This window comes from Diadema antillarum, unplaced genomic scaffold (genome assembly GCF_040938485.1).
Source record: "Diadema antillarum isolate AM-2024a unplaced genomic scaffold, OU_Dant_1.0 seq00001293_RagTag, whole genome shotgun sequence".
In the NCBI taxonomy this organism is placed as follows: Eukaryota; Metazoa; Echinodermata; class Echinoidea; order Diadematoida; family Diadematidae; genus Diadema; species Diadema antillarum.
Window position 1 is genome coordinate 76977 of NW_027272072.1, and position 72089 is coordinate 149065.

General features: G+C 38.6%; 1 protein-coding gene across 1 annotated transcript; it reads left to right on the forward strand.

Annotated features, from left to right (window-relative positions):
* Positions 1-2885: 2885 nt before the first annotated feature.
* LOC139708006 (sodium- and chloride-dependent neutral and basic amino acid transporter B(0+)-like) lies at positions 2886-31861 on the forward strand. The gene is made up of 12 exons (XM_071619997.1): positions 2886-3024; positions 12078-12209; positions 13456-13801; positions 22780-22912; positions 25482-25616; positions 26277-26380; positions 27698-27822; positions 28760-28872; positions 29647-29775; positions 30624-30839; positions 31178-31342; positions 31670-31861. Exons 1-12 carry the CDS (start codon positions 2886-2888, stop codon positions 31859-31861), a joined length of 1929 nt encoding a protein of 642 aa, XP_071476098.1.
* Positions 31862-72089: the final 40228 nt, after the last annotated feature.

Genomic DNA, 72089 nt, shown 5'->3' on the forward strand with positions numbered 1-72089 from the left:
ATCTGTGGCGCAGCTCCAGTTTGGCACATACCTGACATATTTTGGAGTGGCGGCATCGAGGATCAAAGGGAGGGATCTTGACTGTTGTGACTGCAACGTCGCTGCTCAAACCCATTAAACAAGTCCCATATAGAATTTTCTGTAATGAACCAAGATATGTTTGTTGGGTTTATGAACTCAAATCCTTAAAGTTTGTTTTGCTCGGGAGAGTTATCTTTCCTTCACCTACTGTCAAAATTTGTATTATAAAAAAACTAACAAAACGAAAAAACTCCTTTCCTCAGACCATATTTTGTATTGATACTTTAATTTACACACCATGCCTGAGTATTTAAACCCTAATCCTTTAATCCTCTTTTCTTTCCTTTGTATACGAAACTAAATCTCCGAACTCGCTCTCTTTCTCTCTGATATTCTAATCACATTTTGAAGAAGAAATCCGCCTCAAAAATGAATAACCTCCGAAAGAAAGAGAAATTATTCCCCACTAAATAGCATTCAAATTGCAAAAATTGGATAAGAAATAAGAAAGATATAACATCTTGAAATTTCACATTTTTTAAGGAAAAAGTGTAAATCTGAGCTGTACGTTGTCAAAGTATAAATAGTTTTTTGTTGTTGCTGCTGCTGCTGCTGTTGGCCAGTCTTGTGAATATTCAAATGATCGAGTTGTTGATGTCATACCCTCATGTTTTCATGTATGTTATACGTGAAATTCGGGGAAATGTTATTTTTCGCTAATACAAGTAAAATCATGTTCCCATACTAAGATGTTATATCAAAGTTAATATTTATTCTTTTTTATATTGGGTAGTCACAAGAAAAGTTTCGAAATATACGATTTTGTCATTTCTTTACATAAACTCAATAAGAAATTGTGAGAGCATGACATCTCCAACTTGTTCATTAGAATATTCATAACTGGTCAAGAAGCGTTCAAAATTGTCCTTACTTCCTTATTTTTCATGCAATTTTTGTCATTTTTGTATTGTTCTGTAGGGAATATTTCTCTCTCTCTCTCTCTCTCTCTCTCTCTCTTTCTCTCTCTCTTTTGTGGATTTCCGGGTTAGGATGATCCAGGTTTAACAAGTTCTGTATCATCTAAACCTTAAAGCTTGCTCTCTTAAGATCTTTAGAGAAATTGGAAATGAAGTTTGACGTAATTTCTGTACGTTTTGAGCTGTACGTCACGTATTTCAATTGCCGATTCTTTTATCTTAATGAATGAAAGAAGGCGTATATCATGACATTTTATGTGGTAGGAAGCATAGACTTAGAAAGGAATGTTCAGTACACAATTAAGCAATAATCAAGATTGAGTAAAAAATGGACAAGAAATTAAGCGGCCGACTGTAAAAATGCCCTGATATTTACAAAAGTATTCTTGAAAAGTTTGCATTAAAATGGAATGTGATCATGACGTCATGAACTCTCATAGAGAGATTTAAAAGATACATAAAACAATTGAAATTAATTTTGATCAAAATGTTATATAACTATTAAAAATATTCCTTGATGAACAAAAATCATTGAGGTGCAGCAAGTTGTAAGGCGGTATATATCGTCAATTCGTTTATTTGCATAATTATTTTTGAGTTTGCAAAAGCTGTTTTGTGAAAATAAACGATTCTTCGCAAGTATATAACTTACCGTATCAAAGCAATAAAAGGTAAAATATTCGTTGTTTGTATTAAAAGTTACTTTCTTCCAGAATAATTCTAAATCTGTCCCAGTGTGCCCCTTTAATCAGGGTATGTTTTGTATGGGATAATCATGTGAGCGGGATGGAGGTTGAACGGTTTGTAGGAGTTCATTATTGTTTAAAAATTTGAAGCGCTTGGGGATTCAAGAGTCAAATTCAGGAGGGTATGTATTCACTTTACTCTGACTTTATGTCAAAAATCATACTCAGTAAATATGTATATGGTTGTCGAGCATAACCTGAATGTGTTTCATATCACTCATGGGCCAACAAGAGGGGAGGGTTTATCTGTTGTTTGTTTGTTCGGGTTTTTTTTTTTTTTTGACTTGTTTTAAATAATTAATACATTCTCACGAATGTTCGCCATAAGGCATACACCTTCTTTACATTTTTGTAGTTACGAACCGGCTTCGATGTAACGTACTTTCTTTCATTTTCGGATTTGAATACAGAACCTTCGGAAAAGCAAATGCACCTGTTCTTCTCATACATCAATCTCAAAATTGCACAAGAAAATAGTTCGAAATTAAGGCGAGAAGGCATTTTCTCGGAACTTACCAAGGAGCGAATTCAACGACTTTAAAACTTGCCCATCATCTCCGACATAATCAATCAGTATTCATTGTATCCCAATATACTAGTATATGGCAAATTCTTTGGACCCCGAGGAATGGATCACTACGTGTGTCCACGTGATATGAATTTCATGAGAAAGTTATTTTCAACCAAAGAGTTGCGCTCACTGGTATGAATATAACGCAGTCGTACAGACAAAAGCAGACACACTTTGTGTATACATCAGCATGACTCAAGAATTAATTCAGTTTATTGATTTGTTTGTCTTACTACAGCCCTTTTGCAGCTGACAATACGGGACATCTTTCGCGGGGTCATTGCTCATCGTCCAATGCTTAAAGCACTAATGTGTATTCACTGTACATATATGACTTTGATAGAAAAATAGATCTTGCTTTCCATGGAGAGACACAAAAATTTGCCAAAGGTTTGCGTGACTCCCTGAAAAGTTTACACTTTCCATCTTTGTAAAGGAGTTAACGGGAGCAGCTTAGAAGAATGATAAATCCCTGTTGAACAGCAGGTTGTCATAAAGGGCAATTCACTTGTTTGAAAAGTTTAGTTTGAAAAGGTAAAGCATTGAATAATCAACGTTTTCCTCCGTTAGATGTCAAGTGACCCGAAGAATCAAAAAGGGCGGGACACATGGAGTGGCCGGTTTGACTTCGTGGTTACCTGTCTTGGCTACGCGGTTGGTCTGGCCAACATCTGGCGGTTTCCTTATCTGTGCTTCCAGAATGGCGGAGGTAAGCAAGCATGGCAAGATTCGACGATCATTTCCTCTTCCTCAACGATACATGTTTTATCATTTATTCAGCATCACCTGATTACCTAATGCAAAGCCAGCAAATATGTAATGCAATGGGAAACCGACAAAATCAAAAATTTATGTTTTTGTGCGCAATATTATAGATGGGCAGCCAGAAAGAGATCATAAACATATATACACATGTGTATGTATATATATATATATATATATATATATATATATATATATTAATTATATATATATATATATATTATATATATATATATACATATATATATATATATATATATATTATATATATATATGTATATATATATACATATATATACATACTGTATATATGCATATGTCTATATATTTTTCCAAGTTACGAAAAATATGAAAATTATTCTAGACATTGTATAAAGAGTTCTTTTCCAGATGTTGATAAATCCACTTTTTGCTGTAAGGAGAACAACCTGGATTTTTATTCCACATGTTTGGAGGTATTTTAATGCAATGGCTTTCTGTCTTAATAGTACCCACAATGTGATAAGGAATATGTGATTGGAAAAATCTATGTCTTTAATTACTATTATGAAAGAAAAATAATGTGTCTTTGAATTGTGTGGATGTAGCGCCTTTTTGGGACAAACCTTTTAACGCGATGATGTTTAAGACTTGATTTTTTTTTTGAGTGACCAGTTTCTGTCACTGTATGTATTTTTTCCAGGGACGAACTATTATCTCTCTTAATTCTTATACATTCTCTATCGTGAATATACACACAACACTACTCCTTTACACAAACTCTTCACAACTTGTACTACGCACCACCCACCATTGACCACCCGGCATTGCTCGGCGAAAACTGCTCAGGGAGTGGTGATCGGAATATCTATGATGGAATTGTGCATGACATGTGTATTTCTGATACTATTATCATCGTCTAGCACGTGTTTATGATCATAATTGTCTCCCGCATTTCTACTCCTCTTACATTTCCTTAATTTGTCTCTCGAACAGCTGTGCCCTGTTGCATAAAACCCTTACCGCTGGACTTACCGCTCCTTTCTAGCGGTAAGTCTTCAAATTAGCGGTAAAGTTTAAAATCCTTGATGCTGATTGGCTGTGACGCCTAATTTTGACGGTAGTTACCATTGAAATTCAACGGTAAGTTTTATGCAACGGGAAACTGGTGTGTTAATTTAACCATTTCCTTTATCTATCACGTTTTACAACCCAACAGTCGCCGTAAATTACAACTCTCTTTGACCTGTGTACCCTGAATAGAAACATGGAATCGAGCACGATTCCGGTGATGTTGTCTATCTTCAACATGCAGCCTTGAACTTTGTACCAACGTTAAAGCACCAAACGTATTCATAATTCATATGAAGAATAAAATAGCACTTGATAGCAAATGTTGGTCCTATATTCCTTTTATTACTAGACAAATAGAACTCCTGTACAAGAAGGAATGTGTGGCAGTTCATTCTCGTGAATAATATCTTGATAAACTGCGCGAAGTGAACCTCTATAGTCTATATACATAGAAACTGTGCCTGTTATCAGAAATTTATGATGAGTAAGATCAGATTTTATGCGGGAATCAAAATAAGGGTCTAAATGATGCAGCATTTTTATATTTGACTAAAAGTTTGCATTTCCTTTTCAAAGATGGGAAGTGATACACAGACATCTATCTTATCACAGGACTGTTATGAATAATCTATGCCAAACTTTACATCCTTACACGTGTGTATTGAGCAGCGTTCTGTTGTAACAAAAATAGTGTTCCTATATATATCTTGATAATCGATGCAAAATTTGATGCAGATATTCAGAGGTCTCGAGTAAGTTATCTTCACATTAAACATGCAGTGGATGATGTATTATACGATATTTAGCAGAATCGAAATGTTATGGTTATACTGAGCTAAACTATTGATTATTAGAGATTGCACATTGTTTACAAGGTAAAAGAACTTGTATTATTATTTCTGTTGTAACGTTCATAAATGAGAAGTATGAAACTAAAAAATAAATGAATGAAATGAAATGAATTTTGTGCAATGCAGACTATCAAGACGTACTTTTCAGGGCTAAAATTGATTTTTATGAGGCTGCCGACCTTCTCGAAAAGCGGAATAGCTGCGTTTACACCATGTTCCCGGCGGCCACCGTACGGCAGCCCCATTTGCCCAAACGTAGGTCGCCGTGGGTAGACGACACTTTCTCTTGTTTTTCCAACTTAAGGCCGTGTCACACCTTTCCGGGCAAGCCTTGCGTGCGACTTGCAAAGAGCATTTTTGACTACCCGGAGGTCCCCGTAGACGATCAGCGCATGACAGTACCTAGCATTTTATCTCAACCGTAGTCGCCCGGAGGTGCGCACGCATTTATTTTTACCCGCAACCGTGTTTAGGCCCTGTCACACCTTTCCGGGCAAGCTACTCGGGCTTGTTACCTGTAGGTATTTTCTAGCATAACGGACATTCCTGAGGGCGGAAAAGGATTTGAGCGAGTCAGCGCATGTGTCTTATAGTCCATGGGCCAGGCCAGATATTGGTACCACCTGAGGTGGCAGAACCTTTTTGGTGTAATTTTCTTTGTCGGGCATAGATATGCTTATCAAGCTATGATAGCATTTCCAAATGAGTAGTTTAGTAATAATAAATGAATTTTTAACCAATTTGGTCTCGTTGTTATATCCCTGTACTTCTGAATAGAAACTAACTGCTATACAGAGAAGAGCACTGTCTTCTGCATGTTCACAGGTGTTCTGTTGTAAATGCGGTGCGCTTAGTCTTTATTCAAGGCAGCGAAGGGAATATCCAAAGATTATGATGTCCACAGCGCTTAATCTTTATTTAAGACGGCGAAGGGAATATCCAAAGCTTACGATACAGTGTATATCCCTTTATCTAAAAACAACGACAACAAGAAAAAAGCAATTCCTCGTGAATTGTACCGTATTTTTCAATTATTTATCATTTTCCGGTGAAAACGCAACGATGAAAACGCTAATACCACGCCAATGTCGCTTTATTTCCATCCAACAATGAAAGATAATGCAAAGACAATGTAGCGGTACACTACAGTACATTATACTGAATAATTGTTGTAATGAACAGAGTGATTTTTGTTTAAAACTGATGTATTTGTTGAGAGGGTAGTATAAAAACAGTATAGATAATCCCTTTTATTAGGAACTTTAGATATGATAACGGTACATTGTTCTAGATAGAGACTAGGCGCACCGCGTGACAGCTGTGGACAGCATAAACATTTGGATATTCCCTTCGCTGCCTTGAATAAAGACTAAGCGCACTGCGTTTACAACAGAACACCTGTGGAAATACAGAAGACAGTGCTCTTCTTTGTATAGCGGTTAGTTTCGATTCAGAAGTACAGGGATATAAAAATGAGACCAAATTGGTTAAAACTTCATTTATTATGACTAAGCTACTCATTTGGAAATGCTATCATAGCTTAATAAGCATATCTATGCCCAACAAACAAAATGACACCAAAAAGGTTTTGCCACCTCAGGTGGTACCAGTAACCCATTTTTCGAGTCTTGGCCCATGGACTATTACTTGCTGGACGCGTTCTACTTAAATTATATTTGCGAGTATACTGTGTGACCTTTGTACCAGTCGCGTGGGGGCTGACAACTCAGTGAAGGAATCCCTCTAATGGAATGGCTGAAATCCCAGAGAATTTCATTATCTTGGCTGCATACGGGACTGCGAAGTACCTGCGTGGGAGTTGCCTGGGAAGTGCTGCCGCTAAGGGTCTCCTACTGGCGTTCTGCGTGGACCTCTACGGGCATTCCCGCGACTCACCCGGAAAAAGTCTTGGTCATGCTCGAAACTTGGCAGCGGTTAAATCGGACTTGCGTGAGCACCTCCGGGCAACTATGAGCAAGATACTGTCAGGTGCGGACCAACTGCGAAGAGCTCCGGGGAGTAAATTTGTTTCCCCGCAAGTCAAGCCGCAAAACTTCCCCCGTACGGTGTGACAAGGCATGAATGAAAATTGCAAACATTCTTGTTCGCCGCTGAAAATCTTCTAAACGTGCTGGAAACTACCTCCTCGCCACAAGCCCGCGTAGCTTGCCCGGAATGGTGTGACACGGCCTTTAGCATTCTAGTCTCGTTCGTTTCAGTCCCCACCCTGATTGATGAGCATATATTCATCAGCCGCTGTTCTCACGGCGTCTGGTCAGGCTAGACTATCAGTATTTTGATTTGATTTGATTTGATTTGATTTGATTTGATTTGATTTATTCTCTATATGTCTTTTTTTCCCAAATCCATCAATTTTCTGCAAATTCATTAACATAGTACTAAAATAACAGTAGTATGAATACTTTCAACAATTATCATCATTTTCATCAATTATGCAATACATCTGGAACATAATCACATGAGTTACATCTTAATTTGCATACAGAACAATTGCCAAGAATAAGCACAGAGCTTGACCTTTTGGCAACCGATAACAATAACGATTAAAATGAAGAAAAACAAGAGGGTCCAACATGATGCTCGTGGAATAAGGGTTTAGAGAGAGAGAAAGAAGAAGAAGAAAAAGAAGAAGAAGAAGGTCCGTGGTCCAACGACGGACAGTTGGGTTATTATGTGCCGTCGTGTTTGGTTGCATACAATATTCCTCATTAGCCATTGTTAGCATCGGGACTGCCGTGGCATTTTTTTTTTTTTTTGGACAGTTTGCCTATCCCGTCTCCCCGCGTTGTTTCACGTCTAAGGTGGCCTGAAACATGCCTACCGTGGTTGCCGGGAACATGGCGTGAACGCAGTATTTAACGGTATAGTTTACCATTATTTTGCAGATGAAACAAAAACCCAACTTTAGTGCTTTGAAATAGATCTTAAAAATGAGTTAGGGATAAAAACGAAATACTGTAAAAATTTAAATCAGCAAAATCGATTTTATTTTATACAAAATGTGAACAATAGTTGAAATAAAAACCGTACACAGTTACGTTTTATTGAGCAAAATGCTGATATCTCCTTATATTTCAGGCTTTATTGAGAAAATGTTATTTGGTAGGATGTTTTGTGGCACAACAGACCTACGCATATCAAATGTGATATCTTGAACATTTTATAAATCACTGCTCCCAAAGGTTTAACAGGACCTTTAACACAAAGTAAAAAGACTTTTTTGGGATCCAGCGTTCCACGAGTTTTTTTTTTTTTTTTTCACATTAGACTTAATTCACTCTGACAAGTTTGATTTTCTTTCCTTAGGTCTTTAGAAGTTAATAATTGCTTATATAGCAGATTTCGTTGAGAAAAAGAAACCAGTGGAAAAAAATCTTTAACTGAGGAAGGGACCTACTATTCGATGAGAAAAGGAAAATATAGGCCTACATTGGTGTACATGAAATAAAACGGCCTGTAATATGAGCTCTTGAATACGCTGTTAACACCATAGGTCCTGCATGTTTTGTTCGAATAATCGACCTGAATTTAATTGAGATCTGCGATGAAGAATGTTTAATATTTGAAGTGCAAATAACGTGTAGTTTCTTTCACTGGAATTTATGTCGTGTTACAAGTCGTTCTCTCGAGAAGATGTTTTACGTCAAATATACCTGATGTTTAATACCGTCATACATTATATTACATGTGTGTGAATGCAATAAATGATGAAAAACTAAAACTCATCGTGGTTTATGTAAATCCTAAAGACAATTTTACAAAATTTTTGATGCTTTGTAGAAAGTTCAAATTTCCGACTGCTTGCATTAGGTTGCCTATATAGTTTCATTTGTCAACTTAGTAGGTAAGTCAAGTGTTCTTTCCATATGCTGGAAAAATATATGTATGAGATGAACTTTTATTTTCTTTATATCATTATAATTCTTAGCGTGACATTACGAACTTTGGTGACATTCTTGTCCGGTTATTTGCGGGACAGATCTTACCAAGTCTTTTAAAGATTTACACCTTTTTAGCAAATCATGAGGTTTTCTTCAAACTTGATTGCTTGAAGACTAATATTTCTGCGTCCAGAGAATCCACGGATATATTTGGGGTAAATTACCTTGTAATTGTGGTTTGTGGATACGTCGGAGTTACTTGAGTGGGACCTTCGAAGATATGCATTGACCTGGTGTTGTCTTCTCGCTCTGAATATATTAACAAAGTGGATGTCGTTCCTCTTGGTCTGAGTGATCATTTTATGGTAGTTGTAAGCAGGAAGACAAAATGTCGTAAAAGTAATACAGTGAAATATGCTCGTATCCGTAATTTTAAGAATTTTTATGAAGAAAAATTTATCCTAGATCTGCTGCGGAAACCATGGCACAGAGTTGAGGAATGTGAAGACGTAGATGAGGCACTAGAATTGTGGACAACTTTATTTGATGAAGGTTATGATATTCATGCTCCTTTCCAGACTATCCGTGTACGCACGAATTATACAGCCCCATGGGAATCAAGGGAGATGATTGAATTTGGAAGAAAGCGAGATTTATTGTTTTCTAAGGCTCGAACTGAATCTGACTGGAGAGAAGCAAAGAATTTGAGAAATAAAGATAATAACATGGGCAAATATTTGAAGAAAATGTTTTATTCTAAAGAGATCACTGAAAATAAAAAAGATTGAACTAAATTGTGGAATGTAATAAGGGAAGCCACAAATTTACAAAGAGGAAACACAATGCCCATGTCAGATGATAGAGAAAAATTACTTTATGAGTTCAATGAATATTTCGTGTCTGTTGCAGATAAATTAGCAGAAAAGTTTGATACTGATTTTAATGATATGTCTTTTTACACAAAAGCAATTTCACATGAATCTCGCTTCCATTTTCAACCTGTTCACGTGTCATTTGTTGATAAGCAGATTCGCACAATGCCAAGTAAAAAGGCTGTTGGCGTTGATGGTATTACGTGTAAACTTTTAAAAGCAGGTCGTCCAGCCATTACACTCTCTTTAACTCACGTGATAAATGTATCATTGACGACGGGTAAGTTTCCTGAAAATTGGAAAACTGCAGTAGTCACTCCCATACATAAAAGTGGTGATCGTGACGAAATTGAGAATTATAGACCAATATCGGTTATGCCTCTAATGTCGAAGGTAATAGAAAGAGCGGTCCATGAACAGCTGTATGCTTATTTACAGACTATTAATTTTTTGTGTGATCAGCAATCAGGTTTTCGGCCAAAACATAGCACACAGTCAACGGTATTAGATGTTACCGATTATATTCTAACAAATATGAACAGAGGGAATGTGACTGGTGCACTTTTCATCGATCTCAAAAAGGCGTTTGACACAGTGAACCATAATATTTTATTAAATGTTTTACAGATTGTCGGTATATTAGTGAAAGAGTTTGAATGGTTCTCTTCTTATCTGACTGAAAGGAAGCAGAAAACCAAAGTTGGTAAAGACTTGTCTGACTGTATGGTCATTAAGCACGGTGTACCACAAGGTTCGATTTTGGGACCGCTGCTCTTGACAGAAGTCAATTGTAAAATGCACATGTGTGCTGATGACGCAGTTTTATTATTTGAAGGTTCACCAACAACGGAACTACAAAATGATATGCAGAAAAGTTTGAGTGCTGTCAGTGATTGGTTGAAGACACTTAAATTAACAATGAATGCCGGTAAAACAAAGTATATGCTTTTTGGATCAAGGCAACGCACGCAAAACTTTCCTATATAAAACTTTCAGTTGACGATACAGAGATCGAAAGAGTAACAGAGTTTTTGTATTTGGGTGTACTGCCAGATGAACATTTAACATATTATGAAAGACATGTAAGTTATACCGCAAAAAAAAAGATATCTAAGACGATAGTTTTTTTGAGAAGGACAGCCAAAGAATGTGTTCCAAATGTGGTGTTCAGGGTATTGTGTAATGCGCTCATAATGCCCCAATTCGATTATTGTGATCTTGTATGGTCAAATTGCTCGTTGGCTCTATTGAGAAGGTTGGATTTGTTGCATAATAGAATGGCGAGGATGATACTGGGTGCTCACCCTAGAACACATATTGTTGATATGTTCAGGAATCGAAAGTGGCAGAACCTTGAAGAAAGGAGACATGTTCATAGAATGTGTGAGGTATTTAAGTGCGTTAACAACATCGCGCCTCCATATTTGTCACAAGGCTTTGCAAAGCCCTCACACACAGTGGGTACTAGGTCAAAGACAAAAAAAAAAAAATCTCTATCTGAAGGTGGTTGTCAAATTTTGAATAATAGTGGCAAACGCACTTTCCAGTACGTGGGTACCAAGAATGGAACAGCCTCACACCTGAGCAAAGGCAACTAAATACAATCAGTGCACTACGAGTATCAATGAGAGGACACACGCGGCCCATCCCTTAATTGCAAAAAACAGTGTAATCCGATTTATGTACTTTGTTTCTCGATTGTAGCAGATTTTGTTGGTATTGACGTTTGTTTGTAAGCCGTTCACATTTACTTTATCATGCTTTTGGAGTGCCTTCCCTTCTTAGCCCCTCCTTCAGTTATCTCTTTCTTTCCTTCTACTGCCTCCTTCCTTTATCTTTCTTCTTCCTCTGCTTCTTCTTTTCTTCTTCGTACTCCGCCCGTTTTACTGTTAAGATATCTGTGTAATGACTGGAGTGATTCTGGGAATAGGAAATGAGATTACACACTTTATCCGTTTATGCATTGTGCAATTGCTTTTTAAGGAACATTTCATTTTATCATACTTATGGAAATTAATATATGATAATTTTAGACATGTGTGTGTAATATAACGTATATTTTTTATGATGTATTAATGATTATGTTTAAAGACATTCTAAGTTTGCTGTTATCAAATGTGTAACTATTTTTTAATCTATGTTTTGTCAGTAGCAGTTTTATCTGTAAACCTTTGTTTTTAAATGTCATGTATTGTATTTGTATGTTTTACCCATTTGCAGGGCCCTCATTGAAAGCAGTGTTATAACTGACGAGACTACCCTGGTTAAATAAAACTGGAAATAAATAAAATAAAATCATTTGTTTTTGATTTGCCCTGACAGGTGCCTTCATGGTCCCTTACCTTATTCTCCTAATGTTGGGCGCCGTACCGCTGGTTGTCCTGGAGTTTGCCGTTGGTCAATACAGTACCAGCAATATGATGAACATCTGGAATGCGCTCCCGATTATGAGAGGTAATGGCTCCGATTGATGAAATACCTTGTCAGTCTTTGCCATCACACATACACAAACCATATATATATATATATATATATATATATATATTGCGAGCCTCTCGCACACGATCTGGTGTTGATTATTTTCCCAATTTTATGTAAAGTTATGATTGATTACACTGTATATAGTTAATTTCCATAGTAAACCTGTGGCAGCCTGTCTAGTAAGGACATTCATAATCGATTATATTTTTTGATAAAACGGGGTCATAGCATCATAATATGCTATAGTATATTCAATTTATTATAATTGTAATATCATAAGCGCTGCGAATGAGACTGCCGTTGAAAACTGCCATATTGTTTGAAACTATAATATGACATTTCTTACATCAGCGTTAGCTGTGTGCTGTGTACTCACACACATACAACCTGTACAAGTCGATGACTCAAGTGGGTTATAACTTTTTGTGAGAACCCTCTCCTAGAGCAGTTGCTCTTCATTTTATACCGGTGTACCATCAAGGCGCTCCTCAGGAAAACATTCACCAAGGGTGAATTGCTTTACGCTCGGGTGAGCTACAAAGCCTATCGCATACTTAAACGAAAGAAGAGAACAAGGACCTATATTCTGTATATCAAAAGGAGCTGCTGTTGTTGAATGCATCACTGGTCGCATAAGTGGGCTCTTCTTAACGATGCAGGACCCTGGACCAAGAAACTTAACGATGCGGGACTTGGGTTAAAAGCAAAGCCATGACATCATACTTGATAATAATATTAGAATGCCACATATTACTTTACTCACAATTGTAAGTGAAAGAAAGTGTACAATTTTCCTCACGTCTATCGAATTCAAGTATAGTCAATACATTGTAAAACAGCCACAATATTGCAACGTTCCTAGTTCACTGGGGTTGAATATAGTAGGCCCTTCAATAAATTACTATCCCACAATCAAAATAGAAATAATAAGTTGGGTTTGAAATATGAGGTGGTAATGGTGATAACACCGAGCCTGATGCTTCTTTCGTATCAGGAAAAACTTCGATATCACCGTAAGGAACACCGTCATACAATTTAGAACCAACCAATTTTAGAAGGAAGGAAAATGCAAAATGGAGAGAAGAATGGTTTGGTTTAGCCTACTCTTATATCCAGCTTAAGCTTATTAAAGACCCAGATCACTTAGTGTTTGAAACAAAAAGTTGGTCGAGATTTCCCAGCACGAAAACATCCTCTCTGAAACTCATCATCCAAACAGGTCTGTCTTACGGCCAGTTCTTCGCGATGGTAGTCGTCCGTTGCTATTACTGCGTGATCATCACCTACTCCGTCTATTTCTGCTTCGCGTCGTTCACCTTCAACCTGCCCTGGGTGGGATGCCACCATCCCTGGAACACACCGTACTGCAGCGAGCTTTTGGGGGCTTGTCTGGGAGATGGAGGCATCATCACTACCAATGGCAGTTGTGCCAATCTGACTACGCTGAGTGAGGAGGAGCTAGGAGAGTACAACGTGACGGTTTATAATGAGAGTTACGTGGATCTCAGTCAGTACACGGATCCTCTCCACGGTCAGCGCAAACTTCCGAGCGAGGAGTATTGGAGGCGAGTATACTTGTTTTGTAACAAGGGAACATTTCAGGAGATCTGAGGGATAAATTGCTTCGATGTGCAGATCAAACACTTGCATCTTGTGTGAGGAAAGCAGATATCTTGCACAGCAAATTACAAGCTCAAGATACATGCTTATCACGATATTAAACAAGGGATAATTCACTGCCTGTTCCATGTATATATATATATATATATATATATATATTTATATATATGATATATCTTAAATATAATGAAGAAATAAACTGGCAATGCATCTTTGACCAATGCCATGAGCTTGTTATTTTCAGATTTTCGACGTCCTGCGCCTTCTTCAGAAGTCTTGACAATGACGGTATCAAATCAAAGCAAAACAAAAATTTAACAGGTAGAGAGCGCACTCACAGACACACTTAGCTGCTATGAGACATGACTAGGAGTGCGCGCCCTTTACATTGCGATTAAAAGTTGAATAACGTGAGAAAACTAAAGCGCATATCAATTCGAGATGCATTCGGCGTAGTTTTTTAATACTTTTTTTTCTGTTTTCATGTTTTTCCTGCCTTTTTCGGAATAGCCTGATCTAGCTTTTTGCTTAGTCTCTGTGTGTGTGTGTGTGGGGGGGGGGGGGGGGGGGGGGGGGAGGGAGGGGGGTGACCAAATGACTTTAGGTATTGAAGTCAGTTTCAGAGCAACACTTTCAAGTGTTATATGTTTGTGTGTATTTGACTTTGTGTTTCTATAGTACATCAATATTGCCTCTGTCAGTAATGTCTCAATTTCTTGCGATGAACATACTTGAAACCATCCGCCGCGGGAGTTTGACGACCTCCCCTCTAGAATTGTCTGCCGTTACCGCCGCGGAAGTTTGACGGTCTCCTCGCCAAAAGATTGCCTTTGATAAAAAGAAAAAAAAGAGCAACTCCTTTGGAACGGTCTTATTTTGTTTGATCAGACGTCATTCGCACACTTGTAACCTCGCTTTTTTTTAACTATGTGGTGTCAATACAAATGATAAGATTCATAACGTATGCATGTTTTAAGTCTTATATCTATATCTGCGAATTCGAAAGTTACAATCCTTTCTTGGCTGAAATGAATCATGTTTAAAGTTTGAAAAACAAAATAGTAAATGTTCTGTAGCTTTAAACAAAAATCAGAAAAATTGTTTGCCAATTGCAAGAAAATGGGGATTGGATATTTAAGTGTTGCACTGTCTATGTCAAGGAGAAGTACAGACGAGAGTCTCTTCGTAGCATGCTGCTGCGTCTTTCTTCACTGTCTTCTTTGGGGCAAAAAGTGGGTAGGGGTTACTTTTATTTCTTAAACTAAGACAAATCTTTAGTTATCCTGCCACAATAGTAGCAGTACAACGTAGTAGTAGTAGTAGCAGCAGCAGTGTATGTGTATGAGTACTGTATGTGTTAGAGACGAAGTTATTTGTGATAATTTTGACAAACTTTTAACTATTCATGTTTTGGCACTGTGGATTTTTCATATTGATTTTTTTTCCTGTTAGAATCAGTAAAACATGACTTTAGGTATTGGAGTCAGTTTCATAGCAACACTTTCAAGTGTTATATGTTTGTGTGTATTTGACTTTGTGTTTCTATAGTACATCAATATTGCCTCTGTCAGTTGTGTCAATTTCTTGCGATGAACATACTCGAAACCATCCGCCGCGGGAGTTTGACGACCTCCCCTCTGGAATTGTCTGCCGTTACCTCCGCGGAAGTTTGACGGTCTCCCCGCCAAAAGATTGCCTTTGATAAAAAGAAAAAAAAAACAGCTCCTTTGGAACGGTCTTATTTTGTTTGATCAGACGTCATTCGCACGCTTTTAACCTAGCTTTTTTTTTAACTATGTGGTGTCAATACAAATGATAAGATTCATAACGTATGCATGTTTTAAGTCTTATATCTATATCTGCGAATTCGAAAGTTAACAATCCTTTCTTGGCTGAAATGAATCATGTTTAAAGTTTGAAAAACAAAATAGTAAATGTTCTGTAGCTTTAAAAAAAAAAGATCAGAAAAATTGCTTGCTAATTGCAAGAAAATGGGAATGGGATATTTAAGTGTTGCACTGTCTATGTCAAGGAGAAGTACAGACGAGAGTCTCTTCGTAGCATGCTGCGTCTTTCTTCATTGTCTTCTTTAGGGCTGAAAGTGGGTAGGGGTTGCTTTTATTTCTTAAACTAAGACAAATCTTTAGTTATCCTACCACAATACACACAGAGAAATTAGGGTTCTATTAGGGTTCATATTTTCACCCTACGAGCAAATCTAACTAAAAGGCACCTTATAGGGTTCGGGATGGGTGTAGGGGTGCAAATCCGAACCCTAAAGGGAGCCAAGTCTTAAGGGTTCGAATTTGGAACCATTCCATAGTCTTTCCCGAAAGCTGACATGTGGGTGTTAAATGGTGTTTGCTTGAAATGCCACACTATTTTTGGATATTATCGTATATTTTTATTTGAAAATATAACTGCACGTTGTTAAAGAGTAACAGTGTCATCAGTAATACTGTACTAAAAAAATTACTACTTGAATTAAACATTTGTTTTTTCTTCTCGCACCGGGATCAAGAATATCATTTCAATGACGTTATCATAGAGTACACGTATTATGCGTGCACGCGTGGACCGTTCAGCACTTGGTCAATGGCAAAGCTAAAATCGCATGCGCACGCCACGCCGTTGGTCGCGCGGTATACGTACGTACGTGCATACTACTGACGTTCCTCGTTTGAAATGGACAGACGACCGTGAGGTTGGGATGATGAATTAATCTTTTTGATGAGCCAAACGTTGTGAGTAGATAGTTGTACTATAATTCCGTTGAAAATATTTCACAGTAATCGATGATGATATGTGTGAATTATGCTAATCGAATGCTGAGTGGTGAAAACTGATGCGAAAGAGTTGTATCGAGGTACATGTGTACTAACATGTGTCAGAAGTGCGATCATACATATCAGGTACATACAGTAAAGCATAGCGAATAAGTCAATGAAAGTGCACGGTAATACGGAAAGCCTCAACCAAGGTACTAACTACGACCAACAGCCCCATACGCATACCCATAGCGTAATTACGCTATGCGTATGGGGCTGCTGGACGCAGTTACCAAGGTACGTACATAAATAGGTGACCGGATATAGTCGCATCATATTCGTTAATAGGAATTATTACGTTTGAGCCGAGTTGAGGCTCAGTTGGATATTGGTTTCTGTGAAGTTGACACGAAGAACGATGTAGGCATGTATGATGTGCCTAATGAAGAAAAATAGCGTTCCTGGTTCATTTAGGAGAATTTAAGACATGTATGAAGATTGAAGTCAGAAAATTTAGGTTGGCCTTGACTCCTTGTTGTCTATCAATGAAAATAGAATGTGTGTTATAAATTAGCAATGCCATAGTCACAGAGCATAAGCAATGATACACGATATGTGAATTTAGATAATATCTACTGGAGAAGTTGCATGTGCTAGACATGACATAAAATAAGTCACACAAACAAGGTATGTAAACGGTAAATAACTTCAGAAGTAGAACTACTTGATCCCATACTTTAGCAGGTAGATATTCCAGTATTGATTGTATGTTGAACTTTGTTTTATTCAATTACAGGTTGAGCCTTGCTGATCCATGCTGATGCATGTTGTTAGCTTGGTCTCATACTGGGCCAAAGTGACCTGTGATTATTCATCATCGAGTTCACTATGCATCAAGTTCAATAATGGTCTTCAGGATGAGTGATGCAGGTCAACCTCGAGAGACTGGTGAGCCATATAGGATGCCAGAGCTGGAGATGGAAGATGTTCAGGATGTCAATCCTGGTTCCTCGTTGAGTCAGTGTGGAAGCCATGCCAGTCCTTCTGAGAGTGATGGCCAGAAGGGCATACTATTTGTCAGCTGAAGCAGGTGCTATAGAAACGCATCAAAAACTAGAGCTCGAGGAGTTTCGACTTATGCAGCGTAAGATGAGATTAGCTATGAAGACCAAGCTGCAGGTTGCTGAAGCAGAGGATCAGATATACCTTGACTACGAGAACAAGAAGTTGGGAGTCGGCTTTCCTGTGAAAGCAGAGGATGAAACCTTGCTGTACCCAACTGAATGCGCCAACCAACCAGTACACACGAGTACACCGATTTCCCTGACTAGAGAAGTAGCAAAAACGTTATTTTCAAATTTTCTTTGACTTTTAGCAGATATAGTCCAAAAGCCAATAAGATCATCAGCATCATGTAGTATCCCTGAACCAGGTTTGATGAAAGCCCATCAATTTTTCCGTAGATACATCCGCACAGACCGGGAGACAGACAGGCAACCTGAAAACATATGCCTCCGGCACCATTCAGGGCAGAGGCATAATAATGAGACTCCTATGTCATAGGCTATGTCATGTATGTTTAAACCATATAAAATTTGAGACGGGTCACATTGAATCCCCCCCCCCCCCCCCCCCATTAGAATTGCTAAACACCACGGCTCTAGAAACATCTTTCCATTTTAATCCAGAAAGTAATCACCTCCCTGTTTTTAGCCGAGGGTGAGCATGAAGCCACTCCATGAAATGAAGATTAGCATTTTTTTTTTTTTGCAAAATATATGTGAAAATGTCTAATTTCATAGATAACGATAACTATTTATTCTGTCTTCTAAACTGTTGTCAGGTTATTCCCTTTCTTAGAATGCACTGGGCTTGAATATTTACAAGAATACTCTAAAGAAATATATAATAGAAAAATACAAGAGAACGAACTGGCAAATTACAAATTTAAACACAACCTAAAGAGAACTTGACTTCTATTCACTTTTATCTTTTTTCTTTTTTCTTTTTTTTTTTGGGGGGGGGGGGGGGTGGATTATGGATGAAAATATGAATCTGCTAATGGATATGAAATACTCAAATTATGCTTTCCATTATATTTCATACTAGATGGGGTTAGTTTGTATTGTTCATATATTAGATATTTCTTCACCATCGATAGCCTCAGTGCTTCAATAACACATGCACACTTTGAATTGATTGTTTAAGTAGGGAACAAAAAAAAAATAAGTCGCCTGCTGTTTTTTGTAGTAGACAGCCACACAATGTATGTCAATTTTGGGCAATCTCTGGCAATGCAATGTCATAAGTGGAGTAGCTTTGTGACACTTGACAGAAGCATGATTTTCTCACAAACCCTTTATGTATATAAGGATTGAAAAATAGAGTTTGTTCCAAAACCTGAGAAAACTCAACATATCATATCTACTTTTTTTGCATATAAAAGAACACTGGACTTCACTCTTTAAGAAGGCAGAAACTACATGTATTATCATTGCCCTTACATACGTCAGTGACTTGTTGAGGAAATGTGCATGTTTTACCTAAAAGAAAAAAAAAAGTGAAATTCTCTTTAGGTTTTCCTTGAATTGTTCTACGCATGTGACATCATAAACTCTTCTCACTCTGCTGCGACTGCACAAATGATTTAAAGATTATTAACTTTTGAACTGAATGTCCGCTTTTCACTTTTTTTACTGATGTGTTCTAATAGTATAAGCCAGTTCGGGGTACCAGTTTGAGCATGTGCGGAAAAAGGTTATTTGTACCGAGAGACAGGTTGGTTTTTTAATTTCACTGAGATAAGCATCTGTAATGCTAGGATTATTCATGGAATCCTTATAAATGGTGCCTGCCAGTACATCCACTTGACAGCAAGCCTGGTATTTGGCAATGTTAACACACAAAAAAAGTTTGTTAACACATTCAAAACAGCACTTAATAAAATAGATGATTCCCTAAGTGTTGATTGACGAACCATACTGGTCACTTCATCTACACTGGTTAGGTTCATTCTTTGTTTGAATATGAGTTCCATAAATGGCTATGGTGGGCAAGCTGCTGCATTATGTCACTTTGAATTGAGTGAAGTGCCTAACCAACTGAGAAAAATGAAAGGTCAGTTGTACCTATGTGCACATGAGCTATCTCCGGACTGGCTTATTGCTGCGCATTCACTCAATCCACATGTAGGTCTATATGAAGGTGGACTTGCCCTCTAACTCTGATTATAATTTTAAGCTTTCTTTAAGTAGGTTGTATAAAGTGCTGATATATTTGTGTAAGGTTTGGTGAAAATTAAGTGTTAAAATGATTGGAAGAGTTGTGAGACTGTAACATCAACACTTGAGATATTTCTCATGCATGATCATAAATCTCTGTAAAATATTGATGGTAATACATGTAGTAATGATAATGATAATAATAATAATAATAATAGTAGTAATGATAATGATGATGATAGTAATAATAATATATTTTGCTTCTGATCATTATGCTTGTGATGGTGCCAATACCAATACCTGCTTTATGAATGTGAAAAATCGACTGCTCTTTACAATATTTTGAATGTTGGGGCTAAACTGCATACATTGTGTAATTATATTTATGGTCTACTGAGTACAATGTGCTTCTTGTTTCCATCGCTTGAAGAAACAACAACAGTGCATCAAAAAATTGTTTTTAAACTTGTCTCACAAGACATATTCCTTCCTCTTTATGTCCAGTTTGTCATACCACTGATTGGTTAACTTTATTTTCCCTTTCTGAGGTTACATTTTCTGTGGAATTGTTAACGTTAATTTGATGCAATGAAAAGTGTTTTCAGATGTGCTATTCTGCCCAAGATTTATAACTGGGACATATCTTTAGCTGTGTGCATAAAAAAGTAACCAAATTTAGATGTGCATTCTTCATTTTTTATTCTTTTTTTTTTCACCTTTCTTATCATTGGTGTAATTGTATATGAAAAACAAAATGTGAAGTATACTAATTGTATAATGGCGCACATTCGCTAGCTCTCAAGTTTGGAATTGGATGGAATATGTCAGTACAAGTAGTGAGTTTCAAATATATATGACAGAACTTTGCCATACCCTTCATTGTTTTGGCAATAACTTGTGTACGAGAAATCAGAGTTGACATATCGCTGTTAATGTCTAAGAGCGTAATAAAGGTGCTTTTGATTACACATAAAGGTGCTTAAGATGTACCGGTAAATTCAAGGTACATATCTATGATCCATTCTAGAAGTAGAAGGACAATGTGAAAGATATTTGTCACATAGTTTACTATTACTCTGCACAAGCTTCAGGGATTTTTTAAATAAAAAGAATTAGTGCTTTTTGTCAATGTGGTAACTTCCTTTAAAAGAAGAAAAAGTAATCATTTGATGGAAAGAACAAATATTTTTTTGTTTTATAATGTACTGACCAAATTTCATACATTTTTGATTTACATTGCCCTTTTTATGACAAAATATGCATATCGTATTAGAATTTGTAGAAATACAATGTATATTTGATGTTCACTTTAAAGTAAACCATGAAAAAGAAAATCGCTGTTAACTTGTCCCTCTTCCATTAGACATATATTAAAATGTTAATAATTTATATGTAAGTATGCACTGTATTCATCATGTTTATGTTCTATTTGTTGTTGAATTGAAGTCTCTGACTTCATTTTTCGAAAGATTGTGGATTTAATTGACTGAGAAACTGTGTGTAAATCTATGCATGCTATTTTGCGTCATGTCTGGAGTATTGCCTTAGGTAATTGTTTGTGAAGTCAGTGAAGGCATCCAGTAGACATTAGGTAATTGTTTGTGAAGTCAGTGAAGGCATCCAGTATATAATTATTTTGGTTTAAAAAAAAGGTTATAATTTTCACCATATGGGGTGCAGAAAGGTAACCCTATATAGAGACGTGTGCAAATTGTATTGCATCCTATATTGCGGTGACTTTATCACCCCATAGGGTGCAAAATTACAACAATAACAATATGAACCATAATGGGTGCAGGTATGAGGTGCAGAAAGGGAACCCTGTATAGAGGTCCATATTTGCACCTTATAGGGTGTTGAATATAGGGTGCTAAATAAGAACCCCCCAAAATAGAACCCTAAATGGAGCCGCTGGTGTTACAACGATATGAACCAGAAAGGGAGCAAATTTGCACCTGAATTTTTGTTCACCATATGGGGTGCAGAAAGGGAACCCAATGTAGGGGTGCAAATATGCACCAGATATGGTGTTGAATATAGGGTGCTAAATAAGCACCCCCAAAAATAGAACCCTAAATGGAGCCGCTGGTGTTACAACGATATGAACCCTATTGGGTGCAGAAAGGGAACCCAATGGAGGGGTGCAAATATGCACCATATATGGTGTTAAATATAGGGTGCTAAATAAGCACCCCCAAAAATAGAACCCTAAATGGAGCCGCTGGTGTTACAACGATATGCACCCTGTAGGGTGCAAATTAGAACCGTAATTTCTCTGTGTGTAGTAGCAGTACAACGTAGTAGTAGTAGTAGCAGCAACAGTGTATGTGTATGAGTACTGTATGTGTTAAAGACGAAGTGATTTATGATAATTTTGACAAACTTTTGACTATTCATGTTTTGGCACTGTGGATTTTTCATATTGATTTTTTTTTTCCTGTTAGAATCAATAAAACATATTACACAAGAAAAAATTAAAGGACTGGTACAATATTGGTGGAGGTGAGGATTCAGCTTTTAACTTTTTGTAATGTATTCTGGAAACCATTTTACGAAATGTTGAAAAGCATACAATTCTAAGAGGAATGTAAAGTTTATTTTGTTGAAAATTGGTTATGAAATTGCTGAGATATCCAAAAACAAAGTAAAAGAAAACAATCCTAATAAAAGGATCGCTTTGGTTTCGATATCTCCGCCATTTCAAAACACATTTTCATCAAATAAGCTTTGAATTCCTGTTAGAATCATATATGTTCTTTCATATACTAGTAGTTCTAATTATCTAAAAAAAAAATCATCATCAGACACGTTAGAAACCTGAAGTTCCATCTTAACTGAATGTGTACCATCCCTTTAATGATATGACTGCATAATCTCTACCTTACCGTGCATTTACATAAATTATGTCGTATCTCCCTCCCTCCATAAATAAAGGAATGAACTTCTTCAGGAATCGCCAGGTATCGAGGAGACAGGGGGCGTGGTTTGGCAGATCGCTCTATGTAACCTCTTCGTATGGATTGTCATCTTCTTCATCGTGGCTCGAGGCATTAAGATCTCTGGCAAAGTAAACATTTTCAAGCTAAAGAGAAAATTGCACTGCAGTTTATAGTTGACTGAAAAGTGACAGAAAAAAAGCGTGAACATTCTCTTAAATACATAAAGGTTTCTTTCAAAGACCTAACTGGAATAACAGAATTCCATCACAGCACAGTTAAAATTTCAGGAAAAATCATATTAGCAATAATGACCCAGGCAATTTTGCAAAATGATTTCTATCTTTGAATTAGAATCAAATTGCTTCGCAGATATTGAAAAGTATCCACTGGTTTATTTTTTCTCTTCAGTCGAATTAATTCACAAAGAGGAATAATGCGTCATTCAAATGATAATGTATTACAGCTTTTTGTTTATTTTACAAAATTTGATGGTTTTTTTTTGCAAAATTTGACAGAATCTTGCAAAGTTTGGAAGTAGACTTTTATTCATAGGCGCGGCGTAATCAATCATTCATTAATATATCATTGAACAGTGAAACTGAGTGCAGTCCTTTTGTTTATCTTACGACTGTTACAGCGATGAAATTAGTATATGCCTGGAACCAATAATTTTATCGGGTATTTAATTGAATTCTTTATTTGAATGAGTGCACCCCCGTTCTAACGAACACGGTTATAACGACATTCTGGTTACAACGAAGTAAAAATTCAGGTAGCAGCATTATCCATTCGGTGTATTTTTATTGTTTATTTGTTCGGTTGTAACGAAATTTCGATATAACGAAAGAAAACTGCTGGTACCGAGGACTTCGTTATAAAGGGAGTCCACTGTATTTGAAAGGGAAGCATCATATCTATTTTCTTAGGTAAAAGCGTGTAAATTAAATCTGTTCGACTGGACTTACTTGTGAAAATCACGGAGAAAACAGTTTCGTGACTCGTCCGAGTTACTTCTTCAGCTCTGTCTGGCTGGCGAGCATTCACCCGTGGAGGGTGAATGGGCGATTTTACTGCCTTTATTGTCTGTACGTCGAGGAATTTTTCGGATCACCGACTTGTATGTTGGTGAAAGGTTGTGTCGGAGTCCCCCTCCCCTGTTGAGTGAAGGATTTTCCGCATTCACATACACAGCTTCACGGACTCCTCTTTCAAACCATCTGGTTTCCTTGTCAATGATGTCGACCTCTTTGTCTTCAAAATGGTGCCCCGTGTTCTTCAGGTGGGTGAACACGGCCGACTCGTTCCCAGCTGAGCTGGATCTACGATGTTGGTAGAGACGTTTGTGGAGAGGTTGTTTGGTTTCGCCGATGTAGTTTTCTTTGCAGTCTTTTCCCTGACACTTTATCCTGTAAATTACATTGTTCCGTTTGTGTTCTGGGATTTTGTCTTTAGGATGAACTAGTCTCTGTCGAAGAGTGTTAGTAGGCTTGAAATATACAGGAATCCGGTAGGAGCAGAAAATCCATTGGATTTTCTCCGACAGTCCTTGGCAGTATGGGACTGAAACCCCTCTGCCTCGTTGCTGGGTTGTGCTACTGGAAGCCCTGTCTCTGACGTCCCGTTTGCGAGGGTGAAGGGCTTTCTCAATGCTCCAGTGTTTGTAACCGCAGTTTTTCAGGACGGTTCGTAGGTGTTGATGTTCCTTTTCCTTTGTCTCTTCAGAGGAAGGGAGGTAGGATGCTCTGTGAAACAGAGTTCTTACAACTCCAAGTTTGTGAATAAGTGGGTGGTGGGAGTCGAACAACAAGTACTGGTCTGTGTGTGTGGGTTTGCGATAAACTGAAGAACACAAGGTGCCGTCCTTGTTGACCGTGATCAAGCAATCCAAGAAAGGGAGACTGTTGTCCCTGATGTTCTCCAGGCCTTTCAGTAGCACAACCCAGCAACGAGGCAGAGGGGTTTCAGTCCCATACTACCAAGGACTGTCGGAGAAAATCCAACGGATTTTCAGCTTCTACCGAATTCCTGTATATTTCAAGCAGACCAACACTCTTCGACAGAGACTAGTTCATCCTAAAGACAAAATCCCAAAACACAAACGGAACAATGTAATTTACAGGATAAAGTGTCAGGGAAAAGACTGCAAAGAAAACTACATCGGTGAAACCAAACAACCTCTCCACAAACGTCTCTACCAACATCGTAGATCCAGCTCCGCTGGGAACGAGTCGGCCGTGTTCACCCACCTGAAGAACACGGGGCACCATTTTGAAGACAAAGAGGTCGACATCATTGACAAGGAAACCAGATGGTTTGAAAGAGGAGTCCGTGAAGCTGTGTATGTGAATGCGGAAAATCCTTCACTCAACAGGGGAGGGGGACTCCGACACAACCTTTCACCAACATACAAGTCGGTGATCCGAAAAATTCCTCGACGTACAGACAATAAAGGCAGTAACATCGCCCATTCACCCTCCACGGGTGAATGCTCGCCAGCCAGACAGAGCTGAAGAAGTGACTCGGACGAGTCACGAAACTGTTTTCTCCGTGATTTTCACAAGTAAGTCCAGTCGAATAGATTTAATTTACACGCTTTTAGCATACTACCTGGATGAATCAAAATCTACATCGATATATTTTCTTAGGTATTCACTGTTTATCTGCTCACTATGTGTGTGTTTTCTCAATGCCTTCAAGGTCGCTTACTTCACTGCACTCTTCCCATACATCATGCTCACGGCCTTGCTTATTCGCGCCCTTACTCTCGACGGAAGCGGAGATGGTGTCCGTTTCTTTGTTAGCCCTCGGTGGCAGGAGATTCTAAAGCCAAAGGTTCGTCCCCGTTCCACAGACTATGATTATGTAACAAAGAACTCTACAGCTAGAAAACTTCGTAAAAGTTGCCGTACATTGATTTCTTGTTTTCATATGCCATATTCTTTGCCTCCAGATTATAATCACGACTATTAAACGTTCAAACTTTAAACTTAAGAGGCCAATTTAAAAAAAAAAAGATAGTAACATGTTTGTTTGTTTGTTGTTGTTTTTGAAGGAAGCATGCGGAGTTTTTATTTAAAAAAAGTTACACCCCAACAGACCTTTAAAGTCTAACCGAGGATACCAAACTGTCGATTTTTATCAATTATCATTTTCATTACTCAGAGTAAAATGAAGTGTTTTTTACATCGTTCTTGGCTTCATGTTTGTTATATTATCAGAATAAAGGTAAAAACCTCGATAAATAGATTTAAACTTCTTATAATTTTCTCATTGTCAGCAGTTTCATATCTCATGTGTCTCATCAAAAGGAAAATGTCTTCTTTTAATATTTTTCTTTGAGGCAATATCGATCATGTTTGCGTTTGCCTGAACTGTGGGTCAATGCAAGCAGGAATTTACTTGACTGCGTAATTACACGTACTGAAATCTCTTCCGTTGGTTTATCTTATGACACTTAAATCCCCTTTCATCTGTCTGAAACCTTGCACACAGCCGTGGAAAGACGCCGCCCTGCAGGTTTTCTTCTCATCCGGAGCAGGCATGGGGAGTATGACCACCCTGGGATCCTTCAACACTTTTCATAACAACTTCATCAAGTAAGTTTCTCCACTCTTTTTTTTTTCAATGCGATCGACTGTACGTTAGCAGTACGTTAGAGTGGTCTTGTGTACCCTGGAAACATTCGTCAATATCCGTTCCTTTTTTGTTTCTGTTTTTTGGTATTGCAGCAATTCATTTTGCCTCGTGTATGCCTTCGTAGAGCATAGAATATCAAGAAAATCAAAACCCCCAAATAAATGTTGATTACATGAAAGGAGCGATATTAATACAACACATTAGTGAAAATGTGAGGAAATATATATATTCTGTCATATTTAAACAGGGTAGTCCCCTCAGTTTCACAACTGCTTTCCAGGGGAGCCCTGTGTACATATACATGATAAAAACATTGGATTACAATAGACCACATTAAAAAAAACATACAAGTATAACACATATACACAAAACAATACAAGCTTTAAAAGATACTTTAGACCATGGAGACTGACTTAAAATGTATTCTGAATTCGGCATAAACAAAATGTATTATTTAAAAAAAAAACCTGTGTAATAGAAATTACTGTAATGACACATCAAAAATATAAAACTGAGTTTAAAATACCATAATAGGGGTTAATGGAACCAAAGAAGAAAAATCATTTTTAAAAAAACCCAATACAAACAGTTGAAAAAAAAATACAAAATTGTTAAAACATTCAATAAATAACCATTATACCATAATCAATATTTATTTAAAACGTGTAACTCAATTGACGGCATAATTTTCTAAATCTTTCAAAAGAGGGGCAAGTTTGTAAGAATACTGGTAAGGTGTTGAATATTGCACTTCCCTGGTAAGAAAAAGACGTTCGCATGTATATAGATAATCGATTCAAAAGTTATGCAGTCTTAAATTTTCGGTGCCGACATCGCTGGATGAAAGACTACTGCAATTCATGATGTCAGTATGGACAACAATACAAAGAAACAATACATTGAGAAATTTCCACAAAATAATCTTCACTTTCTGGCATAATGAAATAGCAATTGCATATATATGCCTCTTTCAGAAAGCATGAGGAATGATAATATACTAAACATTTGTTAGTACAAGTTAATGGAATGAGTGCCTTTCATGAAATATGAAATTGTGAAAAATTCGAATTATGCATTTAAATAATTAAAATTCAGATTTAGCCAGAATTACGTGTTTTCCACCGTGAGTAATCGCTACTTCACAGATGGTAGCACCTACAGCGAACAGCTTGACATTGAACACAATCTCAAGTTGTTCAGTTAAGAAGTTATAGTATTTTACTATAGATCTGCGTAATTTCTTTGTTTTTCCTGCTTCTTTTCATTTCTTATTAAAGTGATGCTCTTCTCGTAGTGCTTGGGAACAGCCTGACTAGTATGTACTGCGGCCTGACAGTGTTCAGCATCCTCGGATTTTTGGCCAAACAGACAGGGGTTCCTGTGAACGAGGTTGTGAAAGCAGGTAAGATATACAACACATTATGCTCTTTAAGGGAGATTTTACTTCCCATGAACAATGATGTTAATGCAGAAAAGATCAGTCAGTGTACTCTGTAAGAATAATAGCAAACAGATAGATAACGAGGCTGCGTGAACAGGAAAGATCCACCAGCATCAGCACGCCGTGTTTGTGTTTCTATAAGACATAATAGAATAACCAAGAGTTACAACACTTCATTCTGAAACATGAGCGCATTTGAGTGTGTTTTCTGAAACAATGCAACGTTATTTAATGTCTCCGATAGAGTTAATGGCCGTTTGCAATGGCCAATGGGGTGCTTCCGAGGAAGTATGGTTGTTAATCCTTACACGAATAGTTTGTCCTTATATTTTTCTTTTTAAGCCTCCACAGATGTGCGATTAGCAGTTCACAACTTCTCCTCTTTTTTTTTCTTATCAGAGAGTCATGCGTCGTGCAGCTTTTGGAACGTATACGGCGAAACCCCTATTTTGTACCTGTGTAAATTGTGAATGACATCATTTTAAATCTTTTCTAGTATTCTTCGTTTGTTGATTTATTTTTATTCGGAATCCAAAAGTTCTAATAGCCATTTTGTATTCTATTAAAGGAAAAATCCACTCCAGAATTTTATAAACTCCTTAAAAACAGGAGAAACAATTCCCGACAGTACAGTACAAAAAATTTCAAAATTGGATACGAAATAAGGAGTTTTATGTAATTTTGCAATTTCACAGTTTTTTGAAAATCATTTCTTGACCGGTCGTCACTGGTCGTTATGAATATTCAAATCAGCAGTTAAGGTGATAATGTCATTCCATCACAATTCTTAATGTATTCTTTATCATGCGACTCTTCTTGGTTGATTGTTCATTGAACAAGGCACTGTGGCAATTTGTCGGCTTACATAATGATAAGTCCTACAAATTTGACCTTATAGGGTTTGGTCTGGTGTTCATCGTATGTCCAGCTGCTCTGGCCAAATTTCCGGCTGCTCCCGTATGGTCAGTGATGTTCTTCTTCATGCTCTTCCTTGTGGCTCTTGACAGCCAGGTAGGACGATTCATCATTAATAAATGTGTGTGTGTGTGTGTGTGTGTGTGTGTGTGTGTGTGTGCACTTACCCATGGTGTAAAACAAGGACACATATACGAACTTTACATTCAAACCTAGGACACACACAGAACGGAGGACGTCCTCTGTACGCAGACCATTCCAAACGGTCTGTTTTTGCATGCTTTTGCATGTAGGGGTACATGTTTGTAGGTTCTCGATTAAATAGCGTTATTGTAATAAGTCCTCGGTTGGATGATAACATACGAATGAGTCCTCGGTTGACAAAAGTCCTACTGACACACAGGTCCTCGGTTATGTAGTAAAATTCTTATGGGTAAAACAGGTCCTCGGTTTCCACCATAGACGCGTTTGTGTGTGTATGTGTGCGTGTGTGTGTGCGTGTGTGTGTGTTAGAACTTTGAAATTGTTACTTCATGCCGGATAGTCCAGTGTGAATGTTGGTTTTATGAAGGCTGTAGATGTATGATTTGACAATGTCGACAAAATCCTCTTCACCGCCACAGAATTTGTCATGTGGTCATAACTGAAGGACCAACATTTTTTTTTGGTAGTATCCTTAACGTTATACAGTCCCACAAAACCTACCTGAACGCTACAGTTCAACAAAACCAACCAATTAATCGACGTGATTAGTCTCCTTCAAGCGCAGTTAAGATCATAATCATCAGATCATAGCACTTATTGATATCTACGCATGGACTTCAAGTGTACCTGTGTAATAACTATGTGTTTATTTTTATCTTTCTTCAGTTTGTTGGGACCGAGGTACTTATTACGGTCATTTTGGATGCTGTTCCAGGCCTGAGGAAATGGCGCGTAGCTGTGGTAGCGATGTTCTGTTCCTTTGCCTACATGGCCAGCTTCGCCTACATGACCAATGTAAGATAAGTTTTGTGTTTCTGATGAAGCGTTCTTCATTGTTTGATCTCTCTTCATAATTTCATGATTTTAAAGGGATGGTAGAGGATTGGGCTTCAGCTTTCCAACTTTTTTGTGAGATACTGAGAAACCCCTTTTATCTAAATTTGAAATACGACAGAAGATACAATTCCACTAAGGAACTCAAAGATTATCAGATGAAAATTGGTTTTGAAATAACTGAGATGTCGAAAAACAAAGAGGTTCTAATAAAAGCTGCCACCCACCATTTATTAGGACTACTTTGTTTTAATTTGTTTGTGGATATCTTAACCATATGAGAGCCGATTTTCATCAAACTAAAAACTCAGATTGCATCTTAGAATTGTATACCCTTTAATATTTCTGACTATGTCAGACTATCCAGGTCTTTGGTCACGTCTATGTAGCTATAAGGATTTCAATGTGTATTATTGGTGACATTGGCCGAACGGCGTTTGTGGATTGCTTTGTTTGTTTCTTTGCTTGTTGGGTTTTTTTTTTGTGCGTCTTTTAGCGATATTACTCCTAAAACTACGAAGAGATTTTGATAAAATTCTCAGTTGTGGTTAGGCTCATTACATGAGAACTGAGAACACAGTTTTGTCGCATAAGTGACATTATGGTCTCCGAGTGCTTTTAATTTTGTTCATTTTCTTCCTTTTTTGGGGTGGGGGGTCAATAGTAAAATTGCACCTACTGAATCATTCTGGAACTATACGGGCACCAAATCATAATGACTGCTTGTGTACACATGATGCAGATTTTGTAGTACGATCATCGCGAACTATCTTTGAACTAAAATTCTAGATACTTCACTCCCTCTACAGGCCGGCTCGTACTGGATGTCGCTTGTCGATAGTTACGCCGTTGGCTGGGCCAGCATCATTTGCGGCTTTGTTCTCCCGCTGAGCTTCGGCTGGGTGTACGGATTCGATCGGCTAAAGAACGACATCCGTAGCATGATCGGGAACAAGATTGTGGACCATTGGGCTTTCAACTTTTGGAAGGGCACATGGCTTGTTGTTACGCCCATGATCTTAACGGTGAGCGGGTCCAAAGTTTTAAATGTGACGAGAAAATCATTTTGATAATCCTGCAAACTAAGAAAAACACCGAAATGGCTGTATTATTGTAGTGATACTGAGAATAGTGATGATTTAAGTAATAAATGATAATACTGATAACATCATGACTATATTAAAATGATGTTTATATTGATAACCATGATTATCATTATTATATTCATTACTATCATCACCAATCATGAATATCATCATTCTCATTTTTTTTGCATCTTATAGTCTGTCAATGATGGTGTGACTGTGTACTTGCGCGCAAAATTAAATTAATTTTCGTCTGTGTGTCCTCGATAAAACCCAAGGTAATCCTGCTATACAACATGACCAACTGGAAGAGCCCTGAATACAACGGACCCTTTCCCTCTTGGTGTCACGTGATCGGCTGGCTCTTCATCGCCAGCACGACCATCTGCATTCCAGGCGTTTGGATTTACGACTTGGTGCGCTTTGAGGGATCGCTTGCAGAGGTGTGTAGATATATCTAGTGAGCACAGTGTCTTCTGGGTTCGTTAAAGAATGAAAAGCATACAAAGAAATTATATTCGACATGAAACCAAAGCCAAAAGCTCTTGTTTACGCGTTACTCAAAACGTTTATCGTTCATCAGTGTATTATGATGTAACCCTTCTTTAGAGACGTTAATACTTCAAATATGCTTGTTGTATTATGAATTATGGTCATGACTAGAGAGTTTGCTGTAAACAACTGAACATAATCTTGTTTAAACAAGCTTTGCTTGTTTTTTTTTTTCTGAAAGAACTGCATTTGATCTGTAATTATTTTCATGTCATCAGCGGATTCGTATTGCAATCAGACCCATGGAGTTCTGGGGCCCAGCGCTTCCCGAGGACAGAGCGGAGGCGCAGCGGGTTCACTACCAGTACGGCACCACCGCACCTATACTCATGCAAGTTGATGATTTGCCCATGTCAAAGGAGCACGCTGCCAACGTTGAGCTCTCACCAATGATGACGAAATGTGCTTAACGACATGTAATGGTATAAGTATTCCTTGCTACCGCAACAAAAGCCGTGCCAAATGAGATGCATATAATCATTACTCGGCACAAAATTCAGATCTTTAAACACAGACAAACGGACGAAGATAAAAATCTGTTTGGACTGTTTTGAAGATACAGAGTATGGGTCAGTGGGTAGTTAATATAGTTGAGACCACATTGATGTGTATTATTTGTTTTATGAAATGAAGCAGGTCCTTATCGCTTGATCAGTCCAATTTAACACTTTTACACCATTATCTTTAGTCAAAAGAATTTCGTAGGCGTGAAACTCCGCTCCAGCCATTTCATGAGCACAAAAACAACAAACACACATACACACACACACACACACACACACACATGAAATCGCCCAGTCATCATCGCCACATAATAAGTGCCAATGACCGACCATTACTATTTACTTATGGCAGTTCATGAGCAAAATTAGCCAAAGAAGTTATATGCCAGTTGTAGGCCTATATTACGTGTACGCTCTCAATTAATCAGCTGATTAGGATCTGCTTCATAATTCTGTAATGTATTATGAGTATTGTGTGCCTTTCCATGCCTTCATATTTCTTCCATTTTACCAATAAATGACCAGTAGTTATCATTAGGGTGCTTTAAAAGTTTGTAAATAGGTTTTACCATCGTTACCTCACAGTCTTCTATGCACAAGTGTTCTTTATTGAACCATAAAGTGCTAATAAGTTTCGAAGTCTTTTTTTTTTTTTTTTTGGGGGGGGGGGGGGGTAATTTGCTGTTTACCCGCTGAGTGTCATGGGAAAAGTGTCGCTTATTCTAACGTAAGTGAAAAAAACACATTTTGCTGATAGTGTGATATAAAAATGGAATTAACTTCTCAGCTCGTATTGAACGGAGGTTAGATGAACATGATGAAATAGCTCTACTTGATAGATTTTCATTGAAATAAGGCTATTAATCGGAAAAACAGTAGGTGAAAAATTATATGTTGTGCATTTATAATGTTTATGACTCAGTATAGAAGTAACATTAGATAGGAGGCTTTATATTACAGACTTTTGTTTGAAGACTGAAACAATAAGCCAGTTCGGAGTTATTGCAGCTTATGGGCACATTCGTCCGAATGACCTTTCTTTTTTTCTCAGTTGGTTAGGGACACTTCACTCGTTTTCATGATACATATTACTTATCAATTTATGGGATTCACATGGGTGGATGAATGAATTCTGTAAGGGGGAGGCGCAAACAATATTTCTGGTGCTACTTCCGGGTTTCCTCTCATTTTTTTCTTTTTATTTCGTTTGTTATAACAAGAAATAAAGAGGGGCACGCGCCGGGGCCCCCCCCCCCCCCGGATCCACCACTAGATTCATCAATCCTTGTTTTATTGTCAGGTGTATGTGCTGGCAAGCATCCTTTATAAGGATTACATGAATTATCATCACAGCTGCTTATCCCAGTGAATTTAAAAACCAACATGCTTGTTGGTACGAATGACCCTTTTTCTGCTCATGCGCAAAGTGGAACTCAGATCTGGCTTGGAATTATCGAAGGACAAAACAAAAAACAAAAAACAAACAAACAAACGAATGACCGTTTTCTGCTCATGCGCAAAATGGAACCCCGAACTGGCTTATTATCGAAGGACATGATAGATTTTAATTAAAGAAGAAATTTATAGGAAATGATATCATAAATTGACTGTTTTCCATTATCTAATGTTATTTTGATTAATTTCTGACATAAATCATGCAATAAAGTTGTCTCTGCTTTGAATATAAGAATCTTTATTTTTACCAAATTTGAGCACTGGAAAAAGTTCGATGCGGCGACGAAAAGTGCCAAATCTGTGACGTCACCACGTGTGTATGCAACCCAGTGGGATTTACGTATCTATAGGCAAACTGTGTGCACTTTTCAGGAAATTGGTGTGTAATTTGTTGTCAATCTAAAATAAATCGTCCGCCAAAACTATATATTCACGTCGTGAAATTGTTTGTTTGTTTAAGTTCATTGGAATCATTTATACCCATAAATATACGGAAAAACAAAGTTTTAAAAGCACAAAACCTATCGTCAGCTCAAGATTCACGATTGCCGTGATCAGCTGTTCCTTCGTACAGTCACAATTTCCTGTTATTATTGACACAATAAATCGATCATTGTGGGGGAATTGCGTATAGCTGAGGTAATCTTACATACTCATGAAGGATGATAACTAAGTCAAAGAGCTGTAATTGATTGGAAATCATTTTTACACCCATACATTTACGGAAATACGACGTTTGAAAAGCACAAAACCTACCGTAATCAGCTCAAGATTCGCGATTGCCGTGATCAGGTGTACGCACAAACAGTAGAATCGGCAGTGAAGAGGTATTCCTTGATGCCGTGATTTCAGCTTGATTCTTCTTCGAAATGGCATGATGAAGGTTTGTTAGATAAATGTGACCTTCTTTTTCTCTTGTGTGTTGGTTTAAATTCTAATTTCTACCTCAACTTGCTAAATAAACAGTCTAACAAAGCGGGAAAGTGCAACATTTCCGCGCTGAGCAGCAGTCACGATACACGTGTTGCATATGCAAGCATGCACCGCTGCTGCAGCGATCCCCATAGTAATGTACACGTAGGTTATTCAAATTCACGAAATTCTTCCGTCGATATGTTTTCATTAGGCGTTTTCACATCAGCCCGATAAAAATCCAAGCTCGAGATATTTTTTAATTTCCCAAGTCAGAAAATAGCGCGCTATTTAGAAACATCGGGCTGATGTGAAAACGCCTATTGCAACTGATTAGGCGTTTTCACATCAGCCCGATGTTTCGAAATAGCGCGCTATTTTGCTGACTATTTTCTGCGAAAAATATCTCGAGCTTGGATTTTTATCGGGCTGATGTGAAAACGCCTAGTGAGAAATTGCCCTACGTCGACGTTAATAAGCACTGAATAGATCAGTGTTTTAGTAGTAGCCATAATAAAAAATCATGGGCCTACGTACTCGAGCAGGATTCGAACCTACGACCTCCTGATCACCGGATAGGCGTCATCTCCACTAGACCACCGAGCTTTCGCCCGACAGCAAGTGTCGGTTCTAATCCTTATAGCAGGCAGCGGGTACTGCGTAATTATTCAAATTCATGAAATTCTTCCGTCGAGATGTTTTCTGCAACTGATTGACACGTAGGGCAATTTGTCAATCAGTTGCAGTGAAAACATCTCGACGGAGTTTGACTGTCGTTCGATTCAAGCTATTCGCGTGCCCTCGAAAACGAGCCCCGAATACCCGAATAGTGTACTTCTATGTGAACGCAGCCTTATGGTACGTAAACTCCGAACGACCGAAGTTTGTGCAAATTGCGCAATGCCAGACTCGGTGCTATATCCATAAACGTGTGGGACAATGCTGCCACTGAGACACGTGTGTGTGTGTGTGCGTGTGTGTGTACGCATCATACACAAACATTATCACCGCGAGCTGCGATGATTGGAGGAGAGAGGCCAGAAGACGCGTGTGTGTGTATGTGTGTGTGTGCGTGTGTGTGTACGCATCATACACAAATACTGTGACTGCGAGCTGCGGTGATTGGAGGAGAGAGGCCAGAAGACGTGTGGCTCTTTTAGCCTCTCTTCATGTGTATGCGCACTGAGAGTGTGCGTCCATTCGGAAGCTCTCGTGGCTCGCTCGGACAGCCATTTTGGGTTAGGAGAATTAGCACAGAGAGCTCTCTTGTATCCTAGCGTTTTGTTCGCTGACCCATTGAGCCAGCGCTTTTCTCATTCGGGGTCACCACATTTGATACAGAATGGGGGAGGCAGCGTGTTGCTTCCGTCTCCGTGCCGCACAAACCACTCGCCACGATTGAGTGCCTTTAAACGACTTTCGAAAGCCCTTTCGATAGCCCTTTCCATAGCCCTTTCCATAGCCCTTTCGAAAGCCCTTTCCATAGCCCTTTCGAAAGCCCTGTCCACTCCCTGTACTATTAAAGGGGCATTCCGGACGATTTTCATAATTTCACATCATGTAGTGCATAAATCAACAGCTCCATGTATAGATCCGTGGAATTTATTGTGGTCCTTGAGCAGAGAAACCAATAAATCGACAATCTGAAACAAATTACACTGAACAGTGTTGATGACATCAGAGCCTCATATATTTCAGAAATGTAGCAGTGTAATTCCATTACAATACTGCTTGCTCAACAAGTTCACCTGTGAAAAATCCATGCATACCATCTTCTTTTGTTCTGCTTCCTTGAGCCCCAACTCATGCATTCTTACACTGTAAAAACATCGGTGTTAGATTTAACACCACGGGTGTTAAATCTAACACCAATCAAACTTCAATAAAGGACCACACCCACAGGTGTTAAAAATGCACTGTGATGGTGTTGAAAAGTGTTCACCTGACACTTCGTGGTGTTAATTTGACACTGTACCTGGTGTTATTTTGACACTGTGCTGGTGTTAATTAAAAAATGACACCACATGGTGTTGATTTGATATTTGTTGGTGTTAATATCAATGGTTTAACACCCGTCCAGCTTCAATAAGAGACCACACCAGCTGGTGTTACTTTGGTGTAAATTTATTTTCACATTTTTTCAAAAATCTAGTATTTTAATGTAAAATTCTTGATCGTCTTGTTTAAATTAAAAATCAACGAGAAGTGCAGTTACTAAGAAACTCTTCAAAAAACAGTTTAAAATTTGGAAATGACACCAGGAGGTGTTAATCTAACACCATAAATGAGCACCGAAAATTTTACACCAGCTCGGTGTTCACTATTTAACACCGGACTTTTTGCAGTGTATGGTGAGGCTGCATGTCATCATCCTTGTTCATTGCAATTTATTATACATTTTGAAAACATTCTCATTACTTATCCCCATCACTATAAATTCTGAAACTCTGTACTCAGTTTGACTAATTTATAGTTGTTCAAATGTAAAAGTCTGAAAATCATCCGGAGGTACCCTTTAATGTGCCGCTTGTTTTCATCGACTGCGTTTATCAACTTGCCCCTGTTTGTATATAAGTGACTGCGTTTATCAACTTGCCCCTGTTTGTATACACCTGTGTACACGTACTCGTGTGCACTTTACGTGGCGCGCGTCTTTTCAGAAACCGGAAACGCATGCTTGCGTAACCGCAGTAGGGCGACCTAAAGGGCTTTCAAAATAGCTTTGCGTTTATCAACTTCGAAAGGCTTTTACAAACAGGTTTCAGATAACCTGTTTAGGAAACTTGTTTGGATCGTCACAAATTCAGGGCTTTCGAAAAGGCTTTCCTAAGGGGCTTTCAAAACAGCTTTGCGTTTATCAACTCGTAAGAATTCCTTGAAAGCTGTTTTGATAACCTGTTTCTGCCGAGAAAGGAGAGTTGATAAACGCACCCTTTCGTAAAAGGCTTTCCTAAAGGGCTTTCAAAACAGCTTTGCGTTTATCAACTCGTAAAAATTCCTTGAAAGCTGTTTGGATAACCTGTTTCTGCCGAGAAAAGGAGTTGATAAACGCAGCCATAGTCAGTTTGTTTGCCAGAAACACACGAAAAGTCGTCATTGTCATGAAGTGTTCGTCACAAGTTTACCAATTATGGTCTTGAGAAAGAGCTGGCTCATTTAACTGCCATTCTATAAAAGGAAACCTCCAGATGATTTTCAGACTGTAACATTTGAACAACTATGAATTAGTTTTACTAGGCGTTTTCACATCAGCCCGATAAAAATCCAAGCTCGAGATATTTTTTAATTTCCCAAGTCAGAAAATAGCGCGCTATTTCGAAACATCGGGCTGATGTGAAAACGCCTACTGAGTACAGAGTTTCAGAATTTATAGTGATTGGTATGAAGAATAAGAATGTTTTCAAAATGTATAAAAAATTGAAATGAACAGGAATGATGACATGGTCCGCAGCCTAACCGTCAAAATGCATGAGTTGGGGCTCAAGGAAGCCGAACAAAAGAAGAAGGCATGCAAAGATTCTACACAGGTGAACTTGTTAATCAAGTGGTATTGTAATGGTATTACACTGCTAAATTTCTGAAATATTATGTGAGGCTCCTATGTCACCAACATTGTCCAGTGTCACTTGTTTAATATTTTCAGCGTATTGGTTTCCCTACTCAAGGACCACAATAAATTCCATGAATCCATACATGCATGGAGCTGTGTGTACTACATGATATGAAATAAAAGAATTATTTTGAAAATCGTCTGGAATGCCCCTTTAAACAGTCATAACAAGTCATAATCATGGTTAGCTATTTTTGGAGACTCGGAGTTCCGGGACGTATGCATATTGTGAGATATGGAATGTAGTACTGCCTTTGTAATATCGGGCCTCCATGTAAATTGTTGGGACAAGAAAATAAAGATTAATTTTAAGAAATGAAATAGATGTAACCCTCAAAAACATGCAATGACTTTACTTACACCACCTTTTTCCCCCTTTTTAAACATACATTGTACAATTCCATCGATATATCGGATTAGAGAGGCATCAACAAGTTCTGGAGCAGTAAACACCTCTCACGCATCGGAGTTGACTAGGCCTCTCGGGGCTGAGAAATCTGCTCAAGGCACAGAGCCGGATTGTCCAGAAGATGCAACCCTAGAATTAAACAAAAAAAAAAATGACAAATCAGGTGGGAGGAACGTTTCACTGTCGCCGGACCTGGGACCCCTTGTAAAAGGTATCAAAACGACAATAAGCCAAAAAGATACAGACACCCACACGTGGCACACGAATCGTACGCCAAAAATCTTAACAACTTCTTACACCAGTGGATTGCTATATCCCTGCTGGAAAAACCGTGTCCCACAGTGTGAACACATTGTGAGCACAGTAGGCCTACGAAAGGTTGACAGCAGGGTAGGTTTCGCCTGTCTAACTGGAGGAAACTTCTCGGAAGGCCAAAAAATAAATAAATAAATAAATAAAAAATGGCTTCAGCTGTCAAGGAGAAGGCGAGTCAAGGGCGGTATCCCACTCATCTTCAAACAAGATAACCACTCATTTGGACTAGAAACGGCAGCGACGTCTTGACGTTATCGCTAGTTGGTCGCCATGGGTCTCCTCAAGGTCGTGGAGACATCTCAAAATCCAGCTGGTTATCGGAAAAAGTTTCCTCCAAAATTAAAATCAAAATAATAATAATAATAATAATAATAATAATAACAACAATAATGATAATAGTGATAACGATATAAATTGATAATACAATGTAATAATAATTATAGTAATGATAGTGATAATAATAATAAATATGTCCAATTCTCTCGAGATTTCTCGGAGACCCAGCTAGTCTCCAGGAAATATCGTGGAGACGTCCTATAACTCATGGAATATATGACTCATGGACCGATTTTTGATGTCGGTCTCGTGGGCCATATGACTCGTGGGTGTCGGTCTCGTGGAATGATACCGACTGAGTCCCCATCAGGTTGCCACCTATTTCCAAGCCCGTGAGATACCCAACACTTTGGAGGGAGGGATATCTATTATTAAACGACACATAATATGAACAAAATAAGCTTGACTACATTAGACCAGGACTGTTTAACTTTTACCCCACACTCGCATATAGCCCTTTAAGCCACCCATCCTCTTCATCCCCTTTCCACTATACGGCCATATGCACGCACGCCAACACTCGCACACACACACACACACACACACACACACACACATGCACAGTCATGTTAATAATTCCCCACCAGCACATCGCATTGGACTGGAATAACCGGGGGGCCAAAAGCTAAAAACAGAAGTCGAGTTCCACTCTCTCTACCGACTAGTTTTTATTGTAACAAACAACATTCCACTGGTCTACCTCAAAAAATTTGTTGCGAAAGCCTCCAAATCCAAGATGGCGTCCAAGATGGCCGCCATATTTACTGAATTTGTTATTTGAAAGATAGAATTCGATAGAAACATCATATTTCAACAAATGTGATGTCATATGAAAGAGAATAAAATTTTCTACAAGTTGATACCATTTTTGTTGGTTATTGTGATAGCTGAATTGAGCTTTTGAGGAAAATACACTCATTTTTTGATATTTTTCTGAAAAAGTGAAAATCATGAAAATGCTTGATTCAGCATAAATCAGAGAAAGAGTCGAGGATTATCTTGAAACGTTTCAAGAATTTTTTATGATATATAATTGATATTTGGAGAAAATTAGGGGTCAGTACCATTTTTGGTTCAGGAGTTATTATGTGTCAAACTTGAAAACTCACTATGTAAAAATTGCCACTTTAGTTGTGACAAGTCCTTGTTGGTCGTAAAAAGAGTCTGCACGCGCCAAGACTACTACAACTGGCACTGGCGCTTGTAGTAGCAGTGCCAGTGGTGCGTGTAGTAGTCTTGGTAAACGCAGACTTTTTCTTTGGCAAACAAGGGTTTGTGCCTGCAAACTAACTTTTCATACCAAGTGGTAGCTCAGGTGACGCTGATCGCTATTATTTCAAAGTAGATTGTTCTGAAGCAGATGAGATGAAGCAAAAAAAATATCTTTCAAATAGAGGTAGAAGCTTGAAACAACCTTGCTATAGAAAGTTTAAAACAAAATTTGGATCAATCACTCAAAAAATTCAAGATTGCAGGCCATCAAAGCTGACATAGTGTATTGCGCCAAAGTAAATGTATTATTTCGATTTTGATACAATTTTGTCTGTTTTGCTGTCTATTTATATGGTTTTTATGTATTCTGAACATTGTAATGTTATTTCAGACCATGTTGGTTTTTATGGAGACATTTTTCAGAATGCACCATGAATATTTCTCTAAAAGGTTTTTAAAAAAATCAAATTTAAAAATGTTTATGAAAACCATGCAGAAATTAACATCTTTCAAATTTGATCAATTGGAGAAAACTAAGGGCTTTTTACACTTGTGTTTCTTAACCCCGGACTTTCTCTGACCCAGGACTATCGTTAGTCCCGTACCAATTTTTTCAGCTTTTTACACTCGCCAATTAGTCCCGTACTATCTCTTGTCCGGGGCTAAGGAGAAAACTGACCTTTTTACACTCGTATTTCTTAGCCCCGGACTTTCCAAACCACATGAATATTCATAATTACGATGTGTACTGTACACGTACACGCACGCACCGGCAGCACTTGATTACCTCGTTTCTGATTGGTTGGTGAGGGTCGGACTTCGTCTCCGTCGCTTAGCCCAGGATTATTTTTTCGTTCTGTTTACACTCACTTGCTTGGCACCGCAATTGCGGTGCTAACCCCTGCTATTTTGCAGGGCCAGATAGTACCGTACTATCGGTGGGGCTAGCCCACTTTGGCAAAAACGAGTGTAAACAGAAAGTGGGCTAAGGATAGTCCCGTACCAACGGTGGGGCTAAGGCCCCCCCCCCCCCCCCCCTTAGCCCCACCGTTGGTCCGGGGCTAAGCAAAATTTTACAAGTGTAAAAAGCCCTCTAGAGGTCAGTATTGTGTTTGGTTCAGGAGTTATAATGTCTCAAACTTGAAATCCCATTTTACATAATATCATGTATTTACACGCATCTGTTCCCAAAGAAGTCACAGAGGGTCAAATCCAAGATCGTGTTTACTTTTCGAGTTCCACTCTCTCTGTAAACAAGACCATACATAATACTAAACATACTAAGCAATGTTCCGTAAGTACACCTCAGTAGATTTGTTGCAAAAACCTCCAACATTACAGTACAGATGCGGTCCAATAGGGCCGCCATTTTTATTGAATTTAACATTTCAAATATAAAATTTGATAGAGACATTGGATTGCAACAAATTTGATGTAATACGAGGAGAGTAAAACTTCCTAAAAGTTGATTCCACTTTAGCTGTGTATTGTGATAAATGGGGGGGGGGCGGGTTGTTTGCTTCTCTTTTTTGGTGTTGGGGGGGGGAGAATCCATATTCTTATAATGTTTTGAAAAAGGAAGAAATGTAAAAATGCATGATTTTGGTATTTATCAAAGAAGAACTGAAGAATTACTTTGAAACCTGCGATTGAGATTGAGATTTACTGAGATTGAGAAATAATTCATATGTATGGAATTACAGGCAATATCATACACTGTTGACAAGGTAACATCTAAAACTTGAAAAATTATATTTATGCATTAAAAATTTTGCATACAATGTGTTTACATGGTCACATGTATTACTGTAATGGTCTAGCGACTTGCAAGTGCCTGCAAACTAACTTTTCATGCCAAGTGGTAGGTGACGCTGGTCCCTATTACTGTAGCATGACATCACATTTGTTGAAATTTGATATTTCTATCTTTCAAATAACAAATTCAGTAAATATGGCGGCCATCTTGGACGCCATCTTGGACGCCATCTTGGATTTGGAGGCTTTCGCAACAAGTTTTTTGAGGTAGACCAGTGGAATGTTGTTTGTTACAATAAAAACTTGAAAATAATCATGGTCTACTTAGTTTGTAGAGAGAGTGGATCTCACTCGTTAAGTAAGCGAGTTTTTGGGGTTTGGCCCTCCGGTTAGAATGACTCTGACCCATAATCATTTCAAGTGTCTGGAATCATTTACGCCGTGCTTGTTTTGACTGGTCTGTTGGCTGAAAACATCCGTTTTTTCAATGAAGACATTTCTTACGTGCAGTATAACGTTTTGTGTATAGGTTATGGGCAAAACAGTGTGATTCAACATTTCAATGCAATCCAATCAATTCTAGTTTTGTTTCATTTCTTTTCCACTGATTATAATGTAAGAAAATCAAAAATAATCTTGAAAAATAAATCTCAATGATTTTCAGAAATGGCAGCAGCAAATATGACTTATTTTCCTTTTCCTTTTTTTTTTTGGGGGGGGGACCTATCATGACACCTCTCTGGTGATGATATTCGAATTTGCCATGGGTCAGTTCGAAACGCTGCCTCGATAGGACTCGACTAAAGATGTAGTTTCAACTCGCACTTCAAAGAACTGAGTAAGTGAGCCCGTTAAACCGGTTTATTACTATCATCATTATTATTATTGTTATTATTATCATTATTATCATCATCATCATCATCCCCATCATTATCATTTTGTGTCCATGAGCTAAAAGACAACCAGAGAAAGAGAAAGGGAGGGGAGAGGGGAGAGTTTCGTCTGTTGCTACATTATTGTAATGTCTTTGTTAATAGGGCAAGATGTTGTTACAACACACATTAACCAGCGCTGTTAGCAATTTTTCGCCGCAGTTCCTTCCCCAACATTGAGAAATTTAGCTTCAACTGTAGAGCGATCAATCACGTAAAGTCCAATTCCTACAAATACCAAGGAAATACAAAGAATGTGATTTTGCCATATCTATATGATCGGGATTAATCGTATAGGCCTGTACTCATCAAAAGAAGTGTATAATTCTCGAGTTTCAAGATTACATTGTATATACTGTGAAAGTGTAAAAATTGAATGTGTACTGAATTGAAATAAATGTAATCGAAACGAAGAGATCTAAATAAACAGAAAATAAATCACTTAAACTGTTCAAAACAGATATGACGGTGGTATTTATCAGTTTGTTAGTGATGAGTATCATTTCATTATTCAGAAATTTTGCAAACTACAGAATTATGCGTCCCTCATTACTAAAAAAATGCAGCTATTTGTCGTGGTCCTTATACATGATATTTATCCTTGGAGAAATGAAAACATTAAAAACTCTAAATAATATCAAATTTAAATGAACAATTTCTTTTGAAGGAGTATTAACGTATCTACCTCAAGGCATATTTTTCGTGTTATTGTTCATACCCTCGTAGTTTTTCATATTTTTAGTATTGTTTGGAATTGTCTTGTATTGTCAACTCCTTAACGGACATTTATATTCTGTAAAAGGTAAGCATGTTTTACCACATGGGTCAGCTACTCACAAGGACTTTCTCCTCTTTTGCTGTTTACCCCAACTATTGCAATGTCTGCTTATACGTTCATATCGTGACATCATTTCAAACTATGTTGTAGGATTTATGAAGTTTTTGTATTTGTATTTCATCTTAAGTTGTGTGTTTTTCTTATGCTTGGTGCAAATAAACTTAACCGAAACTGAGGCAGTCAAAACGATAAATCAACTTTGGCCACGGGGAGAGATACCATTAAGATAACTATCATGCACGTTCCTCTTTGAACAAGCTTTCAGTACATATTATCCAAAAGGGTTCAAGTTCTCTACTATTCTATACACAGGACCACTGCCACAACCACTCGGATGTGCAGTAGTAGAGCGTTGGTGTACGGATAATGATGTTTTGTTGAACATCCGTAACTGGGTATACGCCTTCAGTGAATGGCTTCGGATGGCCAAGGACCCCTACGGTAAACTGGCCATCATGGAACTCCAACCAATAATGAACAAAGCGTGATTCGCTACACAAGCCAGGATGGGTAAAGCCGAAGTATGTTTTGCAGTAAGCCTCCCCGTCACACTTATACCACTTGAAATGCGTGTTTTCGTCAATCCCGTAACGACCACAAAGAGCTGAATGGGAAACAAAATAATTATAGATAGATAGATAGATAGATAGATGGATGGATGGATGGATGGATGGATGGATGGATGGAGGGATGGATGGATGGATCGATCGATTGATTGATTTGATTTGAGTTCAGTTGTCACAGATTTTGTATCACAATGTCTATACATCTATATAGATTTTGGGCAAAAACAATTCAACATTGTTGAAGGCAAAGCTTTCGCGCAAACAGTATACAATCACTAACGAATAACTGCATAACTGATGGCCCTAAGATTATGAAGATCGGGATGAAAAGATAATGATAGACAAAATTATCTGATTATCTTAACAAGAGGAAAATTATATAAATGGAAAACGAGTACACCTCGTAAAAATGACAATGATGACAACTGCTCCTATCAATATCATTATACTGATAGTCATAGTGAGGAAAAATGGACAGGAGTCATAACAGCCAATATAATATTCTCTTGCCAAGGTATGTCAAACTGCTGGTGAAAAGACGTCATTAATATGCAACTTTAACCTGACTGGGTGAAGTAGATAGGGTAGGTTCACGTAAGATCCGCCTCCATACAGTATCGTTTATATTGCACAGCCGTTTTGATGAATATGTTACCATATATCTGTTAAATTTTGCGTATTGAAAATTAATCTGTCATTTTCCACATTCCATAGAAAAGCTATATGTTAGACAAAATAGCTCCGAAAGAAATTATTTTGATTCATTACCCGCGTGAGAGGACAACTACGCATTCTGGGAGTTTTACCGTTTTTAGAAATGTGGTTTAAAATTTTTGAATATCATTCATGCATGCAGTTAGGAAGATTATTCATTTGCTTACCTATTTGAACGCCAAATGTCTTGGAGAACCTGATCTCTAAATTGAAACACCTTCCCTTCACACTGAATTCCAGTCGACGAACAGAAAAGGGTATCGGCGCCAAATCTTGTGAATGGACGAACAATGATGTCGGGGTTAAGTCGGTGATGATGCGGCAAACTAAATGAAAAACAATAATGACATAACAAAAAAGAAAATCGAGTCACCCAAGTCTTCATATTCAAATCTATGTCGAGTATCGCTACAAGCCATCCACTCAGATCGGATATCAACGAATACCGTGTGAACGATACTGAAAAAAAAAGTGTCCCAAATATCGAGAAGAGGATAGACGTTATCAGACCACGGGGATGAATGCGGGATAATTACCGAAAAATGAAGCTTATTTCTGTGACACTATTTTATCAAATTTTCTGAAGTATGTTCTATAAGGTATGGTGTAAGTTTAAGTAAGTGACGTGGATGAAGAAGAAATAGAAAAAAAAAGTGTGATATGCGGCAAAAGGTGCCAGCAGTGCTTGATGAACTTGGTCAGTTACCATCCCTCAAGAAAATATGCCAACAACGTGAACTAAAACGCGTAAAAAATAACAAACTTAAGATGTGCACTTGTAGAACAACTCTTTTCTCATAGGTATTTACCCCTGCCGATTCAGTGATGTTATCTCCTATTGAATTACAATTAGGAAACAATAATTTGAAGAAAAAAAAAAACATTTTCGTATTTTTTTTTTACTTTCCCCTATCATAAAACGTTGCGGTTTTGTTGTTGTTGTTGTTGCTGTTGTTGGTTTTTTGGGGGTTTTTTTTGTTTTTGTTTTTGTTTTTTTGGGGGGAACTAGTTACACTCAACACATGTTGTGTGATGTTGGTTGTGTCAAACTTTCAAACATTCTATTCCATGTTTTTCAATCATGTAAAACTATTGTCTCACGTTGTCCAGATGTACTACAGCGTTATTGGGAGAACAATGCGCCTGGCCGAGGCATACAAGTCGCCTGTCACTCATTTCTAGTTTTCTCTCATCCTTATTTTTTTCTTTTACTTTTTTTTGTTTTCTATTTGTTTTTGTGGGTTTATTTCCCTCTTTTTTTGAAGGGGGCAGTTCATTACTTGTCTAGCTGATCTCGGTAATGTTGAAAAGCCGTTGGTTAAAGCCACCTAAAATCAAACAAGCTTGCTTTTAAGTAGGCCCCATTATACCCATCATTTTCTTTCAGATGTATTTTTATGCACTCATATACTATAGAACTGTGTCACATTAAATTCAATTTTGACTCATAACCACTCACATTGACAATTTTTTCCTGTGTATCTGCTGGGACATTTGCAGCGAAAGTAGCCTCCCTCTACCACGCGTGTGCCTCCATTGAGACAGGGATCTTGGAAAGAATGAGAAACATAACCATTGGTGCCAGTAGATAACCGCCTGTAGGAAGGAACTTATTAAGTCCATCAAATTGTACTGAACAGTGAGTACACAGAATGATTTTATATCACATTGTTAGCTTCATCATAACGATCAAAGCATCGCTGTATGAAATCTCTGTGCTTAAAATATGGCATCGTCTTTGCTCAAACCGCCTGGATAAGATGGTACAATAGAATTAGGTAGTCGTATACTGTTTCTGCATCACACAGAAAAATACCCTTACATTTTCCCTTTAAACTACTTCCTTTGCCTTTTTTTCACCGTGACATAACTGCACACAATGCAGTGCACAAATGTCTCTTTAAAAAAATGTCAAACTGAATGTCAGGTAATCTAAGGCATTTCATCATTTTTTATTTTTTTTTTTTTTTTTTTTTTGGGGGGGGGGAACATTTATATCTACACACAATGCAACCTTAACCCCTTTTCACAAGAAAAAAACGAACACACAAACAAATAAACTACTGTATGAAACCTCCCATGTCAATAGGTGCGCTTTTACCATTACCAGATTGAGTCGCACCATAGACCTATACAAAACCCAGAATAATGTCCACTCCAAGGCTAACAGAGAAGGCCCTGTCCAATATGCCTTCATCTTAATTAACATTTGCATAAAGGGGAAGAGTATTTTTGATTTTGAGTTATATGAAAGGGTTTATATTTACAATGTACGTCTATCTTACAAAGATGTTTCATTTCTTTAAAGCATGTTGTGCATTTTCAAAATTTAGGCATCGAGGGAGATTTTCTACTTCAGAATGGTTTCCAGTGAATTGGAAAGAGTCCATCCGTAGCGGAAGATATCAACTTATCAAAACTTAACATAAAAGACAATTAATGGGTACATTGTTACAAATCTACAAGAATTGCATAAATAGTTGGAAATAAAACATGGAAAAGGAATTTTGATTCTACTGATAAAGAAATCAGACTGATATTTACTAGACAAAGAAGCACGACATAACTTAGTAAACACAGGGAATCAATTTCAGATTAAGTTATTTCACGGGGTGCAAGCAACATCAGCTGGAGATTAGTTTTTGAATGATAACTTTTGCCATTATTGATTAGAAAGAGAAACTTATTCACATTCATTTCAAAAATTAATCGTGTTAGAGTTAAGCCGATATGGCAGTTTCCTATACATCATAAATGGTTTAATTCAGTTAAAGGATCCAAGGACTGGAGACATTTTTTTCCCCTTTTTTGGGGGAGGGGACTTATAAGGCTGTTCAAATAGAATTAAGGATGTGAATGCTGTGATAGATATGATGAAATCTAAAATTCAATTCAATTCATTTATTTTTCATTCTTTTTTTTCAACAAAACATAACGCATAATATATTTGGAATTACATCATAAACATAAACATTCGACTTTGTAAAAGATAAATGATACAAATAAACAAAAGAATGCATACTGGCAAAAAAGTACAAAGTTATGCTTCAGTTGAGGAAAAAAAAAAAGAACTGAGAGGTCCACTAAAAAGCAAGCTTGTATGTTGTGAACCACTCAAAAAATGAACAAACTTATACTTATTTACAAATACTTATCACAGTTATAATTTACGACAGAACGGAACAAGACAGGAGAAATACAAAAGACATGACACGACTTGACAAAAAAAGATGGAAAGAATGGGGAGAGAGAAAGGAAAAGAAAAAAAAGAGAAAGAGAATAAGAGAATGCCTACACGCTGAACTAGGGAAATGGAACAGGGGGTGATTGAGAATGTGCTTCAGAGGGTTGGTACTGCACGCAGCTGTGAGGGATTTAATGGTTATTGCATAATAATCCATGTAATCCATTACGTAATAATGAAGTCAGTAAACGAAAGATTGGTGGATGGATGATGAACCCTGAGGTTGATGAGATCTAACTAATGACGAAATATATCAAAAAGGATTTAACAGAAATGATTTCAACTTGCGCTTAAAAGAATGCAAAGAAGGGGAATTTTTTATTCACAGCTTAATGAATTCCAAAATCTAGGACCGGTGTATATAAATGTACTCTGAGCTAATAAAGTTCTCAGGAGGGGCAAATGAAACTCATTAGATTGTCTAGTCGGATAATTATGAAAAAACTGATTCCGTGGAAACATTGAATTGAAAATACTGGGAAGTGCATTTGCATTGTAATTAAACATGAACTGACCAAGCTGAAAAAAATACAAATCTTTGATTTTCAAAATCTTATATTTAGTAAACAATGGCTCTGAATGGGAACGTGGCGGGACGCCGCATATGATACGAAGTACCTTTTTTTGCAGTAATAGTAATTTATCTAATAAAGTTTGATGGGCACTACCCCATGCTAGGAGTCCGTAATTAAGATACGGTAAAATCAGAGAAAAATACAAGGTCAACAAAGAGGACATTGGAATATGAGACTTGAGTCTATTCATGATACCAATATTACGTGAAATGATTGTACTAATGTTAATAATGTGCGGTCTCCATGAAAGTTTATCATCCACTGTGATACCAAGGAATTTTATATAAGATACACGTTCTAACAGAGTGTCATCAAAAATGATATTTGTGCGCAAAGCATCTACAGAATTGCTAAAAAGCATATACTTAGTTTTCTTGAGATTAAGTGATAATTTATTAGCTCTTATCCACTGAGTAACTTTTTTCAGTTCAGAATTAACAATGCTTACGATGTTTCAGTCAAAACTAGAAACTAACAAACTATTTTGTAGAGATTTGTTCATTGTAGGATTTATTCTCGTGGTTGGTATAGGGAGAGATATATTTTAAAGATGATTGTCTAAATTATGTATTTTGTTAGATATTTTCACTTTTCTTTTCTTCTTCTACGTCGGATGTCTACTTATATAGTTTTGGTTTCTGTCATGTCTGGTGTAAACGGGTAACCGTTATACGTTATAGTATCATTAGGTGAGATGTATGTGCATTTCTGTATATGTATATTTGCTTTTTGTTGAGTGTATGTGTCTTTTATCGAGAGTGTGTATCTTTTTTCGATTGTATTTGTATGTACATGTGTATATGTATCTTGTGTCGCGTTTTGTTCTTTCTTTCGTTCAGTTTTTTCTGTTTGTTTGGTTTTTTTTATTTGGGGGCAATTGATTGGTGAGCGCGTGTGTGTGAACGGGATACGTGTAGGTTTGATGCGTGTAGAGATGTTCAAGTGGGTAGGTGGGGGGTTGGGTAGTTGCAGTTAGGGCTGAAAGTAAGGTAATGGTTCGTTAGTAAGGATGGTTAAGTACGGATAATGATGAATTTCGTTCATTTGGTCAAATTGTGAGATTTTAGTTTCCTGCAGGCTGTGGTGAAATACTGTATTTTCAAGTGTGCATTTTTGTGTAATAAAGGGGATATTGATTCGTTTGATTAAATTAATCAAGATATTTTTTCTTGATGGTATTTATGCAGGATTTTGATATAACTTTTGTATATAATTATATGGCATGCTTTTGCATAAATCATGTCATAAAAGAACGTAATTTAGCAGCACAAGTGAGAATATTACCACTGCTTAATTTAGTTTATTCAAGTTCCATTGTGGACATGATGCCAATAGGGGAACGTGGGGCAGGATGGGCCACATTTTACTAAATGTGCTGTATTTCAAATACTTCGTCACAAACTTCAATATGAAACAGGATTTACAAAGATTGTGTAAGGCAACACTATCACACGTAATATCATCTTAATTGCCTACTTTTATTTTACGTAATAGCCATTTCAAAATAGCCAAATCTGTCTCATCCTGCCCACAAACGTGGGGCACGATGGGACAAACGATGAAGACGCATATTTCCGTGTTCCACTTGAAACGGTCGCTCTTTTTTTTGTAATTCCGGACCATTCTGAAACTTAAACAAGAATAAAACATATACATTAACCTTATCAAATATGATGGGGCAAGATGGGACACCCGCCTATCCTGCCCGAAGGTGGATGTCCCATCCTGCCCCATGCACACACCACACTACACTTCTAAGCTCTACACAATACATGTAATGGCATGCAGTCTGCCTACATTTTGTGAAATAAACTTGATGCATAGACTATAAAAACCAAACGATATCAACGTTCTACCTTGCTTCATATTATGCCAGGGATAGTATACATTTCTTAACTGCAGACTGATTTTGCCGTCATCGATATCAATTTTTGCGTTTGTCCACCAAAGCTCAAGAGAATCTCAGCTTCACAGAGCGTAAAGATGACTTTCTGACAGCGAGCTTTTTATCAGTGCAGATTATAGTGCCCTCTGATGCTTACTTAGATAGTTATCGCATTGTCCCATCCTGCCCCGTGTCCCATCTTACCCCACCTTCCCTATTGAGTGAAATTCAAGTAAAGAACGTCAATGTCAAAAACAGCGTATGGGCTGGATGACAGGCGGTCACAATAATACGAAAAATAATTGGGTTGTACACAAAAAAAACAGAAAGCTTTTAAGATCAGAGTGCTAATAAAAATGTGCCTGTTAACTTAAGTAAAGATGTTACAATAATCAGGATTTTCATTCAAGTCATCTGTGTCATAATGCACCGATATTGTAGTAAAATTCTGTTCTGTGCAATGACAGTTAAGAAAATAAAAGACAAGAATTATGAAGCTAAATTTTCAATTTCTCACTGCATTATTTGTAAGCCCTATCTGTAAGTGGTTGCAACGCATTGTATCCAAATGATTTTCAGCATAATATGATTGTATGATAAGTATTTGAACGAAGTTGCAAAAAGGTGTGTCTGTGTGTGTGTGTGTGTGTGTAAGAACGTTAGAAAGCGAACTTTCTGAAGTGTTTTGAAACCTACTTGCCGACATGCATGCTGTCACCTCTTTGATGAGCGTTAGATTGCGTGACTGACTCATTCTTGAGGCGATGGACGACATCGTCGTTTTCTGTTCCAGAAGTATTTCTTGACGTGTCCTCGCATCCAGCGTCATTGGGCATGAGATTGCCGACGGGGCGACACACATTGCAGTCGGTCCTTTGTGAAATAACAGAAAGGGAACTGTTGGATTCAGCTCTTGGAGTTTCATTCATTGTTCCTTCATGTGACACTCAAACTTGGAAAAAGTGCAATTTGTCATTGTTGTCTTTAAAGTTCGTGTGCTCAGTCATGCATGACATTCGTCAACGAAACTAGGTATCAATAGAAAGGAGAAGAGTTTTTCTTTCCCCACAACTAACATTGCACTCTCTATAGCTGACAATTAAGAAATGGTAGCCCTCCAAAGTTGGATTAAATTTTGAATACGCTCTGTATACGCTCTGCATTTTCGTTGAAACATTTCGTCTTAACATAACGGTGAAGGCTGAGAGAGTGTGAGAAAGCCTGTATTCTGTTTCCTCTTGTTGTTGTTTTATTCTGGAAGGCAATAGAAAGAAAAGGAAGAGAGAGAAAGCGATTTAAATGAAGTCGGAAAGGAGAAAGTGAGGGAAGAGAAATAGAGATGGGGATTGCAAGAAGGGTAAACAATCAGAAACTCGATATAGAAGATAGGAGGAAGAGGAAGAAAAAAATAGAGTAAGCGAACTTTCGAACAAGTATGAGCAAAATTAGAATTAGAAAAATTGGAATGAAAGAGAAGCTTGTTTGTTTTTTTAGAGAGAGAGATGATGATGATGATGATCCGTAGCATTATTGTATAGCGCCGTATATCTGTTGTAGAAACGTTGAAAGGCGCAGACTCCCCCAAGAGAGTTAGCAAGTAGAGGATAAGGATATGGATTACATGAACACAGGAAAAAGAAAGCAAGAATTATTTTCTTAATTCCCTTACCACAAATGCAGACAAAGATGAGAAATGGCGGTCCTGACATCATTCGCCCACTCTTGGTGTAGCAGCCGGTGTTGCTTCAAAGAGATAAATCTCGGTTCAAGTGTTGAGAAATCTTTTCTTACCGTCTGTTTTATTCCCATGACTTACCCAAGGATATTTCCCTGATGCATGGGCATGATGGGGATACTCTGGGATATTTTATGATCATTAATCATACACGTGTTTCCTGTCATAAAAAGTACGCTTTTTAAAAGTAGAAGTCCTTGATACTGGGGATTAACAACCAAATTTCTTTTTAAAAAAGAATAAAAAAAAAAACCGTTGCGATCGACAGTATCATTAGGACCGAAACACTCGAGATTTCAATCTTGATGCTCATGATATAATTTCGATTGAAACACAGTACTTTGTAGGATATTGTCACTTTCACGGGTCTTTACAGCGTCAATGCGGGACAATGTGACGCAAAACTGGAGTCACACTGCCCTTTGAAAAAAAAAGTAGGCCCTACATTAAATTTACAGCAAATCTGATAGCAGTAGAGTCGCTAGAAAATCTGCTTTAAAGATACAGACCGCATGTAATCATAACATACATTTCAAAACTGTAATTCATATTACAGGTCGCTTTTGTAACATGGACTAGCAGCAGTATACCGTAAAACGTTTCACATATGTTATTATCATGCAGAAAAAAATTAATGTTATATCTTGTTATTGCAAGAGGGCCAATGCCCTAGGTTTTCAGCCAAAAAAAGGGGGGGGGTTAAATTGGGCACATTGATTAGTTACGAGAGTATATCCAGGCACACAATCCATTTTTCTCTGTTCATATTCAATACATATCTCGCAGCAACAAACCATGTCTTGAATATGAAGAGAGAAAATGAATCATGGGTAAGCCTTTGTGAGAGTGATCAAGTTGTCAAAAACAGTGCCATGTTAAAGGTTATGAACCATAAAAGATTAGAAGAAACCCTAAACACAAACTTGCATTCGTACAAGCGGGCTTGTTAATTTGACCACTTTCGACAGATCCCATCCATTTAGTGAGACATGATTGTTCCTTCATTGACACTCAAACTTGGAAAAAGTGCATTTTGCCATTGTTTGTCTTTAAAGTTCATGTGCTCAGTCATGCATGACATTCGTCAAAGTAATTAGATATCAATGGAAAGAAGAAGAGTTCTTCTTTCCCCACAACTAACATTGCACTCTCTAGAGCTGACAATAAAGAAATGGTAGCCCTCCAAAGTTGGATTACCTTTTTAATACGCTCTGTATATTGCATTTTCGTTGAAACTTTTCGTCTTAACATAACGGTGAAGGCTGAGAGAGTGTGAGAAAGCCTGTATTCTGTTTCCTCTTGTTGTTTTACTCGGGAAGGCAATAGAAAGGAAAGGAAGAGAGAGAAAGCGATTGAAAAGAAGTCGGAAAGGAGAAAGTGGGGGAGGAGATATAGAGATGGGGGTTGCAAAACGGAAAAACGGGCAGAAACTCGATAGAAGATAAGAGGAAGAGGAAGAAAAATAGAAATTTGCGAACTGTCGAAAAAGTATGAGCAAAATTACATAAACGAATGAAAGAAAAGTTTGCTTTTTTATAGAGGGAGAGAGATGATGATGATGATCCGTAGCATTATTATATAGCGCCATATATCTGTTGTAGAAACGTTGAAAGGCGCAGACTCCTCCAAGAGAGTTAGCAAGTAGAGGATAAGGATATATATTACATGAACACAGGAAAAAGAAAGCAAGAGTTATTTTCTTAATGCCCTTTACCACAAATACAGACAAAGATGACCAATGGCGGTCCTGACATCATTCGCCCACTTTTGGTTTAGCAGCCGGTGTTGCTTCAAAGAGAGAAATCTCGGTTCAAGTGTTGAGAAATCTTTTCTTACCAGTCTGTTTTATTCCCATGACTTACCCAAGGATATTTCCCTGATGCGTGGGCATGATGGGGATACTCTGGGGTATTTTATGATCATTAATCATACACGTGTTTCCTGTCATAAAAAGTACGCTTTTTCAAAGTAGAAGTCCTTGATACTGGGGATTTACAACCAAATTTCTTTGAAAAAAGAATGAAAAAACCTTGCGATTGACAGTATCATTAGAACAGAACCGAAACACTAGAGATTTCACTCTTGATGCTCATGATGTGAATAATTTCGATTGAAGCACAGTACTTTGTAGTATATTGCCACTTTCAAGGGTCTTTACAGCGTCAAAGCGGGTCAATGTGACGCCAATCTGGAGTCACACTGCCCTGTGAAAAATAAAGTACAGTAAATTTACAGCAAATCTGATGGCAGCAGAGTCGCTAGAAAATCTGGTTTAAAGATACAGACCGCATGTAATCATAACATTCATTTCAAAACTGTAATTCATATTACAGGTCGCTCTTGTAACCTGGAATAGCAGCAGTATACTGTAAAACGTTTCACGTACTATCATGCAGAAAAACATTAATGTTATACCTTGTTATTGCAATAGGGCCAATGCTCTAAATTTTCAGCTAAAAAAGGGGGTTGAATTGGGCATATTGATTAGTTACGAGAGTATGTCCAGGCACAATTTGGGATTAATATTCCCTAATCCTGATCCTAACCTAACTTGTTCCTAATGTCCTACTACCTATACCTACAGCATCCTATTCATATAGCTGATGTATACGTATCACATTAGTTTACTGTACTCGCCAGCGGTAAGACCACAGCGCCGGATAAGCCGCATCCCGACTTTAATGGTGAAAAACAGAGAAAAAAAAACTTCAAATGTCGCCATGACGATTAGTATGCCTTCGCCATAGTGCATGACTCTCCTAATTGGTCTATATAGTACAATGTCTTGACAATGTGTGATGACAGTTTCTCATAAATGGCAAAATATTAAAATGACAGGTTTGTCACAAATGTACGTGTTTAATGTTCACTTTCCTTGAACTATCGCGTCGCCTGCCCAGCAGAAGGGCCCTAGGAGCTGCGCGCATGAAAAAATACTTTTCGAGATAATCGCATTTTTAATGTTTGAGTGGCTCTACAAAACATTTTTTTTTTATCTTACGGGCTGAAAATTGATTAGAATTTATTCAGTATTGTTCTACATCTTTCTTAAAATTTTGAAGTAATAACATTAAGCAGTTTTTACGCTACACTCACTTTCTTCATGCATATATCCAAGCTGGACATTCTGTATTATATTTTGTTATATACCATGTATTTTCCATCGAGAAATACGAAAATAAATTGAAATTGACATTGAAAAATTTTGTGCTGGGGGCCCTTCTGCCGGGAAGCGTTTTTTTAGACGGCACAGATTGGGGCATGGCGCGTATTAAACCTATGGGGAAAACGTTGGGTTAGGGTTAGGGTTTAGGGTTAGGGTTAGGTTTAGGGTTAGGGTTAGGGTTAGGGTTAGGGTGAGGGTTAGGGTTAGGGTTAGGGTTAGGGTCCCCAATCTGTGCCGTCTAAAAAAAAAAAAATACGCTGCCGGGAACGTCGAGGTGAAGCGCGCGCCGTGTCACAGAAGGGCCCTGTGCATAGACTTACGTGTTGTAGTGCATGACATATAGCAAATACTGAGTAGTATTAAACATTACGTTATGGGATGTAAATAAACTTTGAATGATGACGGTTGTTGGTCAGTAAGTTATGCCTAGATGCACTTTAAACTATTATATTCCAGCTTTGACATGTGAAAGGGTCTGACACTAACCTTGCTACAGTAATATAGGCAAGGAATTACGGGAATTTATGTCGGTAATACTTGTTGTTGTTGTTGTTGTTGTTGTTGTTGTTGTTGTTGTTCATTTTCCATCTGTGTAGATGGCTGGATAGCCCATACTCAGCTACACTAAGCTGGTCTTCCATGGGGTCCAGTTGGATGTGGAAGTAAAGTAGCTGAATATGGGCTATCCAGCCATCTTCTGAAATGGAAATGAACAAACAAACAAAACAAAACAAAACAAACTCAATACATGCCAAAATCCAGTTCACTTTGGCCTCTTGTGTTAACTGACAGCTGATAATTAAAACCCAATGATAGATTTTTCAAATCAAGACTCAAACAATACTTGTTAATTTCTCATTGAATTGTTTTTGCTCAAGATTGAGATAACACACACTGATTAAATCAGCATGTTCTACAATATTTCCAAATTACAAATAATTTGGATATAAATTATTTTCTATGAAATCTGCAAATTCATATTAGATCAGTTTTCACATTCATTGAGGTACATTCTTTTTCTGATAATATAGTTGTAAGACAAATGACTCCAGTGTAACCTGGTTATGATGTAAATCATTTGCGTCAAACACTGCATTGCCATTTCCTGTTTTGAAGTTATGTCATAGTATTTACATTCTGTACTGAAATTAACTTTTCAACTTACATTTCTGCTTGCATTCAACATCAGTGTCAAGCTTTCTAAAAAGAGATGAATCTCGAAGTGAGAAAATACCCCTACCACAGTTACTCAAGGATACAATAGTCTAAAACAAGCATTGAATACATATCGTAAATAGTGTGAAATCTGCACTCAGAGAAGGAAAGTTTTTGTATTTTATTTTGTTAATGAAGGAACGATGAAGTAGTCATTTAATAATTACATTTCAGTTAGAATAGGTTTGGTGGAATAATCAAAGTGATCAAAACAAAGGGCTATGATCACAACATTTCTGAGCAAAGTCCCAAATTTGTTTACTGTTTATTAAGTCTGAAAAATTTAGAGTGACATTAACCTTTGTAAAAACTGAATACTAATATTTATCTTCATATTGGATTCCATTGTTAAAATGCATACAAGAAGAATAAGTCACTATAATGTAAATCTTATTTTTTAATCAGTGACTTATCTCTTGAATTTAATTTCAACCCATTTTCATTACAATTCATGTAAAGTTAGTTAACTTACAATAATTGACCACTATTTGATTGATACATATCACAAACGACAAGAGTTTATGGGATAGGGTGTTGACATCCTCATGGCTTTTATTCCGTGAAAAAATCCTGGAATTAATAGAACCAATGTTACACAAGGGCTCCGAATCCCCCCCCCACACAAAAAAAAAGAAAAATATGAATCGCACACATGTGAGAGAGTTCTCTTGCTACAGTTGTTGGATGCGTCTCCACCTTGGCTGCCCCATGCTGGCTCCTGGCATTTCAGGTGTGCCAACATACCTGCAGTACATATGTATACACCAGTACACATCGACATAACTCATGAAACAGAACTCATGCAACATGCAATTGCCAGCTTAGGACCTATATAGGAAACTATTCCTACAAATGGATGGTTATTCAAATGAGACCTATGCACTTCCCTGCAAAGTGGCAGGGGTTTCAGGCTGCCAGCCTCAGGATCCTGTTAAATTCATTCCCCGTTGTAATGCTTTCTCCAGCTGGAAACAAAACAGTTTCACTCTCTAACGGAGTTGGTAAGGTTGATAAAAAGAAATTGCAGGAAATGGGCTTGAGGATCTCTGCAATCTGATTGGTCAATTGTCATGCAATGATTTCTACTGATTCACACTGAGCCATGCATCCGGTTAAATCCGAATACATGGCTTAGGTCTTGTATAGTGTTGTAGGTGTACTGGACGCATGATTGGGAAAGTAGATGTATTTCATGAATTTACGTTCCCATGTATAACACAAATGATGCACAAGACTATTTCCTGGATCAGTGAGAAATAGATGCTCTCGTTTAACTTTGGAACAGTCTAAAACCCACATGCTGCAATCGTGGATTTAAACAGTTCGAAAGTTAAACTCACGCATCGAATAGCTCACCGATCCACTCTGTCCTGTACACCATTTGTATAATAACACATGCATATTCATCCTACTAATGATGCCATCATTGTTACCTTGTATATGGGCATCTGCCAATTGAAGTACATGCTACAGGGCAAGACAGCAATTGCTACAAAGATGTAACACTCAAACAGGGGACCATTATGCAGTCCCCTGGTTTAGAATATTTCCTCCTTACACTACAGAGACATGTGAGAGAAACCTACACAACACTTGCATTCTTCCCTTTAAGATATTCTGTAGCCGTAACAGAAAATGCTAGGTAACATAGTTCCATCCTTTCAGGGATTGTTGGACAAAATTAATCATCTATTAAAGAACCTTAGGGCATTTCCCATTTGATGTTTTGAAGAGCATGTTACTGGGCAAGACAACATTTTCTGAAAGTAAACACAAATCTAGTTATGCATATACAGTTTTGCTGCTCTAAAGGTCTACGAGTAGATCACCTTTGAGTTTTGCTTTGCAGACAGTGGGAAATAGCAATATGTAAATACTGAAAGTGTAACTACATTGCATTCAAGTCTTCTTTGTTTGCATAACCAAGAGCTAAGCTAAATACATACAAAAATGCAATGCACACTGTATAAGCCTTGCTTCCTATTTAAAAAGAGCAAACATCATCATAGCTTGAATGCATGAAGGAGACAGGTATTGGTGATATGAAAGCCGTGAGAAAATACGCAAGATTTAATCCTCCGGCCTCAACACATCTTCATCATCCACACTGACATCCTCAGCTGGCAGACTTCTCTAGTAGTTGTGATACACAGGTGGTATCACATTGGAGTCGCATAGGCTGACTAGATCAAGCTTCTTCATCTGAGACATCTTCAAAGGCTCAGGATGAAGGGTCTCGAGAAGAAGCTTCTTGGATGTCCTGTTTAAGGCAGACACTCTCAGTTCGCAGAAATTCTCATCATAGGTAGATTTACTTGATTTGAGAATGTGGGGCTCTTGCTTCTCATACACTTGATCTTGCACCAGGCAACCTTCTCTCCATTAACATCCTTCACGTTGTTGGTTTAGGATGACACCAGCAAGCTTCTTTAGATAAAAGAATTGATCATGCTTGAGCTGCGATATTTTATATGGCTGAGAACGCCTTGCTGCACTTTACAGAGTTAAAGGCTGATCCATGGCATCATTGGCATGCTCTGTAATTGAAAAATAAGACATTTTAATTCATGAATACTCTTCACATTTGATATTTCAGCTTTTATGTTTACCAAGATTTTAAACTGTTAATGAAAGTAGGAGTAAAAACTTACAAGATTGGAACCATAACAAGGGCAGATCTAATTATTATTGATATCATTATCACCATTCTTATATAGCGCATAATACCTTTGGCAAGGTCTCTATGTGCTTAGAGGGGAAACAAACGTATAAACAGGAAAAGGTAATTACAGAAACAATAAAATGCTGCATAGATCATCATCTACAATCTAATGCTCTAATTCCACTGTCAAACCAAACATAAATCCACCATATTATGTATAATTCAAGTTGTAAATTGTGTATGCATAGTGAATTTCATTTCTCTGTGCTGTGAAAACAGTATTATTTATACTGCCTTCTTGTTCAAGGATAGTTGCTTCATATATTTACTTTGTTAGATTCATTTCTGCTAATTCAAAATCATTGTGAGATTAAGCTGCAAGTATTAAACATCTAAAAAGTAGTGACGACATTACCCCCAAATCTCAAGTGAATTATGAAGATACAACTTTATTTCAAATTCACCACAATGTAAATCTGACTTTTACTCTCTGCCCATAACTTATGGGATGGTACACTCATAGTAGTTAACATTCCAGTAACAGTAAATTATAGATGTCTACTGCCTTCTTGTTCATGGAAATTTGCTTCAAATAATTCTTTGTTAGATTAGATTTTGCTAATTCAAATTCATCGTGAGATTTCATTGGTATCAAATATCCAAAAGGTAGTGAAAACATGACCTTAATATCTTAATTATATATATTCCAAAGTCACCAAAATTCACACCAAATGTTACTCTGTGGCGATCTAGGTCTAGTCTTGACCAGACTAGACTATAGGCCTACAATAGAGTCTTGCTCATAAAAACTCCTAATGTTATAGACTATACATCTATAGTGATATCTGTACTTTTTGTACACAAGTGTTTCTTTTTTTCTGAAGACCTAAGATAAAAAACAAACAAACTTAACTCTTATTTGTAGATTAGTAGTAAAACATACGGTATAATCAAGAATAAATCGATGATTCTGACATGTAACAGTATATAGGAAACACTATATGACTGACAGCGTTAATCATGGTTGATTAAAGTGTATACCGGTACTTGTTTCTTAATCTTATATAATTTCCATCAACCAGGTAGGCCATTTTTTTTTTTTTTTTTACCTGAACATTAGGTGCTGAAGTGTCTATCTGGGTTCCCAGGCTGTCAGGAATGTGTACTGAAGAGGCTGACAGGGTTCCCTGGCTGTCAGGGATGTGTACTGAAGAGGCTGACAGGGTTATTGATCCCTGACTGTCAGGGATGTGTACTGAAGAGGCTGACTGGGTTCCCCAGCTGTCAGGGATGTGTACTGAAGAGGCTGACTGGGTTTCCCAGCTGTCAGGGATGTGTGCTGAAGAGGCTGATTGGGTTCCCCAGCTGTCAGGGATGTGTACTGAAGAGGCTGACAGGGTTATTGATCCCTGACTGTCAGGGATGTGTACTGAAGAGGCTGACTGGGTTCCCCAGCTGTCAGGGATGTGTATTGAAGAGGCTGATTGGGTTCCCCAGCTGTCAGGGATGTGTACGGTACTGAAGAGGCTGACTGGGTTCCCCAGCTGTCAGGGATGTGTGATGAAGAGGCTGACTGGGTTCCCCAGCTGTCAGGGATGTGTACTGAAGAGGCTATGACAGGGTTATTGATCCCTGACTGTCAGGGATGTGTACTAAAGAGGCTGACTGGGTTCCCCAGCTGTCAGGGATGTGTACTGAAGAGGCTGACTGGGTTCCCCAGCTGTCAGGGATGTGTACTGAAGAGGCTGACTGGGTTTCCCAGTTGTCAGGGATGTGTGCTGAAGAGGCGGACTGGGTTCCCCAGCTGTCAGGGATGTGTACTGAAGAGGCTGACAGGGTTATTGATCCCTGACTGTCAGGGATGTGTACTGAAGAGGCTGATTGGGTTCCCCAGCTGTCAGGGATGTGTACTGAAGAGGCTGATTGGGTTCCCCAGCTGTCAGGGATGTGTACGGTACTGAAGAGGCTGACTGGGTTCCCCAGCTGTCAGGGATGTGTGATGAAGAGGCTGACTGGGTTCCCCAGCTGTCAGGGATGTGTACTGAAGAGGCTGACAGGGTTATTGATCCCTGACTGTCAGGGATGTGTACTAAAGAGGCTGACTGGGTTCCCCAGCTGTCAGGGATGTGTACTGAAGAGGCTGACTGGGTTCCCCAGCTGTCAGGGATGTGTACTGAAGTGGCTGACTGGGTTCCCCAGCTGTCAGGGATATGTACTGAAGAGGCTGACTGGGTTCCCCAGCTGTCAGGGATGTGTACTGAAGAGGCTGACTGGGTTCCCCAGCTGTCAGGGATGTGTACTGAAGTGGCTGACTGGGTTCCCCAGTTGTCAGGGATGTGCACTATTTGGGTTCCCCAGCTGTCAGGGATGTGCACTGAAGTGGCTGACTGGGTTCCCCAGCTGTCAGGGATGTGTACTGAAGAGGCTGACTGGGTTCCCAGACTGTCAGGGATGTGTACTGAAGAGGCTGACTGGGTTCCCAGACTGTCTGGGATGTGTATTTAAGTGGCAGACAGGGTTCCCTGGCTGTCAGGGATGTGTACTGAAGAGGCTGACTGGGTTCTTAGACTGTCTGGGATGTGTATTGAAGTGGCTGACAGGGTTCCCTGGCTATCGGGGATGTGTACTGAAGAGGCTGACTGGGTTCCCAGACTGTCTGGGATGTGTATTGAAGTGGCTGACAGGGTTCCCTGGCTCTCAGGGATGTGTACTGAAGAGGCTGACTGGGTTCCCCAGCTGTCAGGGATGTGTACTGAAGAGGCTGACTGGGTTCCCCAGCTGTCAGGGATGTGTACTGAAGTGGCTGACTGGGTTCCCCAGTTGTCAGGGATGTGCACTATTTGGGTTCCCCAGCTGTCAGGGATGTGCACTGAAGTGGCTGACTGGGTTCCCCAGCTGTCAGGGATGTGTACTGAAGAGGCTGACTGGGTTCCCAGACTGTCAGGGATGTGTACTGAAGAGGCTGACTGGGTTCCCAGACTGTCTGGGATGTGTATTTAAGTGGCAGACAGGGTTCCCTGGCTGTCAGGGATGTGTACTGAAGAGGCTGACTGGGTTCTTAGACTGTCTGGGATGTGTATTGAAGTGGCTGACAGGGTTCCCTGGCTGTCAGGGATGTGTACTGAAGAGGCTGACTGGGTTCCCAGACTGTCTGGGATGTGTATTGAAGTGGCTGACAGGGTTCCCTGGCTCTCAGGGATGTGCACTGAAGAGGCTGACAGGGTTCCCAGACTGTCAGGGATGTGCACTAAAGAGGCTGAATGGGTTCCCTGGCTGTCAGGGATGTGTACTGAAGAGGCTGACAGGGTTCCCAGACTGTCAGGGATGTGCACTAAAGAGGCTGACATGGTTCCCTGGCTGTCAGGGATGTGTACTGAAAAGGCTGACAGGGTTATTGATCCCTGACTGTCAGGGATGTGTACTAAAGAGGCTGACTAGGTTCCCCAGCTGTCAGGGATGTGTACTGAAGAGGCTGACTGGGTTCCCCAGCTGTCAGGGATGTGTACTGAAGTGGCTGACTGGGTTCCCCAGCTATCAGGGATGTGTACTGAAGAGGCTGACTGGGTTCCCCAGCTGTCAGGGATGTGCACTAAAGAGGCTGACTGGTTCCCCAGCTGTCAGGGATGTGTACTGAAGAGGCTGACTGGGTTCCCCAGCTGTCAGGGATGTGTACTGAAGAGGCTGACTGGGTTCCCCAGCTGTCAGGGATGTGCACTAAAGAGGCTGACTGGTTCCCCAGCTGTCAGGGATGTGTACTGAAGTGGCTGACTGGGTTCCCCAGCTGTCAGGGATGTGTACTGAAGAGGCTGACTGGGTTCCCCAGCTGTCAGGGATGTGCACTAAAGAGGCTGACTGGTTCCCCAGCTGTCAGGGATGTGTACTGAAGTGGCTGACTGGGTTCCCCAGCTGTCAGGGACGTGTACTGAAGAGGCTGACTGGGTTCCCCAGCTGTCAGGGATGTGTACTGAAGTGGCTGACAGGGTTCCCTGGCTCTCAGGGATGTGTACTGAAGAGGCTGACTGGGTTCCCAGACTGTCTGGGATGTGTACTGAAGAGGCTGACTGGGTTTCCAGACTGTCTGGGATGTGTATTGAAGTGGCTGACTGGGTTCCCTGGCTCTCAGGGATGTGTACTGAAGAGGCTGACAGGGTTCCCAGACTGTCAGGGATGTACACTAAAGAGGCTGACTGGGTTCCCTGGCTGTCAGGGATGTGTACTGAAGAGGCTGACAGGGTTCCCAGACTGTCAGGGATGTGCACTAAAGAGGCTGACATGGTTCCCTGGCTGTCAGGGATGTGTACTGAAGAGGCTGACAGGGTTCCCAGACTGTCAGGGATGTGCACTAAAGAGGCTGACAGGGTTCCCTTGCTGTCAGGGATGTGTACTGAAGAGGCTGACAGGGTTATTGATCCCTGACTGTCAGGGATGTGTACTAAAGAGGCTGACTATGTTCCCCAGCTGTCAGGGATGTGTACTGAAGAGGCTGACTGGGTTCCCCAGCTGTCAGGGATGTGTACTGAAGTGGCTAACTGGGTTCCCCAGCTGTCAGGGATGTGTACTGAAGAGGCTGACTGGGTTCCCCAGCTGTCAGGGATGTGTACTAAAGAGGCTGACTGGGTTCCCCAGCTGTCAGGGATGTGTACTGAAGGGGCTGACTGGGTTCCCCAGCTGTCAGGGATGTGTACTGAAGTGGCTGACAGGGTTCCCTGGCTCTCAGGGATGTGTACTGAAGAGGCTGACTGGGTTCCCAGACTGTCTGGGATGTGTACTGAAGAGGCTGACTGGGTTTCCAGACTGTCAGGGATGTGTATTGAAGTGGCTGACAGGGTTCCCTGGCTCTCAGGGATGTGCACTGAAGAGGCTGACAGGGTTCCCAGACTGTCAGGGATGTGCACTAAAGAGGCTGACTGGGTTCCCTGGCTGTCAGGGATGTGTACTGAAGAGGCTGACAGGGTTCCCAGACTGTCAGGGATGTGCACTAAAGAGGCTGACATGGTTCCCTGGCTGTCAGGGATGTGTACTGAAGAGGCTGACAGGGTTATTGATCCCTGACTGTCAGGGATGTGTACTGAAAAGGCTGACTGGGTTCCCAGACTGTCAGGGATGTGTACTGAAGAGGCTGACAGGGTTCCCTGGCTGTCAGGGATGTGTATTGAAGTGGCTGACAGGGTTCCCTGGCTCTCAGGGATGTGCACTGAAGAGGCTGACAGGGTTCCCAGACTGTCAGGGATGTGCACTAAAGAGGCTGACATGGTTCCCTGGCTGTCAGGGATGTGTACTGAAGAGGCTGACAGGGTTATTGATCCCTGACTGTCAGGGATGTGTACTGAAAAGGCTGACTGGGTTCCCAGACTGTCAGGGATGTGTACTGAAGAGGCTGACAGGGTTCCCTGGCTGTCAGGGATTTGTACTGAAGTGGCTGACTGGGTTCCCCAGCTGTCAGGGATGTGTACTGAAGAGGCTGGCTAGGTTCCCTGGCTGTCAGGGATGTGTACTGAAGAGGATGACTGGGTTCCCAGACTGTCAGGGATGTGCACTAAAGAGGCTGACAGGGTTCCCTGGCTGTCAGGAATTTGTACTGAAGTGGCTGACTGTGGGGTTAAAAAAGACAGTGAAATAATTGGACTGGGACCTTCTGTGCCTTGCCTGCAGTTCAATGTAGCTTTTTTACTGCTAATAAGTACATGGTCATTACCTAAAATGAGCTAGAAACAGTCTGCTCAACAGTGATACACATGTAAAATTTGCATAAGTTAAATCATATTATAGAGGCCTATTCTTTTCTTCTAATATGGCTGCCTTTTCACTTAGTTCTAGACTAACAAGTTCTAGATCTAATTAAACTCGGCCTTAAACTCGAGGGTCATCTCAGCCCACGGGGTCCCAATCAGCTCCCAGCCCCATCATTGCCAAATTTCTCACCATTCCTGACCGAGACGCAGTGCTTAATGTTTTCGAGCAGTTACAGCGACAGCGTGGAAGAGCCTCGACCACTCAATGTGGGCCACCTCAGTACCCCAGGATCTCGGTGAGGACGGAGCTACCTCCTGCCCTTAAAGTGCGTCGCAGTATCCTAGCAACAGAAGCCTACAAGCTTCGCAGGGATAGAGGTGTCTCCACCAAGACTGTCCTTCAGGGGGATAAAGTTGTTCTCAAATGGAAAGAGAAAGGCTCTACTAGATGGAATACCCATGAGTAACTGCCTCTAAAGACGTAACCCTGCTGAACCTGAAAAAAAAAATGCATTTTCTCATGGTGTATCATTTGATGTCAAGTTTTTTTAAATTAGTCCTTCACTATTTCAGGTAAGGCTCTACACCTGACACATTTGCATATTCTTTAACATTTCTCTACCTTGTCAAAAAAATAAAAAATAATGTGTTTAGTGTCAAGTTTTCAATGACATGTTCTTTCTTTGTTATCCTGACACTAAATATTAACACTGTGTATCCTGGGTGTTTATAGCCAGCCCAGGCCAATTGGTAGCTGGAGATATTTTTTACATTTAATCTTGAATGCTTGTGTCAGATTTTGACATGTTTGTTAGTTTTTTTACTACCACACTGCTGTGTGACTTTTTGTACATGTGCATATGTGTCCTTCCGGTTTTGTGTTTTGTGTGCATAGTTCCCACGGCAACACCCATTATAATCTCTATTCAAAGACAAGTGTTTGGTTATTCGTCAAATGAATTACTGTTATTGAACACAGTAGTTATTAACAATGTCTATTGATAAATTGAATGCAATCCCTTATTGCAGTCTATGCAATTGTTATGTTGATCCGCTGGTATGGAATGAATCTTACTCCTCTTGTATCTTATGTTCTGCTAATATATTACCTTTCAATCATCTTGATGAACTAAATTTTCAATCTGTGTTAAATGATATGCATGGAAATAGTGCCAGCCAGAATAGATTGGACGGCCTACAATTTGACGTACTCTCAGCTGGTGATACCCTACTACAAAATCAGGGTCTTGATCCCGATGCATTTTTTTTTCCAAAATTGCCATTTGCAATCCAAGTATTATGATACTGATGATTTTGTTAGTCAATTTAAGGATGCTAATGCTAGTCAAGCTTCTTTCTCTTCAATACATTTCAATTCTAGAAGTGTTCAGAAGAATTTTGATCAAATTTTAAACTCAAAGTTGACTTTGATGTTATTGATTTATCTGAAACCTGGCTCAAAGATGCCGACAAACTGCCTAATATACCAAGCTACAACTCTGTGTGTTATAATAGACGTGGGAAATTAGGTGGCGGAGTTGGTTTGTACATAGGGCATAAAGGACTCTTACTCTTATTTTGAGAGACCTGATCTGGTTAGTGATGATGGTATGTGTGAGTCTGTTTTTATTGAGATTTGTCAATCAGTAGGAAAAAATATTGTGATAGGCACTATGTATAAGTCCCCAGGTATAAATACGCATAACTTTAATGCTACTTTTGATTCAAAGATCTCACCGCTACTGAAAGAAAGCAAATTGGTTTATATTATGGGTGATTTTGATATTGATTTATTAAAATAAAGCACAGATAATGATGTAACTGATTTTGTTAACACACTTTTTAGTAATTATTGTCTCCCTCTTATAACGAGGCTTACACGCATTACCAATGCCACTACTACTCTGTTGGACAATATTATTACCAACCAGTTCAATAAGCCTGTTCAAAGTGGACTGTTGTATTGTGATATTACTGATCATCTACCTGTCTTCCAGCTAACTGATCTAAATCAAATAAAAAGTGACAGACTAAGTATTGATATTTATGTGAGAACTGTAAACAAAGACAGTATTGACGCTTTCAGGAATAAACTTGGTTCACACTGTTGGGATAACTTGCGTGCTATGGAAAATGAAGCTTATGATTATTTTGAGTCTGTTCTGTCAGGGTGAAATAATAAACACTTTCCCCTGACGGAAAAAAAAAATCGGTGTGCAAGAAAGCTTAACCCCTGAATGACTGACTAACCACGTTCTATCAAATATAAAAATTTGTTATATAAGAAACATATGAGTAAACCAAGCAACTTTAATGAGTTAAAATATAAACGCTTTAGGAATACTCTGAATGCTGCAATAAGAAATGTGAAGAAACAATATTTTGAAAGGAAATTTGTTGCATATAGAAGTAATATTAAAGCAACTTGAAATCTCATAAATACACTCTTGAATAGAGGTGGTAAATGTGTTACTGATACGCAAATGAAATGTAATGGTGAACTTACAACTGACTCTCACAAAATTGCAAATGCTTTTAATTCATATTTTACTAAGGTTGGTCCAAATCTTGATAAGTTGATACCACAAAATAATTCTAACTTTATGAGTTATCTAGTAAACCTTTGTTTGAATACCACTTGAAGCAGAAATATGTAGCATTGTCAACTCTTTTCGGAATGATACAGCCTTTGGAATTGATGATTTCAGTCCACGTATAATCAAACATACAATAAAAGAAATTAGCAAACCGTTATGTCATATATTCAATTCATCTTTATCATCAGGAGTCTTTCCAGATAAATTAAAAACTGCTCGTGTAACCATTGTGTTTAAAAATGGTAACAAATGTGTATTGTCAAATTACAGACCAATTTCAGTGCTTCCTTGTTTTTCGAAAATTTTGGAAAGGATAGTCTGCAACCGTGCTATTAAGTTTCTTAATCAAAATAATATTGTGGGTAGTTATCAGTACGGCTTTCGCAGCAATTATTCAACTTCCATGGCCCTAACCGACATTGCGAATAAGATTGTTGATACGCTTGAGGAAAATTCCTTTCTTATTGGTGTTTTTGTTGACTTGTCAAAGGCCTTTGACACAATTAATCATAATAATTACGTTATGTTACCTAAATTAAAGCACTATGGTTTTAGAGGTGTAGGATACAGTTGGTTTAAAAGCTACCTCTCCAATCGATATCAATGTACAAAATACAGTTGTATATCAGACTTAAAGAAAATATTATGTGGAGTTCCACAAGGGTCCTTATTAGGACCACTGTTGTTTATATCATACATAAATGATATTGTAAATGTTTCTAATTCCGATACCTCGTCGTACATATTATATGCTGATGACACTAACATATTGTTCAGTGGTAAGGATCTTCCTTCTTTGCAAGATCAAGTAAATAGTAACCTCTCAAAATTGTGTACATGGTTTCAGGCAAATCGATTATCTGTTAACCCCAGCAAATGTACTTTTATTGTTTTTAGTAATCGTAACAATTTTAATCATATTGTTAAAGAGGAATTGAATGATATTCAAATTCCCAGGGTAGTGAAAACAAAATTTCTTGGTGTTATTTTAGATTCAAAATTAACATGGAAGCCTCATATACAAGAGACAGAGAAAAAAATATCAAAGAACATTGGTATTATATCCAGACTAAGCTACATGTTACCTACTGATGTATTACGGATGTTATACTCCACTCTTGTTTTACCCTATTTGTCTTATTGCAACATGGTGTGGGGAAGTACTTTTCAGTTCAGTCTAAAGAAATTTACTTCAAAGCAAAATAAAATAGTAAGAGTTATACATGGAGCGAACCCGAAATCTGAAGCAGGCCCGTTATACTCAATACTAAAATTGCTTACTTTGAAAAATATCACCACCTATCAGCAATGTATTTTTGTATATCAGTGTGTCAACAAACTTATGCCTGACCGTTTTGTTCAATTGTTTGATCAATCAGAATGTGCATAATTACAATACACGCTCCTCGTCATTAATGCATTTGCCCAGACCCAACACGCATTTCCCATAGACGCTTGCCAGAGTATACTCGGGACTCGTCCTCAACGAGTTAAAGGGGAAATCCAGTCTAAAAATAAGTTACTCTGATAAAAAAAAGAGAAAAATCTTACGAGTTCAACGGTAAGAATTTGACTGTAATCTGATGAAAAATAAGGAAGTTACTTTTTTTTTTTGCTAATTTTTGCAAAACATTTCTTGTACAGTGGATAAGAATATGCAAATGAGTGACCTGATCATGTCATAACCTCACAATTTTCCATTGATTGTGTACAAAAAATTAAGAAAATTCAATGTTTCAGTCATTGAAGTCTGACAAATGATGTTATTCCTGGTTGCATAACTTGAGTATAGTGATATTAGATATATCAGGATTTGAGCCTCGAGCATAATTGCGTTTGAATGAAAAACTGGAAATGTCAAAATTTTATGTACAAAATATATGGCAAGATGTGAGGGGATGACATGCTCACTTTGTCATTTGCCTATTCATATTGACCGTTCAAGAACTATTTCCTAAAAAAATAGCGAAACTTCAAAATGTCATAACTTCCTTATTTTTCATGCGATTTCGATCACAACTTTACCATTGAACTCGTAATATTTTACACTTTCTTGTCAAACTATTTTTTATTTGGACTGGATTTCCCCTCTAGATAGAGGCCTATAACTAGTTTCACAATTAAAACACTTATCTCAAATACGCTGCACTCACTGGCACAATTCTAAATACTGTATCAGCCATGGATAATATTTTGACATGATTTTTCCTCTATTTTCTTCAGAAATTGCATCTACATTGAACTTGTCACCGGAATGACACTATAAAATTCATGATGCATAATTGAGACAATGGACTTTTAGAGGCCTAAATTACTTTAATGTTTGTTTGTTTGTTTTTTAACTTCGGAATGCTAACTTGCGGGTTCTTGGCGGTTCTGTGGCATAGTGGTGAACTTTCGACTCCCGATTGGAGGACCCGAGTTCGAGTCACGATTCAATCACGATGTACACTTTCTCGATGGTAATGATTATATTAACATCATTATCTGATTTTTTTTCGAAAATTTGGGAATATGGACTTGCAGGTCATCGACAATGAAGTGGGCATACATGAGGTTGACAAACTTAAAAGTCCACGCAGTTTTTTACAAGTTCTCACGCTAAAACATCTAAATATCCATTATTTGTGGTTAAATCATTAAATGAAATAAAATCTAGTCTGGATATTAGATAAATAACCATGTTTGATTAAAAAAAAAAACAAATCAGGCATTATCTTAATTCAGGCATCTTCTGTAGACATTTAACTTGAAGTCAACACTTTTGTTAGATGAGCCGTATGGTGCCTTATGGATGTCCAGAAGCTGACGCTGATTCACCGGGTGCACTTCACAAGTTCGACACAAACGAATCATACAACCCATGAGTCATACAATTATACAGCCTGTGAGTCCTAAAGCCCATGAGTTCGACACCCCTGAGTCTGATACTAGGCAAGCCAGGCCCACGAGTTTGACACGTAATAAACAAGACCCACGAGAAAAACACATTTACGGCCCTGCGATGTATCGAACTCGTGGATCGTTTTTAACTTTTTTTTTTGGGGGGGTGGGGGTTGTTGCTTTAAAAAGTATCAAACTCGTGGACCTTGTTTGCCTAGTGTCAAACTTGCGGGCCTTGTTTGCATACTGTCGGACTCATGGTCCTTATTTGCTTGCTGTCAAAGTCATGGGCTGTACGACTCGTTTTGTATATGATTCGTGGGTGTCGAACTCGTGGGCTGACAACAAATCCCTTTCCCATCCTTTCAAAGTCTGAAATTCTTTTGAGCTCTGAATCGAATTCCAATGTCACCATCATTGTCATTTTCTGAGTGTATAGGTTTAATGAATTCATTTTTTGCTCCTGTCACTGCTTCTATGCCAGTATCGGGCTTTGATACATCAGCCATGGTGCCTTTCAGGACGTCCACAAGCTGATGCGGTATTACCTCTCCCGAGGTGAAGTCAACAGAGGTCGCATTAGATCTTCATCCTTCGTCTATCCATGATCTTCATTTTGGTCCGTTGCTAACTTCCATATTCTTAGTTTGATAATTGCTACGGAGGACATGCTGTTCAGAGACGTCTCTGAGAAGCCATATCAAAAGTTTTGCCTTTGTGACATAAATCATTATACCGCACTTAGACAGTATTGTCAAGAATCGCAGAACATTCACCTCCAAATTCTTCTGTTACCATGCAAAGCACAGCAAAATATTTTCTGTTCATCCATCACCTCAGCTGTCCCATTTCATGATTCAGCCCTTGTATGTACATCATTTCTAGGACTCCACGCATTTTAACTGGCTGCAATACCACGAGTGCCTTTTAGGTATAAAGGGGAAGGTAAAAACAATGTCGAGGCTGATGAGTCATTTCATGCTGTATTTCCAAAGCTTGGTGAATCTTGAAATGTTATAACTGAGATGACAATAAACTGGAACGATTTACCTGTGCCTTGCATGGTAACAAAAGAATCAGGAAGGTGAATGCCCTCCAAACTCTTTACAGTCCAAGTGCGGCGAAATGGCTAATGTCACAAAGGCACAAAAACTTTGATCTGGCTATGATACTGCCCTGCTGAAAAGTTTTAAAACAGCATGTCCTATGCAATTATCAAATAAGAATATGAAAGCTAGCAACAAACCCAAACGAAGGACATGGATGGACAAAGGATGAAGATCTAATGCGACCTCTGTGGACCTCATCGCAAGGGAGGTGCTGCCGCGTCAGCTTGTTGGCATGCATCCTGAAAGTCACTGTGGCTGATGAATCGGAGCCGATACTG

What these genes read in the sequence shown, in the direction of transcription:
- LOC139708006 (XM_071619997.1), top strand. Translation starts at nt 2,886, where the DNA reads ATGTCAAGTGACCCGAAGAATCAAAAAGGGCGGGACACATGGAGTGGC. An exon ending in TGCGCTCCCGATTATGAGAG is followed by an intron (nt 12,210 to 13,455) that starts GTAATGGCTCCG and finishes TCATCCAAACAG; the next exon opens with GTCTGTCTTACGGCCAGTTC. An exon ending in GAACGAGGTTGTGAAAGCAG is followed by an intron (nt 27,823 to 28,759) that starts GTAAGATATACA and finishes TTGACCTTATAG; the next exon opens with GGTTTGGTCTGGTGTTCATC.